This window comes from Physcomitrium patens, chromosome 14 (genome assembly GCF_059467195.1).
Source record: "Physcomitrium patens ecotype Gransden chromosome 14, ASM5946719v1, whole genome shotgun sequence".
NCBI lineage: Eukaryota > Viridiplantae > Streptophyta > Bryopsida > Funariales > Funariaceae > Physcomitrium > Physcomitrium patens.
This window is the reverse complement of record NC_143423.1, coordinates 2,895,090-2,961,476: the sequence shown is the minus strand read 5'-3', so window position 1 is coordinate 2,961,476 and position 66,387 is coordinate 2,895,090. Positions and strand designations below refer to the sequence as shown.

Here is a 66,387-nt window from a genome sequence, read left to right as displayed (position 1 = left end):
TATTATTTTAATTAAGATAAAATTTACTATATAGATATTTTAATATTTTTACATGGTGAAAATTAACAATTTGTAGTAGTTGTAGTAGTTGTTTATATATATATATATATATATATATATAGATATATATCTTCTATAATTTTACCATTTTCAAAAATATGATATGCATTGTATAAATTTATTGTGGTTAATTCATGTTAATAAATCATGTTAGCTTAGGAAAATTTAATTATATAGACTTTTATACATAGTTACAGATTTTTAATTATGAAACGTTAAACTATATCAAATACAAAAGAATCATGTTTAAGCTACTTTTATTAAAGATTTATATAGTGAAATTTAAGCTTAGTTTTGGCACTATCTTAGAATAGGTTTTTAGTGGGGAGGTGCATTTGGTTAAGTTTATCTTGGCATAAAACTTTGTTAACACAACGTTGAAAATTATTATAATTCTGTAATTGCAGTAATGCAATTACTTTCTAATAAAAATTAAAGGCTTAATGAATATTTTTGTGGTATAAAATCCTTAAAATATAAAAATTATTTTCTATTTTTATAACATATGTGTTTTTCTAAATCTTATATTTTTTTTATCAAAATATACCTGTGTTAAAATAGCTTAATTAAGTAACTTCTTATAGTTTTATAAGTTTATATTTATCTTGGTATTTAGATATAGATATTAAAATTTTAAGAAAATTATATAAGATTTATTTATATATATGTGTAAATACTATAAATTTATGCATTATTCATGTCCTTTTGTTAAAATATTTCAGCTAAAATCAGCTTCATATCTAAATATTATTTTGTTCAATAGATGATTAATTCCACAACAATATCAAAACTTAGTGTAAATATGTTTTCTAATAGGTTTTGGTTTAATTCAATATTTTTGAAATTTCTAAAAATATATCAAAATTTTAAAAATAGATAGATATTTTTCAATAATAAGACAACGAGTTATAAAACTATTAATGCTAAAGTTACCATCAATCATACTTACAAATAAGTCTTAAAATGCTCTAAAGGCTTAATTTTCTTATGTGTTGGTAGAGACAATGTATAGTACAAGAGACATAACAATTGTTACAAATGTGCTTTATTTGATGATAAATAAAATCTTACATTGGCTGGTTGAGTGGATCTTGATCTGTAATAATGATCAATCCATCAAGTAATGTGTATTTGAGTTGTTTTTAAAGATACAACATCAGGACATTTAAGTTTGATTAAAACTTGAAATTATATGTATATATATATATATATATATATATATATTTCACACATACATGCTAGTTTAAGCTACTCAAAAATTAAATATGTCAAATTCTTCAATGTATATATTATAAAATTATTCCTAATGATATTTTCATGCATTTATTGCACAATGGATCTACATAACTACAAGGCACCATGTTGGAATGGCATACGAGCTAATGAAAGCATCCAAATACACCCAATGCCAATCCACTCCATTCTCATGAAATGCCATACAAATAAAACAATAAACTATATGTTCTCATATCTATGAAAAGCTTTAATTTATTTTTTCCACTTTATTATTTATTATTAGTGGTTATTTGTTAACGATTTGCCAATTCAAGCAGCCAAATGTCATCAATTCAATGCAGTAACATGAAGTAGTATTTATTTTCATCTTTTTTTTGGGCATTCCGGGCAGTCAGGGCAGCACTCATAAAAGTAAATGAATAATTGAACAAATTGATTTATTTTATTTTATTTCATTTTATCCTTGAATGTAATTTTTCTTTCACGTGGTCGGTTCTGGGAACTACACGATGAGGCCAGGCAGACAATTTGGATGAACGGAATGATGTACTCGTGGATGACATGTGTTTTTCATTCATCTCTCACTGGCACTAAAAGAGTTGCTGCTCCCTCTACAGACCCCAAATAAATAATTTAAAAACATAAATAAATAAATAAATATGGATTAAAGAAGATGACAATGCCTCCAGCTGGCATGACTGCGTATCATCTCCCTTCCCAAGTTTTTATCTTCTTAAAATAATAAAATAATAAAAAAATGCAAAAAAAAACAACCAAATTCATTTCAATTATGTCCTCTTCAAAACGACTTAGAAACTCTTACTTTATTTTATTTTTAGTTATTGTTGTACATATATATAAATATATATATATACACACACAAAAATATATTATTTCTTGCTCTTCACCACCATTGTCTAAAAACCATTAGAGTCTTGCAAACATTGTTTTAATGTAACTTGTCCAAGTCCCATCAAGAAGGAAAACAACTCTATGAAAAAATAAAACATAAAATATAACAATGGTTTTTTTGATTGAGTGAATGTGTTGTTAATGTAGATTTAAAACACTTGAACAAAAAAAATATTGATTTGTAAAACAATATATGGATAAATAAATAAGTAAATAAATAAATGTAAGTGATAGATTGATCACCCACATGTGGATAACTGGCTGATTAAATGACAGGTTGAGGGTAAACCCATTTAATGACTTGGGCTGTTGACTTGCACCAACTATAGATAACACTAGTTTTTAAAGGTGTTGAATTCATTCATTTACTTATTCATTCATTTATTCATATCAATGTATGAACAGCACAAAACGTTTTTTTTTTTTTTTTTTTTTTTTTTAAATTATTGATAAGCTGCATTTTTAGGTCAATGAATCTGACATGTAGTGCCTATATATATAAATAAAAAAATCATAATTATAAGTTGTGTTGAAATCAACAAAAACAATACTTTATGACATGTTTGGAAGTCCATAAAGAATATATGAATTTATTTTCACCAGTGCATGAAATAATGATAGAAAAGAGAATCATGGACTTCACACATGCAAAACTAACACTGACTATTATCTATTTGATGTTGTGGATAATTTAAAATTTTCAACTAAGGTGTGTCTAATAAGATGAAATATTTTCTTTTGAAATCTTATATTTTATTATTAATTATTTTTTTATCAAAAATATCCAAAACAATTCTAAAGTCAGTATTCATGTTTAAAAGATAAATAAAAAACCATTAGCTATTTTAAGTTTTTATAGTATCATTTGAAGGTTGCCAAGCTTAAAACCAAGAAGTTTTTATTTACTAATAAAAATTATTCTAAGTGATTTTTGGGAAGAAATTTAGATACACTTTCTACATTATCTTATTGCCTTATAATTATACAAAGATTCTAAGCTATTGTAACTATATTAGCTATTAGAAGTCTAACTAAAATATATGCTTTAAACATTGATATGTTGTATATATATATATATATATATATATTGTTTCAATATAAGGAATAAATTTCTATTTTTTTACATTAAATTAATAGAATTAATAGACCTAATTAAACTTATATAATTTTTTTCTACTTCTCAATTTTTTTATTAATATAAGATTTAATATTGATAGATTATTTTTTATAATCTATAATAGAAATTTAATTTTAAAAATGTATAAATATAGAAAATTATATCATTAAGTTTAATACTCAATCTAAAAAGATTATCTTAAGAAATTGTATTAAATTTAATTAATATATACTAGACAATTTAATCAAAATAAATTATTAAATATCTATTATTTATATAATTTTATGATATCAAGGCTATATTTATATCATCCTTATCCTTTGGTTGACTAAAAGACTTTATTTTCGGATATGCTAGGCATAATCAAAATATGCAGGATTTTATATTGACATGAAAATGGATAATGCATATTGTGTTTAAGAATCTTGATTTTTTATTCATTTGCATATACCTATTTCAGCTTCATAGAAGAAAAATAACTTGCATGCTTTGAAATTTAAGTTATACATGTGTGTATGTATATTTATATATAGTTTTTTTTTGGCAAAATAAAAAACTTTATGAGTTTAAATTATAGAACACTCTAATAAATATATATATATATATATATATATATATACACTTGATATTATTAAATTACGTGCTTAAATATTATTATCAAAATTTCTATAATTTTACTTTCAAAAAAATATTAATTTATATCTTCTAGATCAAATTTTGGTATGAAAAACGATTTTAAAGATTGAATCACATTTTTATAAAATATGTTTTCTATTGAGAGATGAAAAGTAGATTTTAAAAGAATCAAATATAAGCAAAAATAATTTTTTAAATTCAATATTTTTAAAATACTGCTAATTTTTACTCTAAGAGGAAAAAAATCCATTTTGATAGTTCATCTATTTTTTGTTTTAAGTTGTAAAATAAACCTTGGTATAAAAAAATAAATTATTTATAATTAGAGTTAGAAGAGAATATATTATTTATCTTTTCTCTTTTCTTATTCAATTTAGAAGAATAGAAAATTACTAGATTAAGATTTGATACATATCTTTCTTGAAAAATAATTGAACTATATGTTCAATATTATTATGTTTTAGCCAATTGTTTTTGATATGCTTACAAGCTAGAAAATAATAAATAATTATTACTTAATTTTTTTATGAATATAAGAAATATTAATTATTTCACCGTTTTGAATGATTCTCTCAGAAATATTGAAAAGAATTTTGAATAAAAAACTTTATTTTACCTTCAAATTATATGGCAAGCAATATTCAATTTTGATCATGGTTTAGACTGTACTATTTTATTTTACCATTATGCTGCACTATGTCAAAAAAATCCAATAAAATAATAAGGACAATTTTTAGATTTTTTCATTTGTTGACATAATTCATTTATTTTATATTTTTTAACTATATTCTTTGCTTATTTGATTATATTTAATAGAATGGTATTGTATTATATGAGAATTAACTTTAGAATGCATTGAGCATGTAGTAGTGGAAAGATTTGAATTTACCTTGAAGTTGGATTCACAACCAAAAACAATGCATAAGGTGTTTATTATCATCTTTTCAGCAATCTTGAACAACTTAAGTAAGCTTCCAATTATTACAAGTATACTTTTTCAATCTTAAAAAAATCCTACATATATCTTAAGACATTCTAATCAACTCCAAATAAATCGTAGATAATCCTTAAAATTATAATTAAATCCTAAAGAAATTATAACAAACTAAAAAAAAACCCTAAATAAATCCTAGAAAACCTTAAAGAAATCATACAAAAATCTTCAAGAAATTCTAAAGAAATTCTAAAAAATCCTAGGACCTTTTAAGAAACCTTAATATATCATAATTAAATCCTAATTTATTCAAGAGTGGATTTAAAATCTCAATGATTATCAAATTAATCATTGATTTTTATTCAATTTTTTTAAAAAATATCAATATTCTAGTTAATAAAAAATACAAAAAATTTGAAAAAATTTAAAATTCTAAAATTCTAAAATTCTATAAAGAAAAAAATAATAATTTGGATAAAAGTAAGCTGTCATCTTTCTCTATAGTTGATATTAATCTTGGAATGTTAATAATTTCTATATGCACAATTCAATTGCTTTCAAAAAAATCAACTATTGAATTACAAAAATTATCTTAATCTAAGCAAAAAATTGAATAAAAGTTTAGAAATTCTTACTAACCTTCAAAATCTAAATTTTGAAACTCTAATCTACTTGAATATTAATAACTTTTGATCTATCCATTCAAATAAGCTTAAATTCAAAATACAAATTTTACACGACTATATTCATAAATCTAAAAAAATTTACTAGTTAACTTTGCTATAATATTGACAAAATATTCTAAAATATAAATCTTTTTTATTTTGGAAACAAATAGAGTCATTCAAAATAATTTTAACTTTGTAAAGCTCTCTCAAATTCATTATTTATTCAAATTTCTAAAAACCAATACTTTCAAAAAATCGTGTAATGTTTTTTCTACAAACTTGCTCTTTTATACACAATAGAAAAACTACACTTGCCATATATGCTTGGTTTTGTGCCATAGAATTTGATTTTATTCTTCGTTCATAATTGATGCTTTTAGCAAATAAACCTAAGATTTTCTTAAATAAATCTTACTAAAAGATACTATTTCTTTTTACCTAATAATACTTGTAATATTATTTTTATTAATCTACTTGGTTCTGTTTTGTATAATGCCTTTCAAAATAAGCAAAAGCCTTTTTTACAAAGAAAATAAATATTAACACTAAATATTTTATAATCTTTCTATCTTTTATCTATAAATATTAAATTAATTTTCTACTATATTTTTAGTTAAGTTCTTCTATAATAGAATTTTTTTATTATTTTATTTTTTATTAATAATTATATTAAAATAAAACAACATAGATTGATCTTAAGTTATAAAATTATAACTTTAAATTCTAAAAATTAATTTAAAAAAATAATAAAAATAATATTTTATAATTTTAAAAAATAATCAAGTTTAAAAAATTACAATTTAAGAGTTTCTTTCATTGGCAAGAAAAAGAAAGAAAGAGAGACAGAGAGACTAAGAGACAAAGAGAGAGATATTGTGTTGAATTTAACAAGCTTCAATTAATTTTGTACTTTAAGTTTGTAAGTATTGATTACTAATAAGCATCAAATGCCTTTGTATCAACTTTTTTATAAAGATTTTGCACCTTGCCATCTTCTCTATCGTTGCACAAATTAAAGTAAGTTATATACATACATAGTAAAATATAGATGTGCACCTAAAGGACTTTTGCAACTAAGAGGCTTAATGTTTGTATTAACTTCAAAACTAAGAGGCTTAATGTTTGTATTAACTTCAAGACTAAGAGGCTTAATGTTTGTAGATCAATTATTAATTATAAAGTTTGAATCAAAGACACAAACATATTATATTTCAAGTAGAAAGTAGATCAATGATTGGTATGAGAGTTAATAAATAGTAGCATTATAGATTTGTATTGTTGTGCATTAATAAGACTATTGGATGAAAGTGAAGAAAAAATATTAAATTATACAAGATTTTTTAAAAAAATATATACTAGCAAATTACTTAAAGAATATAGATAATACTTAAAGAGATCATAAAATGAACAAATGCTAATATTACGTAATTATGAAAAGAACTTCTACTTACTTTGTAGGACTATAAATAAGACAAAATAATTTAAATTGGTAAAAACAATATTATAGGAATTTTTAGAAAGATATAAAGACTAATAATTAAAAATATATATTTAGATAATTCTTATATTGATATCCATATAAAGACAATTATGAACTAAGATAGAAATCAAATCTTGAGATACAAAAGTGTGCGCCTGCAATAAATGGGCATTTTTTTGGTTGATTAGAGAATTTATTTTGAGAAAAAAAAAATTAAATTTAAATTTATTTTAAAGAATTTGAATTCATATTGATTTTGTGAGAGCTTTGCAAGATTTGGATTGTTTTAGGTGACTTTATTTTATATTAAATAAAAAAGGTTATATTTTGGAGAATTATATGAATTTTTTAGTAGATATAAAGGTGAAATTTTATAAATCTATAAATTTAATTGTATTAAATTTGAATTATTAATTTGAATTTAATTAGACCTTCTAATCAAAAATAAATTAAGCTTCAAATCAATATGGATTTTAAAGGTTGATAATAATTTCTTGGATTTTAAGCAATTTTTTTATTAGATTGAAAATTTTCTTTTTTGCTCTAATATCTGATTAAGTTTTTTAAATTTATGAAAATTTTAAAAATAAATTAAAAATTCAAGTATAAGATATTTAAGCTAGAAGTTTTGCATTGATGTTGGAAAAGAAGGAATGACTACATTTAAGAAAACTATGAGCCATTTCTTCCAATCTATAAGTTAGATTCTTTTGAAACTTTGTATGCTTATTATTAGCTAATAATTTGAAATAAGTAAAAAGAATTGAATTATGATCAATGGTTAGTATAATGCTTATTGAAGTTTAAAAATTATTAAGCTATACACTTAGAATTTACTAAGATTTCTTATAGAATTTTTTAGATTTTTTTTAAAGATTATTTGAGATATTTTTATCAAAATTGCATACGATTTATCTAAAGTTGAATATAATCTGATAATTTTATTAAGATTATTTAAGATTATTAAGGTGTTTCTAAACACCTCATGGAATATGTTTTTGGAATTATAATTTAATTTAAAGGTAGGTTCAAATTCTTTTATAATCAAATATTTAGTACATTTTTAAGTTGATTTTTACATAATAAAATAAAGTTATATTTTATTATTGGCATATAATATTTATATTATAATAATTTTGTATAATTTGAGAAATAAAGAAAATATTTGAATTTTCTAGTAGAAAAAACTTTGTAACAATTTAATAATGAAAAGATGATTGCACATATGATGATATTGCAAATAGCTTTTTATGACTTTAAAACCGTAAAATCTTGTAAATAGACTAATCTTAATATGTTAAAGCTTTTTTCTTTAAAGTCTATTTAATTTATAAAATTTTGGACATTTTGAAAAACTTCTTGCTATCAAGATTATAAATTAAGTAGATTATATATATAAAAGAATGTTGAATAGATCTACCAATTTATTAAATTAATCCATTCTAATATAACCATTATTAGAATTTTGGCCCTCATCTTGACTTCCTCATTTTTAATCCATCTTCCTTCTATTTCCAACTCTTATCCCAACTCCTTTCATTCTTAATTCCAACTTTTAGTCCCTATTATGGTTATAAGCTCTCATATTGATCCAATTACAATTTTGAAGATTTTATCGTGAATTTGAAGAAAAATAGGTTGGAGAAGAAGGAAAAGTGTGCTAGAGCAAAGAAAGAACATGACTAAGTAGGTATGTCAATTGGTCTAAATTCATTGTCAAACAGCTTTACAATGCTCAATACCTTGTTCATATCCATTGATTGGAAATTTGACAAGCTCATCAAGTTAGAAGCTAGTGTCTTGGAGTCCCCATATATTTTATTGTGCCTAAAAATAATAAAAAATTTTAAATTTAGTAGGTATGTTAATATAAGAATATTAGATGGATTATGCACAATGCAACAATTGGAGGTAGAATTAATATTAGATTATAAATAAGTAGCTATAATCACATTATTTGAATACTAAAAGATTAGAATTTAAGACATAAATTATTGCAGTAACAAATGGCTAGGTTTTGTTTACATTTGAATAAAGAGTTTTGTATGTAGGATGTGAAGGTTGAAGTTGGTGACACAATGATAGGATATTATACATTGTTGCTTAAAGAATTAGGCTATTATTTTTATAAAAGATTAAAGAGTAATCAAAGTATGTACAATGGATGAAAAAAATAAATTCAATTCCTTGCCAGCAAAGATTGCTTAGTATTGATCATTTTTAAGAGAAGATTATAAGTTGATTGATTTGTGCTTATCATGGCTTATAAAAATTTTACATGCCTAAGATGTTGGAGTGCTGGCACAAGCATAGAATGTTTTATAAGCATTTGCTGTAAAGTTATTACATTCTAAAGTTTTAGGGCTTGTGCAATATGATTGCCTTTTCTGGACTTCTTCACTCATCTTACTTGAATTCATATGTGAACCTTGTTATTTTTGCATCCAACATTAATTGCAATATTTTACATGGCCTCATTGGTAACAAGACCAAAGAGCTAGCATACATTTTTTGTGTCATCCCTTGTCAAGAACTTATATTTGATTGTATCCTTTATGTTGTCACTAATGACAATTTCATTGCCAATTTAAAGCAATATCAAAGTACTAAAGTCGATGAATTTTAAAAAAATACAAAAGAGGCATATAACAAGAGGAGGTTGTTTGTTCCAAAGTAAGAAATGGTAGTGAAATACATTTGCATTGAAGAATCTAAGAGTCATTCATAATTTGGGCCAATTGACATATTTGCTTGATCATCTTTATTCTCTACTCTAGTACAACTTTTTCTTATCTTTGATCTTTTTTTCTTCAAATTCATGATAAACTTTCATAACCATAGTAGAATTAGTATGAAGGCTAATAAGAGAGACTAGGACTAAAAATTGGGATTGAAAATAGAAAGAATTGTAATCAAGGCTGTGAATAAAGAGAGTGGAAATTAAAAACAAGAAAGGTCATGATGAAGGCTATGATTTTAATGATGGTTGTAATAGGATAGATTGTTAAAATAAATGACTGGATCTATTTAATCTATATATATATATATATATATATATATTTAAAGAATGTTAAAGCAACTCAAATTTTTATTAAATTAATTCATATCATTGTACTTTTTTAGCCTCTATCTATGTTCTTTCTATTCTCAGCTATTGCTCTCGTTTCTTTTCTTTCTTTGCACCTAACTTTTGCTATTGTTTCCTCTGTTTCTAATTTCTAGCCTCCATCTTTGTTTTTTCTATTTTCAAGTATTACTTCAATTTCTCTCATTCTCTTGTTTTCAAACTTTGCCATATTTTTTTTTATTTTTAATCTTCTAGCTCTCATCTACAACTCCTTCTATAAATCTTTGATCTTTATTTTAACAATGTCATTGTGAAAAATTCATAGATTAGTTTTGTATATACTCAACTTGAAGTTCAAAGTGGTTCAACAAAGCTTCATAATTTTGGTCTTACAATTGAATCAAAGCATACTAATTATAAAAAATATTCATAAATAAAAATATGAGATTGATAGATAAACTAAAATTATAAAAAAAATTATAGAAGATGAATGCAAATATGTGCTTGCAAATTATAGTATTCTTCCCTTCACCTTAAAATGAAATGAATGTTCTTCACTATATGCCTTTCTTATCTCTTTTATCACTTGTTTCCTATACTAAAGAATTTATCTTGATTCTTATCACTTTTCCTATAGTAAATTCTTTTCCATGATTTATGTATAGTACATGACTTTTTTTAATCTTGAAAAGCATGTTCTTATCCTTTCAAAGTTTCTCCATCTTATCTGAAATATTGATGGTTATATCATAGATACACATATTAATTTCAATAATTATCTATATGATTAAGTAGAAGTAGATAAAAATATATTAATTTCATAATATCTTCTAGGTTAGCTTCTTAGAAGCTTCATAGATCCTACTTTGATTTTATACATGTTTATAATTAATTGATAAGGTAGAAACTTGATCAACAAGTTAATCACATATCACACGTCTTAGTAGTATGTGAAACAAGCTAACTATGTGGCCTATATATAGATAACTTATCTTATAAGTTAAGACATGTGTTTAGCAAAGTCAATACATATTAGAGTTCTTATAGCATATTATCACATAGCTTTTAGTTAGAAAGTATATATAGGTAAGAATGAAGCCTTCTTCATTCTTATCAATGCTATTCTAGTTCCTAGTCTTATTTCAAAACTTTTTAGCCTTATTGTCTTTAGCAATAGCCATTTTAGTTTAATATTATATCACCTTTGAATCATTTTCTAGTCTTTTTGAATAATACAAGAGTATATAGACTTTTTAATTTTTTGATGTTCAAGTCTTTGACAGTTTAACAAGCATATTAACTTATTGTTATTATCTTATTTTATAAGTGAATAGGATTATTCTACTTCTATTATTATATTTTAAAAGTTGTAGACTATCCACTTTTAAATATATAGTTTAATTTTCTAACACTAATTTTTTTCTTAAAAAGAATAGATCATCCATTTTTGTGGAAATTTTCATTTCATATTAGAGGTTTTAAATTATCCTCTTTTAATTTAATTTTTTGAATTTATTTTAATTTCCTATAGAAGAAAAGATTATAGATACTACTTTCAACAAAAGTGACAATAGATTTGCAATTATTGCAGATCTTTATGAACTTGTCAATACTCTTAGAGTAAAAATCTTATATATTTCTAATATGAATCATGGAGGTATTATTCCTATACATATGAAAGAAGTCTATAATCTATAGCAAGAAGTTGTGCAGTTGCAAGAAGCAAGTAGATCAGCCTTACAACCAAATCCAAGAAGTCTTCCTTCTACAATCATAAGAGAGACAAGGATTAATATGTCCAAGAAATTTGATGGAACAAAATTAAAATTTTGAATATTTCTATAATGATTTAATTTCTATTTGAGATTATTTCTTTTTCAATATCTCAATGGATTTACTCAAGTTAGGTACACTTTTATTGAAAAGTCTTTATTTTTTATTTGCATCTTTGATAAAAAAAAAAAAAAAAAGGATTCATAACTACTCTATGATTTGAATTCATTCTTGGAAGTATTTATAGCTATATTTAGAAAAAATAATCAAAAAAAGATAACAAAGATTAAATTTATGTTATTATAATAATGATTACATTTAACTACCACATATGTTGATAAATTCCTAAATCACACTTACAATGTGAATTGGAATAATAAAGCCTTTATCAATTAGTTTTGATATAGATTAAAAGATAATGTTAAAGATTTATTGTTGACAATACCAAGAGTAGATTCATTAGAACAATTTATTACTTAAGCCATTGCATGCAACAATCAATTCTTTGAATGACGCTAAGAATAAAGATTTAGTTGAAAAAGTACAAATTAAGCCATAAAAATACCTTCTAAGTTTTTAGAATCTTATTTGTTGAAGCCAAAGCCTATACAAATTCACACAATACGTTTTAAATTTCTTACTAAGTAAGAAAAAATTCATCATCATTAAAAAGATTTATACCTATATTATAGAAGATCCAATAATCTAGTTATTTTAAGATTATTGTGTTTAAAAAAATATAACCATTAAATAGATTGAATTTCTTGTAACTTTAATTTTCTTATTATTTGATCCAAAATTTTGTTAATCAAGTAGAAATATATAAATTTAGTACACCTAAATCTTTATTGATAGGTGCAAAAGCTTTCATGCATATTGCAAAAGAAAAGTCATGTTCTAATATATATGCCATACTATCATAGACATATAAATATTATAATTATATATTTATTATAATTATTATTTAAATAATATAAATAAATAGATATAAATAAAAATAGATTAATTTTATAATATCTTTTAGAAAAGTTTCTTAAAGACTTTAAAGATATTTTTTTTGAATTTATATGTATTTGTAGTTGATTGATATGTTAGAAACTTAGTCAATAAGTTAACCATGTGCTACACATTTTGATAGCTTGCAAAATAAGCTAACTATGTAGTCCCCATATAAAAAACTTGCCTTATAAGTTAAGATATATATCATCCAAAGTCAACATATTTTGAAGGTCCTATAGAATGTTGCTATATAGCTTCTAAGTAGATAGTATATATAGAGGCAAGAGTAAAGCTTTTTTTACTTTTGTCAATTCCTTTCTTACTTCTAATCTAGTTTCAAAAAATTTCTAATTTTCTTGACTTTTGGCAATAGCCATTTCAATTTTTTTTTAATATATGTACTTTTTTATTTTTATTTTTTTATATTTCTTTGAAAACTTCTCACTTGTTTATTTGCTTTCATTAAGTTCTTGTCCTTGATAGATTGAGAAGTATATACTTATAATATCAAAGCTTTGTCTTTTTTTGATTAAGATTAGATTATCTATTTTTCTTAATAATACATAAGAATATTAAAAGTTGTGGATTATATTCTTTTAAATGGTTATTATTTTTAGCATTTTTTTTTTCAATTTTTTTTTTTTTTTTTTTTTTTTTTTTGTCTTGAGTAATATTAGACATTTTTTTCTTCTCCAATGTATTATTATGCTAAAGCTTATTAAAATGAAGAGTGCAATGGCACAAATATAAGAAAAATTGAAGGAGTTAATGTTTTTAATGCATCAACTCAATTTACTACGACAAAGAAAAATAAAAATGACAAAAAATGAAGATATAGAAATGATTGGAGCTCCTTGAATATCTACACCAAATTGTATCTATTTTCCTATAATAGAATACCATTTAAGTGCTAGAGAACTAAGAATTATCTTACTTGAGAAGTTTAATTATACAAGATCAAAGTTTTAAGGACTCATCAATCAAGTACAACTAGCAATTCAACTTCAAATCCAAAGCTATCTAATTCCAATATTACAAGTTAGATTCATTAGAATACTACTTTTTAATTTTGTATTAACATAGTTTTTGTCTTTTTTTTAATGACTTGATCAAATATTAAACAATTTGAAAGCTTTTTTGGTAGAATTTCAATCTATGTATAATAAACATGATATAAATTATATTATAATAAAAAAAAATTAAAATATTATATGTTTTAAAATTCAATCAACTTGGAATTGATAATAAATAAAATAATGCATTGATTATTTAATTTTTTTTATGGATTATAATATGAGATAAAAAATTTGATGTTCAATTTATTTCATTGTCAAACATTGAATCAAGCAATTGATTTTGTTATAAAGTGTGACAATCCACTTTTAAAATTTTAGTTTGAGAAATATATAAGTAGGCCTCAATGTTATTACAATTCAATGGCAACACCAACGTCTTTTCAACATATATCTTTAGAAGCAAAAGATATGTAAATTTTTGCAATATGTTTCAAATTTTTTACTAAACAATAAAAGACTTATCGTTTTTAAGAAGGATTGTATTCATATTGTAAGAAACCAAAGCACACTACTCAATATTGTCTAAAAAAGTGACATAATCATAAAATAAAAAATATAACTATCCAAAAAGATAGTATGTCAAAAAACAAATTTATTTAGCTACAATGGAGACCATGTAGCTAGAACCTTGTACAATCTCTATTAAAGGTCTTATTCAAAATCATTTCTTTGTTTTAAAATAGATGTAAATTTAAGACCTAAATATCAAAAAGTCTTTGCCTTGCTAGATTCAAGAGCCCTAGCTTGTTTTCTAGATGAAGAGTTTGTTAAAAGACATAACATCTTTTACTAAAAAAAAACAAAATTTATTCATGTAAAAGTCATAGATGGTTGTTTGTTGTCTTTTAGAGACATTATTTATTAAATATTTATTTCAGATATAGTAACTAATGGTCATAGTAGCTTTGTAGTATTTAATATCATTAAATTTTCTTGTAATCTAATTATTTTAGATTTATCATGGTTAAAAAAGTGCAACCTTCAAATAAATTAGATTTCTCAAAGTCTTAAATTTTCTTAAAGTATAAATAAGAGTATAATAAATCAAATAGAAAGTCATATGTATAGTACAAGCAAACTTATATTTGTAGATACAAGAGCTTTCTTGTATGTTGCAAAAGAAAGATTGCCTTGTGTAATTTATGCCACACTTGATTTTAATAGTGGAAAGACTTCAAATAACATTCCTAACTAATATTAAGATTTTTAAGATGTATTTGAGAAGAAAGATGCAAATATTCTTTTGATATATCATTCCTATTAATGCTCAATTGGCCTTTAAGAAAGAGTTCAATTTTTATTTAGCAAATTTGTAGTTTTTTATAAAATGAGATGGCTAAATTTAAATAATATATTTAAAAAAATCTTGCTAAGAACTTCATATGCCATTCAAAATATCTAGCAAGAGCTCTAATTTTACTTGTAGAGAAAAAAACAGATCATTATAAATGTGTGTTAATTATTGAGGACTCAACAAGATTACTATCAAGAACAAATATCCACTATCTTTGATATCTGGTCTTCTTGAACAATTGAATCAAGCTTAAATCTATACAAAAATAGATCTACAAAGAGCATACAATTTGATATGCATCAAAAAAATGGATGAATAAAAGACTACATTTTGAATCACAAATGAACATTCTGAATATAATGTCATACCTTTTGGACTTATAAATGGACCAATAATTTTTCAACATCTAATGAATGATATCTTTTTAGAGTTTTTGGATGATTTTATTGTCTATTATTTAGATGATGTCTTAATTTATTCTAAAAATAAAAAAAATAAAAAAAATTATATTTTTAAAATTAATATAAAAATTAAATATCTCTTAACCATATCATTAGATTAATACAAAATTTTATACACAATTAGCATATTCAATCAACTAAGTATTGTCAAATTTTAAACTCTAGATGTGATAGTAATTGCATTAATTAGCCAAGAATGTTAGCCTTAATTGTATTGCATAAATCTAAAGTCACCAGTATAAATCTTGACTTTAAACAATAATTACAAATTCATCTCATATTCTATAAAAACAAGCCTTATGCCTCTATATGCAGCTTAAAGTTAGCTCTCCAATTCCAATCGTTGGTCTTCAAATACTCCTATATTTTATCCTAGGCAGCCATTTAAATAGTTGGAGTTTGATTTTGATCCTATCCTATAAACAATTGACCCTTGAGTATCAATCCAACTTATCCTAGGGATTTTTAGCTCGTTCTATCCTCAACTTAATCTTCATATCAACCATACTAATTATTTATCTCTTCTATCATATTTTTACTAATTTATAGCCTTCTAAAATACTTAAAAAATTTCTACAGCCTAAGAGGTAAAATTACTAACCAACCTTTAATCTACTAGCTATCAAGACAAGAAAATAAACTAAGAGGCTTTTATAAAAGCCATGTTTAAATATCTTTAATTATTATTGAAGCAAGGTGATTAGATATTAAATAGAAAATTATTTTTTATTATACTTTCATTACATAGTCATATTATAATATGATACCATATTCCACATGTTTCTTCTTGAGTCATATAAGACAATGAATATCTTGGAAAGAATACAAATGCCACTACCTCCTATAAAAGTAAATAATGATTAAGAGTTTAAGGTAGAAGAAGTCTTAAATTCAAGGTGACACCAAAATAGATTGGAATATCTTGTTCATTGGCATAGATATGGTATTAGTGAACGCACATGGGAGCTAGTAAAGAATCTTACAAATGCAACAAAGAGAGGTAAAGCTTTTTATTGACAACATCCATTAAAATTAAGATGAAGAATAATAAGATCTATGAAAGTTAATGACTACTGCTTATAAAATTCATTCTTAGAGGGGGGTTATATCATATATATATATATATATATATATATATATATATTTACTCCAATAATTATTTATATGATTAAATAGAAGTAGATAAAAGTAGATCAATTTTATAATATCTTTTAGAATAGCTTCTATGAAGCTTCATAGATACTGCTTTGATTTTATACATGTTTATAATTAATTGCTAAGCTAAAAATTTAGTCAATAAGTTAACCACATATCATAAGTATTAATAGCTTATGAAACAAGCTAATTATATGGCTCACATATAGATAACTTGCCTTGCAAGTTAACACATATATGTAGCAAAATCAACATATGTTGGAGTTCTTATTGCATATCGCCATATAGCTTTTAATTAGAGAGTATATATGGAGGCAAGAATGAAGCCTTTTTCACTCTTATCAATGCCTTTCTAATTCCTAGTCTTATTTTAAGACTTTTTAATCTTCTTATTTTTGACAATAATCATTCTAATTTAATATTTTATCATTTGTAAGTGATTTTATAGTCTTTTTGAATGTTACAAAAGTGTATTGACCTTTTAGGTCTTTGAGGTTCATGTCCTTGATAAGTTGTGACATTTTGTTGAATAAGTTTAATGATTTGCAAGTATGATGGTATTACACAAGTAATTGACAACCACACTTGATTCTTAATTATAGAAGAAGGAGACAATGAGTGGCTTTGTTGTACTAACCTTGTAACCAAAACAAGCTACAAGGCCTTCTTCATCTAAATTTTATATAAAAGATGCCTCTTTTTTTGCCTAAAAAAATTGCTTGCAAACTCCCAATATACAAGGATAATTTTTCTAAAATCCTAGCAACATAAAGACATACAAATGATTATTGTAAAGTTCATGCAACCATTGACTATTAGAAGTTTGGATTTCTAATTTCCTTGAGCCTAGACATAGTAAAGAATATAACATAATTGAGCTACTTGTAGCAATTAGAACAACTCCATGATCTCAAAATACTACTCTCTAACTTTCTTTTTCATTGCATTGATTTGGATGTTGTAAGATAGGATACTTCCATCAATCTCAAAAATTTATTTGTCATCATCACTCATTATGACATTTGAATGACCTCAATGAATTCATGACAAGCTTCTTGATAATTTTCTTTAAGACTTGCTGCAAAAGTTCCTATTGTATTGTGGGTATGCACTATTCCAACATCATTATTGTGGATCTCATAAAGAATCAAATTTTTGTATCAATTCAATATTATAAAAAAGATTCATTTGAGTATAATTTAGATGTGTTTCATATTGAATTCATGACTAAGCTGATTCCTTTGGACGACCATTGATAAAAAGAGAGAGAGAAAGAGCAACACCAATTTTTAAAGTTGTATTGCTGATTTACTTCCTTGTTGTAGTCAGACTCTTGCATTGTTGATCAAGAGCTTAAAATCCGACTTGCTTGTTTTTCATCATAGAAGAATCACTTGAAAATTTAGAAGCAAATGTTTGTGATTCTTTATTGGATATTTTACCAAAATATTCACTTTTCTTTGCCTTATGTCATCCTAAATAAAAACAAACAAAAAAAAAAACAAAAACAAAAACAAAAACAAAATGCATTTTCTTGAGTTGATAAGCACAATGACTTGAGTTTCTCAAAATTTAAAATAATGCACAATGGAAGATCACCACCTCAGCCAATAGCATAATTATCATTTGTCACATTCACCTTTGGACAATCATTTTAAGAATAGATGAAATGAACGTTCTTTATGATCGGCATGCTTTGATTCAATTGCAAGACCTTAAATTTTGAGCTAAGTGTATACAAGACCAGTCTATAAATTCCATACAATAATGTCACCAAAACAAGGATGGGAAGTACAAGATGGGATTGCCGATGAGGGCTGTGGAGGTAGGTTGAGAATAAGGGAATTGGCGGCAATAGCTGAGAATGGAGATGAAGGCTCAAGAAGTGCAATGTTATGGATTGATTTAATAAAAATTAGGGTTGCTATAATATTTTATATATATATATATATATATATATAATAAAATTTATCTTTAGTAATATTTTATTTTATTTTCATATTCTAAAATTACACTTTTTTAAACAAACACATTCATTATTGTTACAATCTAAATTCTAAGATTTAATTATAATATTTTTACTTTTATTATATATAGCCTATTATAAAATATAAATAATTAAAATAATCTACCTTAAATTTTTATTTCTTATTTCTTATTTTCAAAAGAATATCATTAATAAATTTATAAAAATATTATTATATATTTTATACATGTTATTTTAATAAACATTTTAAAGAATTACCACTACATTTATTTGTAGTATGTATAAAAAAGTAAAATTAAAAGAAAACAACCCCCAAAATTCTTTTATCTTCTCATAGACTTCTTTTTTAAGACTAAACAATTGGTAACCTTAAACCTACTATTGATTTTAAAAGTTTAATGTATTTTTCTACAAAATACATTAATCTACAAAATAATAATTTAGAAAAGAAGTGTAAATAAAAATAAAAATACTAAAAATATAATATTTTTAAATATTTTTATTAATTTTTATAGTTTTATTTATTTTTATTTCTTCAAAATGAACTTTGGATATATGCAATGTAGGAATCAATACAAGTTAATTTAGATATTGTTACATTAAATATTGCTGCCAGTGTTGTTGATTTTTTTAATTGATTCTTTTAGATTTTGCTATTTAGTAATTGTGTCTGATTATTTTTCATATAAATCTTTTTAAATACTGAAGAAAATCATTAATCCAAGTATTAATAATATAGAACAGAATCTAGGAATAAATGTTGATTTCTTGGAGATGATTCTTTACCAATCAACTTTACCCATATATTTAAAATATATATTATAACCTGACCAAATGATTTCACCTCCAATTACTTTTCAATAATTTTGCTATTAGCTTTTACGTTATGCTAATTTATGAAATGAATTCTTGGCACCAGCCAAAATTTAAATCTCTGAATTTTTTAGCCATATTATCAATTCAATACTTTTGCTAATAAATGCGTCATTTTTTTCTAGTAAAGTTGCACTTCGTGTCAATCCGTACTATTGGCAGCCTTTTTTCATGATGCTACTACTATTATCATCATTTGAAGAGAGAATCCAGCACTCTTTAGGACAGTTTGCAAGCTAAATTTTAACATGAAAATTTCATCCAGGCTACTTTGAATTCACAACAACCACTAAATCATGCAATAATGAACAAAGACCTGACATAAATTCACAATATATATATATATATATATATATATCAAAGGTTGCAGTTAACAAGGGCACGCCAGAAAACAAATAAACAATTTTTTATCTCGTCTGTGACATCGGTCAGAATCAATACATCAGCGTTAATTTAATAGAAATTACGCCACTTGACAATCAATTCATGAGGTTGAAACTCACGTTCACCATGTTAAACAAATTCATGGATATGCTGAGAAATGATCAACAAATTTAAAAAAAAAAATCGGACAGCTGGGCATTTCTGATCATCACTTCAGCTACGTTGCACAGCACAAATGAAATAGACAAATAACAAACTATGCCCCCCCCCCCCCAGACCTCCACGAACTAACAATTTCTTCGAACTGGGGGACAGAAATTCAATTTCCTGTCAATAATTCCGCACAACTACAGTTTACGGTTGGTCGGAAGTTGGGTTGGGAGGCGTACCCTGTCGCTTGAACGAAGGAGCTCCAAATCGTCGTGTAGAAGAGAGGAATGCTACCGATTGTGGGTTTAATGAAAATGTGTCGAATCGGCCACGTTGAACACTTGCAGACATGCGCGCAAAGAGTGGCCATGAACGGCGAGACAGAGTGTGTAGCACGATGGGTACTGGGCGAAGAAAATCAATCTAGGTCCGTCAGTGGCAGTGCTTGGATGATGCGACGTTGATAAGAATCGGGAGAAGAAAAGGTGGGATTCGAGATGGCGTGAGCAAGCCCTAATCCTGGTCTTAAAAGGAAACCCTAAATCGGTGATGACCTCTTGGCCACTAACCACTCGTCACCATTCTTAACTGAGATCCAAACACTCCTTTTTAAGTACAACTACTCTACTTAGTTACAAATACATAAAGATTACCAATTCTGCTTATATCATATTGTGATTTTTATTGAAATAGTATATGAAAGCACATGATATCTTTTCTTTACTACTAATATATTTTAAGTCCTTCTTTCTCTCTTGTCCAAAATTATTATAAATAGTTAAAAACTTACTTTGTTTATTTTAGAAGGCCATATAAAGTTACATTAGAGTTTCTTTGAAAAACTCTAGAGTTAAGTGTATATATATATATATATATATATATAAAGTAATTGCTCCAATCAACATTTATACCAAACTTGCACACTGATGAAGTATTTACTTGTTGCCATTTGATGAGTGCAAAAAACCATGTTTTCTTCAAAGATTTGATGCTCTTTTCAAGAACACGTCACATTGTTGTTCTTGATTATTTCTACCTCTGGTGAATCATAATTTCTTACAATGTCAATAAATTTATTTAGGCAAGAATTACACAAATATATATATATATATATATATATATATATATATATAATGCATAAAATTGAACAAAAGGATTATTTTGAGGTACAAATACAATTGATAATATATTTTTAAAAACCAATTGAGATGGATATAGTATGCAACCATACACTCCAAAAGAAAACCATACTAAAAAAAAAAAAAAAAAAAAAAAAAAAAACAGTTGAGATTCTAGTGCAAAAAATGGTGAGTAAAATGTTACAATCTATGTAAAGAGACAATAAGATTTGTGCATTTACCAACTTTTCTTTTCATGCTTTTAAGATGCTCAGGTTTTGTTTTTCTATTTTGTTCAAACAGAAAGACAACGACACTGCAGAGGGTAATCGCTCACGATGCATAAATAGGTCACTAAATACACAGGGATTCTTCATGGCAGGCATTGAACTTCCACCTTTGATTCTTTCCAGATCAAACCAGATAAGAGTCTCGACTTTGATTTGTAAGCTTAGCAATCAGCATGGTTGAGTGGTTTTAATTACAGAAGATCTACACTGCTATGGAGGAGAAGCTGTGCTTTGTACCTGATCACCTGCACCCACAACCACCGACGTCGATTCTGGACAAACATCTCTTTTGAGATGTAACTCAAACAGCAGAATGATATAAGAAAATACTGTTTACATTATTTTCTACCGTAAGCAAGCAAAGCATTAATGGGAGGCGTGCATTATAGGGGTGATTGATCATCGACACCTCTCACTGGATACTGAACCACGCATAATGTGGTATTCAATGGGCTCCATAACTCTCTTCCCATTGCTGTAGGTGATGGGTCGATTCTAGGAGCAACTGTGTGTTTTTGGACAAGAGCTTCTGGCCGGAGTTCAGTTCTCGAGAAGAAACGAAGAGAGATCATCACAAAAAGTGCGCACCAACCATTTCGTCCCCAGGAGCATTCTACAGAAATGATTATCATCAGTTCGTCAGACAGTTGGAGCAATAAATTCTTCGAAAAACGAAAGCTGATGAGCTTGGATGGCATCAACATCATTTCAAAACCACAGGTGCGACAGTATCATATAATCACACAACCTTGAGTACCATGTTATACGCATGCATCCACGTCTTTTAGATTCCAGATAAAATCAAAACTAAAGCACATCCACACACACGAACATCACAAGCTACAAGGTGAACGTTAATAGGTCCGTCATGAACAGTTATATTCCACTAGAATGTGCAAAATGATTACACAACAATAGGATGTGCGTGCACTCCATGACAGAGACGGTATATGAAATTCTGACGATCATCCAAGTAGATGCTCACGAGAAATTCACGCACGCTAAATGTGAGGTACTTAACTCCAATAAGCAATAACACTATACAGCTTGAAGGATATTGGAAACTTCTTATGGTATAAAGGTGGCAATTAACGCCCACCAATCTGCTAAAGTATGTACAACAATAATCTACAGTTACAGGTCACTCCATAATTACATTACTAAGAGAGATGACCCTCGTTAAGTCGCTCTAATTGAATTCACACTAACATGGTCAATACTAAAATCGCACGAGCTCATAAAAAGGAATAAGCAGAACAGGCGCACTTCTATGATGTTTCCATCATTATCTTGCTATGGGCTGGCGAATCCGACCAAGAACTTAGTTGTTACAAATCAAGGACTTGACAAGCAACAAGCTCGACAGGGCCAAAGCTGGCACTCGAAATTGTCTTCCACCCACACACGGACTCCTTTGCATTCTGTGACTGAGAGTTATCTCCCAACTCTGCCCTTAAAACTGTGACGTTATCATTGATATCCTTTGTAATGACATGTAGCTTTCCATCAAATCCAGCCAACAGATAAGGCGACTCCGAGTCACTGAGATCAAGTAGGATAGGTACCTTCTTCAACACAACCTTCCACACATCCTGCTCAGAGTCATATACCTTGATCTTGCTCCCATCCATAGAACTTGTAGGGTCAAGAGCATACAGCTTCCCGCCCACTACAACCGATAGCTTTGTCCCTGCCTGTCGGGCAGGCCAGTCTTCCCCCATTCCATTTGGCATCTCAGCCCAAGTATCCGTTGCAGGGTCGAATATCTCCCCACCAACATCAACGAAAAAGGGCCACGAGTACAAACTTTGGGGAACACAAAGCTTTCCATTGTAAGAAGCCATCCCTGTTGCAATTGGCTTCAACATGTCTGCGAGAAAAGCTGTGGGAATCACTTGTGCCCTACGAAATGGCATCGGGGCAACTTGGGACCATGAATCGGTCTCAGGGTCATAAACCTCAGCGGACTGCAGAGGAGTTAGGCCCCCTCGGCCCCGGTCAACTCCACCAATAGCATAAAGCTTGTTGTCCACAACCCCTGTCTTGCAATATGCGCGCGCAACTTCCATCCCCGCTGATGACGCCCACGTGTTCGTCCGCGAGTCATACCTCCAGACCGCACGCATAGCACTTGCCCACGAGAAGCCCCCCAGGACGTAGAGGCTGCCATTAATAGCTCCCGCCGAGCAGCCACAAAAAGGTGTCTTGTCCAGGAAGCCCTTCCGCTGGAACCAACCCCCAAAAAGGCCAGTAAGCCGCATCATTCGCAAAGGACCCAAAGGAATCCTCCATCCCCATGATGTCTCAGGTGCATCAGTCTTCTTGGCAATGTTTGCTATCTCAGGCATGGGAGGTAGTTTCCGCCATTTCCCTTCCACAGGGTCCAGTACATGCCATCCAAGGTGATCCTCTTCATCCTTCATCAACACGTACAACCACTCCTCCATCACACCCAGCTCCTTCCTGAGATTGAAGATTTCAGATGTGGAGAGAATACGGTACCAGGACTTGCATACACAACGTAAAAGAGGATGGTTGCCCCGTGTGACACGGGCCAAAATTTGAAGTGCGATCTCTTCAGGTAAACCTGGGATAATTGCTGGTTGTTGTTCATTTTCAACACTCATGCGCTGCCTCTTTGTTGAATCACTATTGGCAATGGAGGTTTCATGCTCTGGGCTCCGTGCTGAACTTAAAAAAATACCCATCGCAATGCCGGCGAGTGCAGAAAACGACACTTGTCTATTTGCTTCAACGCTATTAAAACCAAGGACATTGCGACACCATAACTGCGAGAGGCTACGTAGCAGTCACCATATCACATTCAGGTCCATGGCTATCCCTGCAGTTGCAACACCTCAAAGGTTCAGATCTACGATCCTCGAATTGTGTCTCTCAAAGGCCGAAGAGCCAACTTCATTGCACTACTCTCCACACACAGGTAATACTTGAAGCACTCATAGCACTGTTATGTGAGCAGCCAGCAAGGCACGGATCATTGGGACCAACAATCGTTACAGCAACCAGACATTATTGTAAATTGAAACATAATAATTCTACAGGATCGAACATCCACAGTCCAGTGTTAGGACAGCCCTACAAAGCCTGAAACCCTTAATGTAGTAATTTCGAGCTAGATTGCTATTTTACTTTACAACTTTCCCACTCTAGCTATTTAGAGAACTAAAGCTAACAGCGTCAATTAAAAGTTCGTCTAGAAAAACTTTTAGTACTAAAGAGAATTAGAAAGTTCAGATCCAACATTGACAATCCCCACGTCATTTGAATGCAGGTTTCGTTCAAACCACCTCACAACAGCAGAAGTATCAATTACACCAAGAACTCTAAGTAAACACGAACCTAGTTCATAAAGATTCGCATGATTAAGCCTAAGACCGTAGAACCATAAAAGTGTAACAGAAATTCCAAGCATTTCTGCTTATCATCTCTCATACATACTCGTTCAGGATATTCTCATGTGTAATTCAAAGAGCTTAGACAGCACATCGTAACGAGATCAAAAAAACAACGCCAAAATAAACGGGCGCCGCAGTGTTCCATACACAGCGAACAACAATTACTGTTGCGAAAGCATTCCTTGGTAACGAGCATATGAGCTGCTCCCAAGTCAAAAATAAACTCAATAAAAACAGCAAGATCGCTCTGACAACATAGTCTCGAAAAACCGACCTATTCTCAAACCCACTAGCGAGATAACCAAAGAAACCAGAAAGCGAAACGTAAGGCAGCAACAATGTCACCCGTTTTTGACAAATTGCGTCTCTTCGGCCCTAATTCGCTGGAGCTCAAGAAACTCTACTTCGAGACAACTCCACCAAACTCATGAGAAAGTGAAACCTGCCTAAAAGACACACAAGAAGCATGAAAGACTTATGGGACGACGACATGTCAAAAATGATGACGGAGGGACAACACAATCACCACGACACACTTAGAATTCTTCCCCGAATCGTCCAAGAATGTCCACTTTACGAAACCTTCACATTCTTACCATTCACAAGGTGCCTACAACAAAGGCCTGCAGTGAATTCTGCCACAACGGGGATGCGTAGACCTAGGGGAATTGGATTCGTTCGGGGAAGGGAACGACGAGACGGGTGGTAAGCAAGCACACAAGAGGTTTCGAAGAGATCCAACTGACCGTGCATCCTTCCTTGCTCAACTCACCGTTCAAAACTCCACGACTTCTTCGTAAGCAAGCGGGGCGAGTGTGTGTACCTGGAAAACCCCTGGCGGAGAACGTGGCAGCATCGACAAGATGCGTGCATCAGTCAGGGGATGCAAAGGCGCTCGTGCTTCTCAGGCACGGATCTCGCAGCGAGCGAGAATGGAGGCAGACGAGGCACCGAAGCGGAAACCCTACTTGGGGGACAGGATGGCAGGTTCCACTGCGGAACCGTCGTGTGCACGACGCCGCACATTCCTTAAATTCTTCCCCTATCACACGCACGTCACCCTTCACTTAAATAATTCCTTGTGAAGCTACAATGCCGAATCCATCCCCTTCTATCATGGGTGGGTATTTCTTTCTAGGGTTTAGGATACCTTTTGTTTGCATGTCTTATTTGGGGGGGGGGGAGGTTGTGTGTGTGTACGAAGAGTAAGTGTAAATAACCTTGGATGAGTAATAGCAACATCATCAATATCTAAGCATTCATATATATATATATATATATATATATATATTAATTAGGTAAATTACATTAAATCAATGTGTGTGTATATACACGACAAATTAAATAGTGAGATGTGTATTTATAATGCTAAAAACTAACATTAACAAATAATGTATATGTATTAAGCATGTTAAAAAGAAAAGGAAGTTAACATTCTAAATTATTTGTTCTCTATATTGACAAAAATGCGATAAATATATTTGTGATGCCTTTACACAGTATAACTATTTATATTAACAATTAAATAAAAATGCATAGAATTCAGTTGTCAAGTATATTTTTTTGATTTATTTTTCAGGGGAAATAATTAAGATCATTAAAGTAAATATTTTGTATTAATTATTACTTGACATTGCTTAAATAGAAACCCAACTTACTCATAATAGTCAAATTTTAATTGATGATAAATGAGTGTGAAATTTGATCATAATAATAACACAACAATGCTTGATTGTTGTATCAACTTTAGCATAATACAAAAATATTATATTTTAACATACAAATATTTACATGTTTCATGAGACAAAATCAACTTCATTCATACACAGTAGAAGTATTAAATGAGTATGTATTCTTCTTGTGTTGTTATTATTTGCATGTCTTAGTCTTTTAAATCACAATACTATATCATGAAACATAATTTTTATTATCTTACCAACTAATGTGCTTGAGACCAAAAAAAACACTAAACTTCCAATTGCATGCAAATAGGAATGTCTCTACTTAAAACAACTCAATTGCACTTAGTATGATTATTGCCATATATGTGTGTGTGTATGTGAGACATGCAAATATTATTTTTCTGATTACTTTCCATGTGCTAGTATTTGAATGTATGCAAGTATAGTTTTTATCAGTACTATGGGTGTATGCAGTTAATCAAACGAATGGGCATTATAAGTACATAATAAATAAATTGAAGAAGAAGAAGAAGAAGAAGAAGGAAAAAAAAAAAAAAAAAAGAAAAAAAGTTTCACACTTGTTAATAAACTACCAGATATATTTAATCATTAACAAATATATATCAATAACATGTTTTTTCTAAATTACATAATTGTAACCTACAACTCCAATTTGTAATTGCTACCAACTACTATGCAAAGTAAATTCGTGTAATTAGTATTTTATTTATTTATTTATTTTTAATGAATAATCCATGCATTTAGATTTAATTTTTTTCACAAAAATGATTTGATGTAAGTAATACAATGCAACGTTTATCTTTTTTATTCTACAAAAAATACCTGTTGTTTGCAAATTAAAACGTGATTAATTTAAATTTAAATTTAAAAAATGTTAAAAATAACAATAAATTTATTTATTTAATGTAAGATGTTTGGAAGTATCATAAATTGACTTTGTAAAAATGTTTTTTTTTTCAAAAGAAAATTTAATCTCTTGAATATTCATGATTAAAACCCTATTTTATTATATTTAATTTCCTGCATACGCAATACATGGAATGATTGCAATGCTTTTTTATAATAAAATAATATTACATACATACTTATTAAAATAAAAAAACAAACAGTGTGATAGTCACTATACTGTTTTTACACATACATTCATTCTAGTATATCTTTTGAAGTTTCGTATTGAATGATTAACAACTGAATAAATCTTTGACATCCAACTTCTCTCAAGTGTATAATCTTGCCTAAAACAAAATAGAAGTTGTTTTATTGAAAACCAACAAACTCCAATCCACAATTCCCACCAAAAGTGTTGGATCCTTTATAGCTGCCACAAATGTGATCCATTCAGTGGACACTAATCCCCATTTCGTGACGTTATCCTATTAGGAATGAATGGATCACATCGAACATTTCATCCAACACATATACCGATTCATCCACATGGCCATCCATGTCCACACAGTGACCCTCAAGTGAGCAGAGACCTAAGCAGACTTCGCTTACGAGTGAAGAGCACGAGTCAAGCTCCGATCAATGCTGAAACGAGAGCCTTCCTCCACACACACGGCAGGTGAAGGAAGGCCTCCTAACACCACTCGAAGGTGGAGACCTCGGTGCCAAAGCTGTTGCAGGCAAGAACTGGAGGTCATCAGCGGCACTTCAAAACACCTAACGACCGACGCAACACCTCGCAAAGCCACGTTCACGCAGCGGAGGCGTGGCGCAAATCGCATTGGCAGTTAGGCAGCCGCCGAGAGCGCCTCCACTCCGCCTCTTCGACCCGAACCAGGTTGAGTCTGCTGCGGATGAATGATGAACCTGTCGCACGATCATATATACGGTAACGGGTTTATATCCGCGAATGAACGGGAAGGTACACGACTGATATGTGATGGATTGGGGTGATGCTTAGTAGGTACAAGGAGGGTATCGAGGCTAAGATGGTGGGAGGGTGACAATGGGAGGGGGGCGGTCAGTGGTAGGTAGGAGGGAAGCCCTAGCGAGCGAGAAGAGCTTTCGGGTATTGTTTCTTGTTCCTGGCCCGCCTCCGCTCTCTTTTCGTCGCGTGTCCCCCCCCAGCCTCTCGACGTCGAGTGAGTGTGTTGAAGCAGGCGCTGGCCGAGGCCTTGCCTGTTCGGCACTAATGTGTTCGCACGGGAGATGATGAGGCTCGGCCACATTTCAGGCTAAGTTCTCCTCAATCTCTACCACGCACATCACTCTCCACTGTCGCAGCACTGCAGTGACAAGCGAGTGGCCAAAACCAAAAAATATTTCGACGCGATTATAGTTCCAAGGCGCACTGCTGCCGCTTTATTGTATCAGGTGAGGCTCCTAGTGTGTTTATTTGACCTCTGTATTGATTAGGCGCTATTTTGGCGATCCTTAGGGTTTCGGTGGATTTTGTATCAATTGTTTGGATTAGTAGGGTTTTGTTGTTCTTTCGGTTAGTTGGTACCGTTATGGTTGAGTACGTTGCTTGCGGTGTCTCGGTTCACTCTGGCGCTCTAGCACAGGATTACTGCGCTTTTGCCTTGTGTGGCTAGGGCTGGCGCGGTTCAGTCCCTGATGTCTGTGGCCTGTCGGCGTCAGCGAGCTGTAGGCTGACATTATATTGGCGTGTGTGGTATATGGTGCCTGTGCAGTCGCTGTTTCTATTTGTGGTGGTGTGTGTGGAGCAGCAGAGATTCCTACCGGGGGAGGGAGATAAGACGCGGTGCGTTTATTTCGTCGCCGTTCTTGTTCCCTGGAATCCTGTCCAGCAGGGTCTAAAACTATTCAAAACAAAATCAAAATAAAAAAAAAAAAAACATTCAGAAATCCTTGATACTTAGAACTCACAACCTTTACCACCCAGGCAAAATACCTGTCTCGTCTGTCGGCTGTCGAAAACCTGTGCAAATCCTTTCGGCAGATTCGCTTCCACTTTCGCAGTTTTGATTTAGACCTTTTGTCAGTAGCTACCATGGCTCAGGCACCAGTTCAGCAGCAGGCACCAGCAGCCAGTGGACCTGCACCGCCTAATTTTGTGTCCACTTCTCTCTATGTTGGAGACCTAGAATCCACTGTATCCGAAGCTCAGTTATACGAAATTTTCAGCCAGGTCGGGCAAGTTGTATCCATCCGGGTCTGCCGTGATCTTATCACCCGACGTTCTTTAGGGTATGCATATGTCAACTACAACAACGCTCAAGATGGTATGCATGCTCAACACCTTTACATATTTGTGTTTTCATTGCAGGATCTGCTTTACTTTCATTAAGATTTTTGGTTTTCTCTCATATGATTAACAGGGTTTTAGTATCTTGTAACGACGTCTATATGTTCTCAGTATTTCTGTTATGGTGATGAATTTTTCTACTCATTTTACATGGATTTCACCGTGACCTCATAGTTGTGCTGCTATTCTATGTGTTTTGTTGTTTGTCTTACATTGTAGTCGTGTACAGCGTGGCTTGAATGATAATGTCTGCTGCAAAGGGACATCTGTTTTCGATGTCTAAGCATTGTCTACAGTGTTGTTCTGTTGCAAATGAGATTGAGGAGCTGTATATCCTTCTGTGGACCTGACTGTGTGGCAGCTACTCGTGCTTTGGAGTTGCTCAACTTCAACGCTGTGAACGGAAAACCAATTCGTATTATGTTCTCGCACAGAGACCCAAGCATTCGTAAGAGTGGAACGGCAAACATCTTTATCAAGGTATGGGCGAAATTCTTTCTGTAATAATGATCGTGTTTCCACCCTTTGCAGGTCTTATGTTCTAACTCGTGCGAATTTTTTTGCAGAATTTGGACAAATCTATTGACAACAAGGCTCTGCACGACACATTCGCTGCATTCGGTACTATTCTTTCGTGCAAGGTTGCAACTGACCCTTCTGGCCAGTCAAAGGGATATGGATTTGTCCAGTTTGAGCAAGAAGAGTCAGCCCAGACTGCCATCGAGAAGGTGAACGGAATGCTTCTGAACGACAAGCAGGTTTTTGTTGGGCCTTTTGTGCGTCGTCAGGAAAGGGATCAGTCAGGAGTAGTTTCGAAGTTCAACAATGTATATGTGAAAAACCTTGCTGACAGCACTACTGACGACGAGCTGAAGAAAGTGTTTGAAGCTTACGGACCAATAAGCAGTGCTGTGGTGATGAGGGATAACGAAGGCAAATCCAAATGCTTTGGATTCGTTAATTTCGAGCATGCCGATGATGCCGCCAAAGCTGTCGAGGCCTTGAACGGCAAGAAGTTTGACGAGAAGGAGTGGTATGTTGGAAGAGCGCAGAAGAAGTCTGAGAGGGAAGCTGAGCTTAGGGCAAAATTCGAGCAAGAACGCAAAGAGAGGATCGAGAAGTACCAAGGAGTAAATTTGTACCTGAAGAATTTGGACGATACCATCGATGATGAGAAGTTGAGGGAGATTTTTTCTGAGTACGGAACCATTGTATCTTGCAAGGTAAATTTTAGACCTGTACTACTGCTTAGTTTTTGCATCTGTTCAGTAATTTTTAGGTGAATCGGTCCTTGTTGTCTAGGTTTGAGATTACATTATGACACTATGTGATGTGTGTTTATGAACGTAATAGGTGATGAGAGACCCTCAGGGTCAGAGCCGGGGTTCTGGATTTGTTGCATTTTCGTCTCCGGATGAGGCCACACGAGCGGTATGATGGATAACATTTCTGACTACTGTCATGATGTCATCTCTTTCGATGGTTTAGTTCTGCTGGAATCAGTGCTCATGTTTGAATCATTTAATGCAGACAACAGGTCTGGGGAATTGGATGTGACTTCGTTCAGTGACGGTGCTAGATATGAGTTCAAAACTTGAAATAATCTGTGGAGTGTTACATTTCATAGGATTCTCCCTTTGGGTGAGATGATGATTGTATTTTACATTCGGCTTGAAGCTTATCATGTATGTCAACATCATGTTTCCTTCTTGTTCTGTTTCTTTTGTTTGAATGTTGCTACTCCACAACCGTTTTGCAGGTGACTGAAATGAACGGCAAGATGGTTGGAAGTAAGCCTTTGTACGTAGCCTTGGCACAGCGTAAGGAGGAGAGGAGGAATAGGTTGCAAGTAAGTGGAAATCGTGGTCGACAATTGTTCACTGCGTTTTTTTGTCTCATTAAAGGTGTCCCTTTCGTTGGTTCTGATGTCTAATTATTCGTGATGCGCAGGCTGCATTCGCTCAACGAACCCCTGTTGGTCCTGCAGTTCCGACTAGCCTTCCTATGTACCATCCTGCCGGTCCAGGGATGGGTCCAGGGATGTCTTACTATGGACAGCATCCTCCTGGCCCAATCCCACTTCAGGTACGCCAATGTTAATTCCTGCCTCTTGAAAGTTTGTGTAGCGCTTTTGCAGTCGCTCGTGGGTTTGCTTGCCCATGTGATCAAGCGCTTAGCATTTGGGTACTCAAATGTTTCGATCTCACCTACTTTTAATCACTGAATCAGAATCTTTTGGAAGAATGAAATCGTTCGCAGTTTGACAATTGTGGACAGTTCGGCGAATTTATTGTGTATTTTGTCAAGTGCAGCCTGCCGCGTTCGGATACCAGCCTCAGTTGATCAGACCTGGTGGGGCCCAGTTTCCAAACTACATGGGATTTCCTAATGTCCCCCCCCTCAGGCAGGGACAGCAAGGACAGCGTGCTGGAGGCAGGCGTGGCGGGGCACCTCAGCAGCAACAGCCTCAGCAGCAAGTATTGATCATCCTCTCTGTCGGTTGCTCAGATTTAGTTCGTCCTTGATGGTCCGAACTTGTAAATGATAACTACTGGTGACGAGTTTTTAGAGTACTTTTTGCTCATGCAGAACTTGCTTGTCTCCTAAACTTGTACATGTGTGTTGTGATTGTTGATGGTGTAGATGATTCAACGGGGTGGTAACCGGAACTTCCGATATACTACTAATGCGAGGAACACTCCAGATGTCGCTGTTCCTCCTCAGGGTATCATGGGTGCTATGCTTCCTGTTCCCATTGAAATTGGAGGTGTGCCAGTGGCTAATGCTGATGCTGGCGTTCCTCAGCAGCCTCTGCCAATCAGTGCGCTTGCTTCTGCTTTGGCTTCTGCCCCACCTGAGCAACAGCGTGCTGTAATTTTCTCGACTTTTCTGTTTCTTTACTTAGTGTGCCAAGGAAGTTCGTGTTTTTTCTTCACATTTTCTTTTGTTGGAACTTTCACTTTTACTATAAATATTAAGCAAATGCACTCGCTCTCGTGTTTTCTCAGATGCTTGGTGAGCAGCTTTACCCTCTGGTGGACCAGCTGGAGCATGATTTTGCTGGCAAGGTGACGGGCATGCTCCTGGAGATGGATCAAACTGAAGTTTTGCATTTAATTGAGTCGCCCGAAGCCTTGAAGGCTAAGGTAGCTGAAGCCATGGATGTCTTGCGTATGGCTCAAGCTGTCCCATCTCCTCCAACTGACCAGCTTGGTAACCTTGCCATCGGCGATTCGGCTTGAGAAGACTTAAAACATGGAACCCTAGCCGAGTCGGTTACCTTAGACGGTGGGGTTTCATGTGTGTGGAGCTCTGGGACTAGTTATTGATGAGCAGATTGGAATGGTTGCCCGACTTTAGTGCAACAGCATAGCGTGGGTTAGACACCGGATGTGGCACCAACCTCTTTCTAAATTGGAGAACCAGTTCCTTCTTTAGGTCTGATTTTTCCTCTTGGGCAAATAAGTGAATTGGTTAAGTATTTCGGTGTGTTAGTCTGCTACTCAGGTTGTTATGCGTTTTCAGAAGTACTATATGTAATCGGGAGACGGAATTGCAATTTAAACGAGTTTGGCTTTGCTGTTGTATGTTTTGAGCAATATTATTTAAGAGTTTTGGAAAAGTTGCAACTGTCTACTCCAGCAGCATGATTATGTTAGCGTTAATGTTCACATTTTTATTCAATCTGCTATAGGGTAATTATGAGAGAAAAGTAGGCCAATTTTCCTGATGTGAATTGTATGTATATTAGACGCAGTAGGTTGTAGGTGAATTTTTAACAATTGGTTGTTGGCCAGGAACATTTGCTGTGAACTTTTGTCAAATTTATATTTTAAATATCTTTTACTGTTATTAAACAGAGAATGTAGTTATGTAGGTGATTACATGGAAAGTATTATTTTGCCGGTTGGCTAATTGCGTTGCGAGAATATGAGAGTTTTCATGTAAAATATCTACGGCTTTACATTAAAAATATCTCAAAAATCATCTATGTTCAAGGAGTAATATATAAATGTTACTGATCCATCTCCGATTTCACAGTATCTCCCAATATTGCTACAGTATGTCAGGATGCCCATTATAAAATCTGGATCGCCACTTTCAGAACAGGTTTACGCTGCTGAAGTGTGAAGCTAAATGTGCAAGAAAATTGTCACTGCACAGCGAATTCTGGAAACATTGCATTTATATTCTAACTACAGCCACTACCTTGACAGGAGAGACTTGAAGTAGCAGAAATTCATTTATAAATCCAGTTATCTAATGGTGCGGGTGTGGGACCGGAAAGTTCATAGCAACGCCTTGTCCAATAGGTTTCAGAACTTGCTGTTCAACCTGTTCAAGAACGTGATCAAGTTATTAAGAATTGGTAATTGATGCGTTCCGTGCATTGGTAGACGATGAAAGAACCCAAGACTGCAATTTGTCGAGATTACTGTATCTAAAGCCCTTAAAAAAAGATTAAAAATTACGAATTTGTAAACTGATCCAATTCTACCAACGGATTCAGATTAGATGCCACAGAAGTTAGTACTCACCTTAAACGTTGAACCGCACATTTGTCCCTGGCTATCAATTCTAGGAATAGGCTTCAGTTCGCCCTTAGGATGCGCGAAGCTGTGCAATCCTCCAGCACTAGAGAAGTAGCATCCTGCTCGTCAAATAACACACTAAGTTATTGACGCTACACATCAGAGGTGGTGGCATGGCCATAGACCTAAGCGCAATAAAGAACAATCAGTGTCAGGAAAATGTAGTATACCTTGAGGAAAAGGTGCAAACGACTTGCCACACGCTTGTTTAAGAAGCTTCGCATCGTCAGAAAAGGCCACAGTTCCATCCGCAGCAATTCCCCAATAAAACGGCACTTTACCATGCGGATCCTGCAGATGTGATAAAACCCAATTAGACGCAAAATATTGTCATAATTCCGAAGTGAGAATGGTAACATAAATTACACATTGAGTTACATAGCACTATTATGCAAAATGAATCAATGAGTCTGAGACGTAGAGAAAGCAAAATCAGTCAGTTGGAACACTAAGACACTTACGCAGGCAACCAGAAGTGTCTTCGTTTTGTTATCGTAGAGAACAAACGCAAATGCACCGGACAAGTCTTTGATTACTTGGTCAGCAGAGTAGGGGCCTCGATCACGCAGGACTCTGTACATTTCCGTAATAAGTGTGCACTCGGTGATCATCTTTGACAGTCCATAGGCCTGCCTTAATTGAGGAAGGTTTTCCAGCATTCCAACAAACATGCAGTAAATGTCATCCACGCCAGAAAAAGTTCTGCAAAATCAACAAAATAACCTCAGAAGCCAACTCCATATTTTACTATTTCAAATGTATTGTTGGTTCTAAGTAACAAGAACACCTAGACATGGATTCCCAAACAGCACGACAAAAGTCTAGGAATTAGACAAACTCCGACGCTTCGAAATTGTTATTAGCATCCCGACAGTGTATTATTTAGTGTTAACCGCGGTTATACAAGAATCAGAAGAAACACACCATTTGAATAAGACTTTCTTTGAAATTTTGGAAAATAAATTTTACTGTCGGGATGCTAATAACAATTACAGACATTGACATCAAAATTCAATACCTGAAGACTAAACATTACAATTATCTAGGCTTCTGAAGACATATTTGATCAAAGGCAGTCTTAAATAGTGACGATTGGTTGAATTAATTATCCGAAGCAGGTGAAACGCCCAATGAGTCGAACATACTGAGTATTCGAGCGAGAAGAAAGTAACAAAGATACAAAACAGAAGTGTAGTCACAGATGATGACGCAGGAGACACCAACAATATACCTTGGACGCAACAGAGCTTGTTTTGCGTGAGAAAAGGTCATAAAACTATTCCCGTCGAAATGCATCGCCACAGCATCAGGGTACGACTTCTTGTAGGCGGACAAGATGTCTCCGCCTGACAATCGGCAATCAGGGCTCCCGCTATCAGGAGCAACTAGCTCTTCCGGAGCTTTGGCCACAGACTTGTGCACCACAGCCAACATGTCGGCAGACAGACAAACTCTCGTCACAGAAAAACCTGCATACAAGAAAGCGATCGTTAATTTCAAGACACGCATGCAAGAACACGAAAAAACGACACACGAGGCAACAAAAATCCACCATAAGTTCCGTTAGGTGCTCAAGCACATACTCTAACTGGAGGTGAGCTACACACCACAATGCCAATGAAACCATCTACAGCACAATCAGCCGATCGGCAGCACGAACCAGCTGACAAATAAAAGCACAACTTAAAAGAGCTTCTAAAAAGACTTGTCCCAATCGCAATTACAAACACTAATGACGTCCCTAATTTCGTTAATTGTTCCTTACTTCCACCAAGCTACCTGTGCTCCACCAAAACTTCCACACAGTAACCTTATCAACAGAGCAAGTAATGCAGAAACTCCACCACCGCGTAGATCCAACTCAAAACTCTCTCTCGCTAAAAATACGACCTCACGAACTCCACTTCGACTCTCATTATAAAGATCATGAAAGCAGTGGAGGCCAAGAAAATTTACCAAAATCAGAGGACCGATCGATCGATCGAGAGCGAGGCAGAGCAAGAGAGCGAGAATCAGAGAGCCGAGAGACAAATGTCAGAGCCTGAATACGATAAAACACAGTGCGATGACGAGAAGGTTAATGAACCCCAGGTAGAGTGTTTATGTAGCCCGCTAGATGACGCGAGGCAGGACCGGGCGGGAAGGGGTCGAACCGGGCCGGGCTGGGCGAGTTGGATAAACTGGTGCTGAGCATCGATGACGGACCCGGCGGACCCGTTAGATAAGTCCCGACCCGGCACGATCCACAGAGTCGGGGTCGGCTTTGCCAACTCGGCCGCAGTGGTGGTGTCAGTTCGGATAAACGTTCCAGCTCACCCGGCCCTTTTCCCCCTCCCGGCTCGGACCGATTAATTCCGTCACGCGCAGTGCTTATCTCACGTTCCCGGCAAATCGCGGGTTGGCGTGTACTCTTTGACTCAGCGGGACCATCTTTTCTCCCCCCGTCTAGTCACAATTCAAAACTTCGTAATTAGTGTCTCCACTTAACTTTTTTGAAATAATCCATTCCTTAACTAAGAGAATATACTCTCGAATAAACTCGCCTCTAAATATCCATGTCTTGAAGTGTTTTATGAAATCCCATGTTTCTAAACCACATGGTCATGTAAATTCTAATAAAATACAAGCCATATGAGCATGTAAGAGTTCACATGTACATATACTTATGTGTGTGTGTGAGATTTTACTCTAACAATGTCCCATGTGTGTGTGTGTGAGATTTTAGTCTAACATTGTCCCATGTTGGGTTAAAAAGACAAGACTAATTAATCAATTCAATACTGTGGTTTGGTGTCTTGGTTTAGTTCATATGGCATCTTTTGACCAAAAGATGCCAAAATGTGAAACTCTTGTGGATGGTTCTCACATAATGCATGGCCTTTGATTGGTGCAAGTTTTTAAGGAGAACATTACATATGTTCATTTCAAGATCTTTTGAATTTGACAGTTAAATACAAAAATGTATAGTGTGCATGCTTTAGGTTTCAACTATTCGACATCTATGGAAAATGGGGATGAGTGGCAATAGCAAAAGTAACTTTCAAGTGCCTTCAACAAAGATCACAATATACCCATTTCTTTCCATCAATCATTGACCTGGAACTCTACCTCAACTGGCACTCAACATGAATGCAAATTGAGCAATCCATAAGTAAATAAAAAATAAATATAATTATGGAGCTTAAATTATTCTATAAGATTGTGGGCATTTACAACACGAAATTCTACAATAACTTTTACAGCATTTTCAGGAAAGATCTAACCACAGGTATGCAATTCACACTACGTTCATCCAATCCCAAAATCTCGATTTCCAGGACGGTGATCTCCAACATGGGGGGCAGATTCGGTGGTGCGATACTCCCATATGGTGTAGCCTTCGATGGCTAACACGTGGACAACATCCGTGCGTTCCGAGTGGTGGTAGGGTTTGGCCGTGGAAGAGAGAGAGCGAAGGCAACTAATGCCCAGATTCGAGTTCCTGGCGTGGCACGGGGATAGGCACAGAAAGTGTAAAGAAAAAGGAGGTAATGAAAAAGAAAGAAGGGCTGTGACGCCACTTCGGAGGGTGTCCTTTGTTGCCAGCGAGTGATCCAACTCATTCCACCTGGTTGGGCTGCATTGCTCTCTCACAAATAGAAAGAAAGTAAAAGAAGAAACGACATGCTTTCCTATAAAGTAAAGTAGACAAAAAGGTGAAGAATTCTTGGTGTGAATGTTACACCAGCTGCATTTAATTGCAAATAAATAGTTTTTTTAGTATGATTTTGTGAGCAGCTGTTTTCATGGCATAATCATATTCATTGCTGAGGGATTAGATAAATATTATAACTCAAATCAAATAAGATGCTCTAAAAATGCAATTTCAAAAAATCAAACAAAATTCTTAAATGAATGATTATATGTAAAGTAAAATATTTGTGAAATTGTATATCATGTATCAAAGGATGAAGGATCTCTCTCTGTCATATTTAACAATCGCCAGGTTATTGTAACTTACAAAAGGGGTAGTAGGATAATTTCATTTTGTTTCATAAAAATTTAGTTTGTACCAAGACATTGTTTCTATTTAACAATCGCCAGGTTATTGTAACTTACAAAAGGGGTAGTAGGATAATTTCATTTTGTTTCATAAAAATTTGGTTTGTACCAAGACATTGTTTCTCAGACACTGCTAAAAATTTGAATTCCGAAATTTTTGTCATACAATTTCTGAGTTAAGTTAAAATGGTGCAAGAAATGGGCTTCATTGTAGCTTTAATGGCTTTGAGATAACTTCACACATGTATATTCTATTCAATATTACCAACAACAAGGATCATTAAACCAATCAAAATATAAAATGCTTCTGCACAAACCTTAGATAAAACTAATGAAATAAACATATTTAAAAACACTTTTACAATTTGGATAAAGATTGAGAACATTTTTTTTTTACACCATATAATAACAGTCTATGAGATCATCACAATAAGTAGGGGCCAAACTTTAAAATCTTAAAATCATATAAGCTCTTATATCTTTTTAGATTAGTGTTGATATCAATAGTGGTCCATATTTAATATAAACCCTTGTCAATTTGAGAGACGAGTTTATATCATCTCAAGAATGTTGTTGATATGCTTTGATATATCCCTCCTCATTTAAAAATTTTAATTATAAACAATAAAATTTTGTAGTTGCTTGCACATAAATAGGCCACAACTTCTAGGTGACTAATATAATTAGATAAAAATATTAGAGTATGGATCTTTGCCATTAATTGTTTGTCAAGTTGCTCTAGGGCCACTTTTTGCAATCCACTCACTAACGTCGCTATGTGTCACGGACATAATCATGTGTCACGGACATAATCATGTAAGTTAGTAATTACATATACAAATAGATAGAAGTAAGTAAAAGTAGGTAAAAGTAAATTAATTCTATAGTATTTAATATAGAAGCTTCCTAGAAGCTTTATAGATGCTGCTTTGACTTCATAGGTGTCTTTAATTGATTTTTTGGATTAGAAACGTGGTCAACAAGTTGGCCATGTGCTACACATGTTGTTAGCTTGAAGATTAAGCTAACTATGTGGCCCACACGTAGAAGAACTTACCTTGTAAGTCAAGGCATGTGTCCTACAAAGTCAACACATATTGGAGGACCTATAGAACATTGCCATGTAGTCCCTAGTTAGATAGTATATATAGAGACAAGAGTGAAGGCTCCTTCACTCTTGTCAACTCCTTTCTTGCTTCTAGTCTAGTTTCAAGGGTCTCTAATTTTCTTGTCTTTTGGCAATAGCCATTCCAGTTTTTCTTTCAATATATATACTTGTTTATATATATTTTGTTACCTCTCTTTGAGTGAAGGCTTACTTGTTTGAATTGTTTTTTCATCGAGTTCTTGTCCTTGACAGATTGACAAGAGTACACCTATAATATCAGAGCTTGGTCTAATCTTGATTAAGAGTGGATTATCCCTTTTTCTTGATAAGATATAAGCATATTAGAAGTTGCGGATTACCCTCTTCTAAACTGATATTGCCCTTAGTATTTTCTTTGTCCGCAAGTCCTCTCTTCTATTTGTCTTGAGTGATATTAGACATCTTCTCTCTTCTAAGTGTTATTATGGCAGAACTTCTTGAAATGAAGAGTGCAATAGCAGAAATGCAAGAGCAATCGAGGGAGTTAATGCTTGCGATGTATCAACTCAATTTACCACCACAAAGAGCAACAAGATTGGTAGGAAGTGAAGATATAGAAATGGTTGGAGCAGCTTCCACATCTGCACCAAACCATGTCCTTTCTCCTATGGTGGAATGCCCTTCAAATGTTAGAGAACCAAGAATTGCCCTACCCGAGAAGTTTGATGGCACCGGATCCAAATTTTGAGGATTTATCAATCAAGTGCAACTTGTGATTGAACTTCAATCCCAAAGCTATCCAACTCTAGGATCACAAGTTAGATTCATTCGTACGCTTCTTTCAGGTTCGATACTATCGTGGTTTTCATCTTTTCTTGAATGACGAGATCCAATATTGGATAATCTAGATGCTTTTTTGGCGGAGTTTTGATCCATGTATGGAGAACATGATGTAATTCGTGTTGCAACTAATAAGATCCGTATTTTATGACAAGGTAATCGATCAGTAATATTATATACTTCACAATTTTGACAACTTGCAACTGATATCAAGTGGGATGATACTGCACTTATTAGCTAATTTCTCTACGGATTACAATATGAGGTAAAAAAATTAATGCTCAACTTATCTGATCCTCAAAAATTGAGTCAAGCAATTGACTTTGTTGTGAAGTGCGACAATCACCTTTTTGAATTCCAATCTGAGAACCGTACAAGTGGACCTCAACGTTACTATAATTCAATGGCAATACCAACACCTCTTCAACACATACATTCGGAAGTAGAGGAAATGCAAATTGATGTAGTACATTTCAAACCTCTTACTGAGCAAGAAAAGACTCGTCGTCGTCAAGAAGGATTATGTTTATATTGTGGAGAACCAAAACACACTGCTCAACATTGTCCAAAGAAATGACGCAATCACAAAATGAGGAGTATGGTTGTGAAAGAAGACAATATGTCAGAAAACAAGTTTGTCCAGCTACAATAGGGACCGTGCGGCTAGAACCTTGCACAACATCTAATAAAGGTCCTATTCTCTCCTCAGAGCCCTCTCCTTGTTTTACATTAAATAATATTTTAGGACCTAAACATTACAAAGTCTCTGTCAGGTTAGATTCAGGAGCCTCAGCGTATTTTTTAGATGAAAAATTTACTAAAAGACATAACATATCTTTAGTAAAGAAAACTAAACTTGTTCATGTAGAAGTCATAGATGGTCGTCCATTGTCATTCGAAGATATTACTCACAAAACCCTTCCTATAGAAGTAATAATCAATGGTCATAATAGTTTTGTAGTATTTAATATCATAAGATCTCCCTCTAATCCAGTTATTTTAGGTTTATCGTGGTTAGAAAAATACAACCCTGAAATAGATTGGATTTTCCGAACTCTTACTTTCTCTAAAAGTATAACTAACAATGTAGTTAATCAAGTAGAGAGTCATAAGTTTAGTTCAATTAAACCTGTATTTATAGGTGCAAAAGCTTTCTTGTATGCTACTATGAAAGAATCACCATATATTATTTATGTCAGACCCTTTTCTACTGGTGAAAAGACTTCAAGTGGCATTCCAAGCCAATATCAAGAATTTCAAGATGTATTTGAAAAAAAGAATGCAGATACACTCTCGGAACATCGTCCCCATGATTGCTCAATTGACCTTCAAGAAGGAGCACAACCGCCATTCGGACCAATCTACAGTTTATCACAAAATGAGTTGACTGAACTCAAGGAGTATATTGAAGAAAATCTAGCCAAGAATTTCATACTCCATTCTAAATCTCCGGCAGGAGCTCCAATTCTATTTGTGAAGAAAAAAGATGGATCATTACGGATGTGTGTTGATTATCGAGGACTCAACAAGATTACCATCAAAAACAAGTATCCACTATCTTTAATATCTGGACTTCTTGATCAGCTGAATCAAGCTAAGATCTATACAAAAATAGATCTTCGGGGAGCATACAATCTAGTACGCATCAAAGAAGGAGATGAATGGAAGACTGCGTTTCGAACTAGATATGGACATTTTGAATACAACGTCATGCCTTTTGGACTTACAAATGCATCAGCAGCTTTTCAACATCTAATGAATGATATTTTTCGAGAGTTTTTGGACGATTTTGTAGTCTATTATCTAGACGACATCTTTATCTATTCTAAGAATCTAGAAGAATATGAACTTCATGTTTGTTGTGTGTTACAAAAATTAAGAGATGCAGGACTCTATGCCAAGATAGAAAAGTGTGTGTTTCACACTACTCAAGTCAATTTCTTAGGTTACATCATTTCAAATGATAGACTTAAGATGGATCCTAAGAAAGTCCAAACTATTATAGATTGGAAGATCCCAAAAACGGTAAGAGATGTCCAATTTTTTTTGGGATTTACCAACTAGTATTGGATCTTCATCAAAGACTTCTCTCGAGTTGCAGCTCCACTTACTCGTTTGACTTGTAAAGACAAACTCCAATGGAATCAAGAAGCAGAAGTTGCTTTTGAATCTTTGAAGATAGCATTTGTTTCTGCACCAATCTTGTATCGTGTTGATTTTTTCAAAGCATTCTTTATGGAAACATATGCATCGGACTTTGCTCTGGGTGTGGTTTTATCACAAATGAGAACAGATGACAAACTTCATTTAGTAGCCTTTCATTCAAAAAAATTCCCAGCAGCAGAAATCAATTATGAGATCCACGACAAAGAACTTCTTGCAATTGTGGATTCTTTTCAAGAATGGCGTCATTATCTAAAAGGCGCTTCCAGTCCAGTCACCGTGTATACGGATCACAAGAACCTCGAATATTTTATGTCAATACGCGTATTAAATCGTCGCCAAGCTCGTTGGAGCATGTCTTTATCCAGATTCGAGTTTATCATCACTTATCGGCCAGAAAAAGGTTTGTCTGATGTCTTGTCTAGACGTTCTTATCTTGCACCAAAAGAAGGAGATGCAGCTTTTGAGCAACAAAGAACGGTTTTCTTGAAGCCGGAGCAATTTCATCTTCGAGCAATAAAATCAACATTGACTGTTGATTTAACTTTTCTAAAGCAAGTCCACTTAAGTATGTCTTCAGACCCTCTTGTTCATGATATCAAGAATAATTCTTTTAAATCTCATGATCCCTCTAAATTTGAATTCAAGAACAACCTTTTCTATTTTGAAGGACGCCTATATGTTCCAGAAGGAGAAGCATGTTTACGTTTTCTTCAAGCTCGTCACGACTTCCCAACAGCAGGACATTTTGGATATAATAAGACTTTGGAGCTGATATCTAGGGTTTTTTGATGGCCTCAAATGTGGAAGACAGTTAAAGATTTTGTAGAATCATGTGATGTTTGCTCAAGATCGAAAACTCCTCGTCATCGACCTTTTGGACTTCTTCAGCCATTACCCATTCCAGAACAACCATGGTCTTCTGTTTCTATGGACTTCATCACGGATCTTCCAATCTCAAGTTCTTATGACTCTATATTTGTGATAGTAGATCATTTTACCAAGATGGTACATTTTGTACCATGTATAAAATCTATCACAAGTGAAGAAACAGCTAAGCTCTTTCTTGATAATATCTATCGCTATCATGGATTATCCAAGGATATTATATCAGATAGAGGAACTCAATTTGTATCAAGATTTTGGCGGACTTTTTTCAAGATTCTTAAAGTGGATATAAAACTATCTTCGGCATTCCATCCTCAAATTGATGGACAAACGGAGCGTGTTAATCAAGTTTTGGAGCAATATTTAAGATGTACCATTAATTACCAACAAGATGATTGGACAACTCTTTTGCCATTGGCAGAGTTTGCTTACAATAATACGGTACATTCTTCTACAATACAAATACATTTCTTTGTTAATTATGGTTATCATCCATGACTTGATACTTTTGACTTTTTAAAAGTTGATAATCCTATTGCGAAAGATTTGACAATTCATTTATCAGAGCTACATGCACCGATGAAGGTGCAGTTAAAAGAGGCTCAAGAACAACAAAAGGTCAATGCGGATGTCTATCGAAAGAAACAACCATCATTCATCTTGGGTGATAAGGTATGGCTACTTCGTCGTAATATCAAGACCACTCGTGCTTGTGACAAGTTGGACTATCGAAGGCTGGGACCATTTTCTATTTCTGCACAAATCAATTCAGTTGCATATCGTTTACATCTACCGGAATCAATGAAAATCCATCCAGTATTCCACGTGTCTCTTCTTGAACCATACAAGACAGTGGACATACCAAGAAGACGACAAGCTCCACCTCCTCCTATAGAAGTGGACAATAATGAAGAGTTTGAAGCAGAAGAAGTCTTAGATTCAAGGCGGCGCCGAAATAAATTAGAATATCTTGTCCATTGGCATGGATATGCTATTAGTAAACGCACATGGGAGCCAATAAAAAATCTTGCAAATGCAATAAAGGCAGTGGAGGCTTTTCATCGACGACATCCATCAAAATCAAGATGAAAACCTTCTTTATAATAGAAACAACATCTAAGCAAGATAACATTCTACTTTCAATTCTTGTTTGTAGCTTCTTTGTAGTAGTGACGCTCAGGAGATGGAGAACCAACAGCTAGCAGATTCGACTCAAGAGCCTTAATTTGCTGACTTATCGGACGAGACATTATGATTGTGACAACCTTCAAGACGACGCAATCGAGATGAAGATCTTCAAGAACGACATGTTCTTCTTCGAATAGATGGCGAGATACAACGCGTTTGGTATCACGATTTGGAAAGGGACTCTCGATGTTTGGTGATTGTGCTAGAGGTAGGAACAACTCTTGATGGTGTTCCAAATATTCTATTCGAAGGAAGTTACGAAGGCCTCAACAATGATCAAATAACTGGGTGGTCTTCCCGCCCTGGTATGGGACACTACCGATGGTAGAGAGGCCCTATCAATCATCTTTGAAGAGAACAAAGATCAGAGTATGTGGTGAATACAATTCTTCGCATCATAGATTTCTCCAACATATGATGACCGCTCCTCGTGGAACTCGTCTCTAGAAGGAGGAATAATGTCACGGACATAATCATGTGTCACGGACATAATCATGTAAGTTAGTAATTACATATACAAATAGATAGAAGTAAGTAAAAGTAGGTAAAAGTAAATTAATTCTATAGTATTTAATATAGAAGCTTCCTAGAAGCTTCATAGACAATGCTTTGACTTCATAGGTGTCTTTAATTGAATTTTTGGATTAGAAACGTGGTCAACAAGTTGGCCATGTGCTACACATGTTGTTAGCTTGAAGATTAAGCTAACTATGTGGCCCACACGTAGAAGAACTTACCTTGTAAGTCAAGGCATGTGTCCTACAAAGTCAACACATATTGGAGGACCTATAGAACGTCTCCACATAGCCCCTAGTTAGAGAGTATATATAGAGATAAGAGTGAAGGCTTCTTCACTCTTGTCAACTCCTTTCTTGCTTCTAGTCTAGTTTCAAGGGTCCCTAGTTTTCTTGTCTTTTGGCAATAGCCATTCCAGTTTCTCTTTCAATATATATACTTGTTTATATATATTTTGTTATATCTCTTTGAGTGAAGGCTCACTTGTTTGAATTGTTTTTTCATCGAGTTCTTGTCCTTGACACTATGCTACAACAAGATAACTTTTGATATAAGAAGTGGATGTTCTATAGAACCTCCTCTTAGAGATGGTTATAATAATTTTGATATAAGTGCTTACATTCTTCAAAATCAGTGCTAAAATCAGGAAGGCATATATCATGACATCCACCTTTTAAAAAAAATTTGACTCCCCTAATAAATGTGAATTGTACATATATATATACATATATGTTGTAGATGGTATGTACAAAACTGTCAGATTATAAAAACTATATATATTAAAATAATGATATGTAATGTATTTTAAATATAGCTAAATAAATAAAATATTAAAAAATTAACACTTAAAAAAATTTAATGGTTTAATATTGATATTTAAGAAAAAAAAATCTTAAATACTAAAAACGCATAGTATACATCCTTAAATATTTTTGAAAAATTAGTACAAAGAATTGAATAAAAAAGAAAAATATGGGTTTTTTTGAAAATTATAAATTAATTTCTAAAATGTTAAAAAAATGACACAAACAAAAAAATTAGGTGAAAATATATTTCAATGAGGATTAATTTATTTAAGCACATCGCATACCAATTGTGAGTACTTAGTAATGTCAAACAATGGTTTGAGAAAGCATTATTTTAAAACATCCTATCACATCAAACTTAGTTTTTTAATAATTTCTTCCTGTTCACTAAAATATTCCACGTTAATCAAAAATTTTAGAATGTGTTGTTCCTATTATGTAAACGAATTCAATCACTCTTATATAAAAAAGAAAAATGGTTAATAAGATTGATTTATAAAATGTAGGGATAGTGTAATATTTTTAGAATCATTTATTTTAAAATACTACATTTAATAACATTTTATTAAAATATTAAAGAAATGTGAGAAGAATTATACAAAGTTTTGTACAAGAAGTTTACACTTCATCATTAGTTGTTGCAAGATAAATAGTATCAAAAGCATATGCACTAAGAAATATTTTATTTTATTTTATTTTATTTTTTTAAGACCTAAGTGCATTATTAAAAAATGTAAATTAAACAGTAAAAAGTATAATAGAAGATGAATAATTGTCTTCATCAATAATCAGTATATATTATGACCAGTGACACAAATGTTTATGAGAAAGTAATATAATTTATATATTGAAATTTACTTAAATTTTATTAGTTTCAATTGAAAAAGTATTAAAAATACATATTGAAATAAATAAGTTTCTAGTAGTAATAAATATTTCAAATTCATTAAACAGCATGATCCCTAGTAGAACAATTAAAACTGCCAAAATCTTGTCCACAACATCAAGTGTGGATTTTAAAATAATTAAATATTTTTCAACAGTTTTACTTATACTAAACATTTCATTTTTAAAAAAATAAAAAACTTACATATGTTTATGATTAAATCTACTCATATGAAATTCATGGAATATTGGTGGCAAAATTTAAACCAAACTGTCCTACTAAATTAAGAAACTAAATAAATACTTAAATAAAATCTGTCAGAGACTACATTCTTATATTAAAATGCATTATATGTGTATGTACCTTTTATTCTCATGAATTTGATTAAGCCAAATATTCGTGTAACCAGCATAATGAGGTTTAGCACATTATCTTTATTAATTAATATATTAATTTTTTATTCCAATATAGGTTCTTGTGTATAGATATTCAATATCTGTGTTATTCCTTTATATTTCCATTTGTTTGATTAAATTATAGGTTGGAACAAAACAAAGATTTCTAATGAATTGATGCATCAACTTTATTTATAGCTTGATTTTTTTCTTTTAAATTAGTGTTAATCTCTTTTTATATAATTAGTTTTTCTAAAAGTTTGGAATAGTACTTCATGAAATTGAAAAAACGACAATATCAAACAAGTAAAATTTAGTTTTTCACGTGCATTGTTTGTTCACAAAACCAACATTTAATCTCAAGATTTATTACACTAGTAAAAGAAAAAAGATTTGGTCAAATTTGATTTTATTATGATTTTCAAAATGAAATATTGTAAGTAAATAAATAATCTGCAATATGGATTAAATTTGAGACTAATATCTAAATCACAATTTTTATAATAATAAATGCACCTAAAAGTTTACTATTTTATTTTTCAAAATTTTGGTTAATAAGTTTCAACATATAAACCTGAATGTATTTTGAAATTGATAATTTATATATTTTTTATTAAACCAAATTTATTGTTAATTTTTAAAAAAATGCTAATTTGAGTATAAATTATGAAATAAATAACATATATTGATATGATTTTTTATTTATTTTTAATCTTTCAATCTATAATATGTATAAGACAATACAATTTTGTATTATGACACTTTTAAAATTTTAACAACAATCATTATTGAGAAACATAAATATACAATTTGTAAAATAAATGTTTATTTCCAACTCATTTCTTATTACATTAGATTATATTTAATGATACACAACAAAAAAATATTTTTCTATTTTAAGTATAAAGGCCAATTTTACCACTTGTATGTTCAAGATCTTATCATGGCATAATTTAAAAACTAGTGGTTTCTTGTGGTAATGACACCATCCCACAACACTTGCTTTCAACCAACTTTGAATGCATGAATTTACTTGGTCATGCTTTTGCTTGCAAGTGGTGCCTTTAAACAAAAACATCTCTTTTCATGTGACCACATTTAAGATTCACACTAAATATATATGTATATATATATATATATATATATTGAACTTTGAAGTAACATTAAAAAAAAAAGTGTTGCAATTCCACTATGAAACAAATTTGTAGGATTCTCTTAATACAATCTTAGAAATTCTTTCTTTAATATGCTTATTTAAGTTTAGCTAGAGTCCCTCTCTTGTTTGTTAGTTTGTTTTTTTTGTTTATTTATTTATTTATTTATTTTACCTCTATTTAATTCTTTAAAAATATATATATATATATATATATTAAACCAATCTTAAAAAACCGTCTAAAACCTCATGATGCCACATCTTTTTTAATACATAATTCCTTTGAAGAAAATAAGAACCGTATAGTCATCCAAACTCTACCTAAATACCAACAAAACTACTCACTTCTACTGCATTTTCAAGAACTTCCTCATAGACCCAAAATCTAAAACAACATTTTGGTGCCCTAAAACTTCTAGTTTACAACTCCAACTGAGCAAAAACTTTGAAATAATACAACTCAAAAACAATACACAGTATTCTACTCCACTTAATGCTACGAAATCTCCACTACGATGATTCCGAGATCTTTTTCCCCGCATTTGATGTCATGCAAAAAGAAATTGCAATAAATTAATGTGTCAAAAATCATCGTGGTTTCTAAATGAAGCGCCAACGGAGGCGGGCAACGTCGCGGCCTCCATCGCCAATGGAGCGCCATGGCCATATTATCTACCCGGAACGTGCGCGCGAGGGCTCCATTGCATCGCCGAGCACCTAGAGCTGTCCTGCCGCGGGCCAAGCCAGCTGCCTCAAAGCCACAGCATGACGGAATCAACAAGAATCATCAAAACCAATGCCGAATTACACTTCCTTTGCTTATTATCTGTTTGCTTTCCGCACCGCTCTGACTCTCCCAAATTGTTGCATTTGTCAGCGTCTCCGTTGAAATTTGCGTAGCGGCAAGTCCGTACTGGAGTCGGGAACGTGTGGCAGGTGCCGCGTGTGGTGAGTTGAATTGAAGTTCGTGGAAGGGCTTTAGAAGAGAGCAACATCATCGCTTTGGTAGTGTGGGGTGTGATGAGCAGCAGGAGCGGATTGGTGTGGTTTGGTTTGTCACTAGGGAGGGATTTCCGTGGATTCGTGATGATCGTGACGAGCTATAGTTTTTGATCAGCGGAGAACGGTGAGTAAGCCGGGTTTTGCATGGTTGTTGAGCGGGTGGTGTCGGTTGCGTGTGTGAGTGGCTGTGATGGTTTAATCGTGTGGATGTTGCTATGGTGAGTGAATCTCAGAGGATGACAGAATGATTTGAGACGATAGACGATAAAAGTCTTGCTCGCAGTAAAAAAAAACTAGTCCACGGAGAGCGAGAGATAGTGGACAGACACTCTTGCGAATAGGGCTTCGGGAATTGTGGAAAGTTTGTTATTGTATTAATTTAGCTAGACTGAAACGCTATCGTGCTTTGAGATTATTTTGATGTATTACATTCTTGGGCACTGTGTAGCAATAAGTACAGTTTCTAAGAAAAGTGGAGCATTTATAGGGGAAGTGTGACGCAACGTAGCTGTTCATACTCGGAGTTCTTGGTTTCTGTTCACAGACTTCTTGTTAGTTCAAAATGGGAGAGGAGAAGTAATCTGGTCTGGCACTCATCCACCCTGGATTAAAGGAATGGTTAGAATTTCTATGGTTATTTTGCAGCAATCTGCCGTTCTACAGACGTCAAGAACAGGCTGAAGTCAATTTCTCTTACAGAATGCCTTTCAAGGGGGATTCGCCTTTTTCTAATGTAGATTTAGAGGGTGGAAATGAAGTTCGGAAGCCCCTTCTGGAGCCTCAAGTCGAGGCAGATGTTGAAAGTCCAGAATCAAACGATGGAAATGAAGTTCAGAAGCCCCTTCTGGAGCCTCAAGTCCTAGCAGATGTTGAAAGACCAGAATCAAACGATGTCAAAGTGGAGGATAGTGGAGAAGACCATGAGCAACATCATTTAGTGAAGCATGTTCACTTTTCCGAGTCTCTGCAGCGCGTTCTAGAAAAGAAGGAATTGGATGAGGAGCAAGGGCTGAACAAGGATAATGATGAAGAAGAAGATGAAGAAGACGAGGATTTTCTGGAAGTGGTTGAATTTTGGGAGTGGGTGAAGGCGGAGGTCAAGTGCTACGCCAGATACATTTGTCCAGTTGTTCTTGTAAATGCATGCATCCTTCTTCTCGTCATCTTATACTACTCAACTTGGAAAAGCTAGGTAAGAGCTCTATTCCAGTAATATCTGCTCGTTTTGTGCAGTGCATTTTGAGCTTGTCAGAGAGTCTGATCTTTTTGTCTTATCTCCAATTATGATTGTCGATTCAAACATCTAAATCTCTAAGCTCCAAATGTTAAGTTTGACGTTCTGGCATCATTGCCATATGTATTTTAGCATGCTGCATGGCTTTATCAGTGTCTAACGTGTATCTCTTCCCCCATGATTGATGAGCTTTCGATCGAAGAGACGCAATTCTTGATCTCACTGCGGAAATTTTACTCACTGTGCAGACCATAGGAAGTCAAGTGACAATTGGTATCTGCATTCGCATTAGGCATCTCGTTTCTTGAGACTTGGACGAATTTCACAATTATTGAGACTCATATGGTGGTCTTCTCACCATTACTTGCAAAGCCAATTTTGAAATATGGTTAACTTCACATGTAAAACTTGTATAACGAGGTAATGTAACAACTCAACTTTGGCCAGATGGTCAGGTACGTTCAAGGATTTAGTAGGAATTACTTGAACACTAATGTAGATTACTTCGTATTACGAATAAACTTCACCTTCTGCTCTTTGCCAAAGCAGACACCGAAGAATTTCAAACCTGAAACCTGATGCTGCGTCAGTTGAGCACTGAAATGTGATTGCGATCTAATTTGGAGTTCCCCATTTAGGTTGTGTACTAAAATATAGGACACGCTGGAGTGTGTTTTTTATGACTTCTCCAGTCGGACTGTTAGGAACCTGGGCCAGTAACTTGTAATCATGCTCTTTGAGCTCTTGCACATACAATAATTGGGTTTCCCAGGCTTTATCACCTCACCTCAATTTGCAGCTTTGAATGTATAAGTTCCAACCCTAGATTATGATGCATGGAGGGGCCTACTCAGCACATCGTTTTCTGCAGCTTTCAAGCGTTCAGGGTAGCTACAGAATATCATTTCTTACTGCGATGGTATCTTTATCTAACCTTTTTCTAGAATCCTGTTGTCTCTGGCTCTGAGATCCGTCAAGAATGTTGATGATGATGTTCAGTTGTGTAAATGTTTCACATGTAATGAAATTTCTGTCGGTCTCACTTATTTTGCAGCAGCTGGATGGCTTGGGATTCATCATTAATGAACGATACGAGCTGATTCTAAAAATTTGTTAATGAATAGTCTCTTTGTTTGCATACACTTCAAAATGGCTAGTACAAATTAGCCGCCGTTGAAATCTCCTATTTAAATATTTACGCAATAATGGGAAATAATCTGACTGCCAGAAACTTTGTCAACTTCAAATTTGTGTCTGATTGTGGTCGACCACCTTTGGACCACTCTGCATTAGAAAATAAGTTAATATTGAAATTTTTAATGTATCCTCGACAGCTTTTCGAACAAGCTTTTATAAACCTAAATCCGTCTGATTACATTATAATTCTGTAATTCCTATTCAGAGTGGTTACATTTTGAATGAAGAGATGCCGTTGAGTGTGTATTCGGTTGAGTTTGATTTTTTCAAAAAACTTCAATGTTACAAGTCTTTCTCATATTGAATTACAACATTTCACTAATTCAAGGGGGAAAATAGGATTCACATATAGCCCCAACTCTGAATCATCTCTTGTAGAAATAACTTAGTTAGTAATTGGCAACAGCAGAATGTAGTGGCAAATAAAAAATCGGTTTCTTTAAACAGAATACACATGTTCTTACACTCACATTCTGGGAACAGAATGTTGAAATTTCAGTTTGTGGAATAATTTGATATGTTCTGTAACATTCAGAGCTAACAGGTTATAAGTTCCTCTACCATTTGTAGTATGCATCTAAAATCTCTAGAAAACAGTCATTAGTAATACAGCTGGGGTGGTTTGCCAATCAGATGACAGTGGCACAAACACTTAAATTAATGCGCAACAACGAAAACAAACATCCACAAATGAGAATAAATAAAAATATCCTCAATATAATGCATAAATTCTGCACAAAACTTGCACTTCTGAGAGAACAAAACTTAAAATTACCTACCTCTTACTTAAAATCAGCAAAAGTAGAACCCACAACACAAAGTGCATAAGCATTTAAATGGGAATGTTTCCATTGTGAATGCCTGATAAGTCTACAATGACTCCCACTGCAGCCCCCTTTAGGAGGACCAGAAGTTTGTCAAATACCCAATGACCCAAAGCATTTTTAGGAGATAAGGTAGCCCCGTAGGTCAGGGGTACAGAACTCCTACAAAATCACCATCTACAAAATCACTCCCTATATCCTTCACCAAATCAACAGTAGGAGAAAAGAATACACTACACTTTAAGTGATCCCAATTTCCATAGAAGTGGACACACAAAGGCTGTGGCAAATCGCTCGTTGACTCTACGCGGCTGGATGTCAACTGGGACGTAATCAAAGGATGAACGAACCTAGAAGTCAATACTTATAATCAGCTCCAAAAACTGAGTCCGGTCGAGAAATGTCATGCCATGTTCAGAGTATGACACAGTTCTTTTGTTTTTTTTTCTTCTTCTTCTGCTTGGGTGGCTGAAGAACCACCTTGATTGCTGCATCAAAAACTGCTTTCACATTCTGCAATGAAAGACAGCAACGCATCAGAAGATGGCGGTGTTGTTTAAACGCCAATTACCGGAATCATCTACAATTGCTAGAGCTATGACACGTTGTGACCTCGACATACCTATTCGCAACTTCCCCAATCGTAACATCAAGCCATATAAACTGAGCTTGATCAAGGACCTGGGAAAAATTCCCATTCCAACCCTTGGGCACCTAAATTTACTGCTTTAGCCATGGGTGCATGGAGCTATTTGCCTAACCCAACAAAGCTTGAAAGTACATATTCAATAGCAGAAGAGAATTTTCATGTATCTTCATAATAATTTGGGAATAGTCTAACCTGTTGAGTCTTCGAGCTACACTCAATATACGAAGCCGCTCCAATTGACTTCCTGAGCTCCTCGCCCTGAACAACAGAACTCTTAGACGTCAGTATCCCCAAATATGAATAAGGTCTTAGCCAAAGTGACAACACGTGATCCAGACGAGACCTCCAGTCAGCACAGGCTAGGCCATAGCTGAAAATTGTGTACGAGGGCCATCAATTGGAGTACTCATGACTGGCTACCAAAGACAACATCTTAACTTTCCGATAACTCAAGGGCTTCTTTGAAAGACTACTTGCATTACGTAAAATTTTGGGAGCAATGCATGCATACTTCAACTTACTTGAGAGGTTGTAATTGGAGCCGCTCCAGGATGGTCAGCAAAGAACTGTTTATCATCTCGAAGATCTGCCAATTGACGCGCCAGCTGTAAGAGAGTGAAAAATACTTGAGAATAAAAATGACAAGCAAGAGCACAGCGCATCCGTGCTAGAATGTTTTGTTCGATTTTCAGCATTGTGGATTACATCCGATTGAATAAACTTGTCAGTAGCACATTCCCAAACCACAAGTGAAGCCGGAGTTTTATACCTAGCTTCGTCCCAACGAGAATGATGGGTACCGATGGCGCATAGTGTCTGAGCTCAGGGATCCACTGCAATGCAATGCAATATCAGAAAATATGACGTAAATAGCACCCTCTACGCGGTTCTCTACTTTGAAACATTTTCAAGCAAGTCGTCAACCCTAACACGAAGACAAGATCGTCAAGGAAATAACTACCTTCTTTGAGATATTTTCATAACTAGCCTTGCTGATAAGAGAAAATGCTAGAAGAAAAACATCAGCGCCTCTGTAACTCAGAGGTCGAAGTCTGTTGTAATCTTCTTGACCTGCATAGGGTAGTAAATGTTTTCAGTGACAAATGGAATAAGAAATAACTAAGGGGTCGACTTCCAATGGAAGGTTGTGTGTGAATCAGCAAGACCAAAAACATTACATACAACAATGCGTAGTGCAGCGCCCGTCCTAAATTAATGTGAATCAGCACCCGTGATCCCGACAGTAACCACAATAGGTACAAAGGAGAGATTCTAGTCGAATCCTGTCTCTTACCTGCTGTATCCCATAATCCGAGATTGACTGTGTTTCCATCGACCACGACATTTGCGCTGAAATTGTCAAACACGGTTGGTACGTAATCCTGCAAAACGACCAATTATCTGTGCTTTAAAAATCGTTGAAGGGACCAGAGACTTTAGTGAATGGGAGACATCGCACAACACATCTCCTTGCAGTACGCCAGGCACTCCCCTGCAATTGACAGAGAGTTACAGCACAATGACGATATAACCTGGTCGCCTTCAAGGTATGCGCAGAGAGGAGAATCCGCAAGATTTACGTGAAGGATTCAGAAACTGGACAAGATTTGTGAAGCTAAAAGACCTATCCGGAATGTGCACTATTCCACAAGCGGTTGTCGCTTACAGTAGGGAATGTATTGCTGGTATATGAGATGAGCATGCAGGTCTTCCCGACAGCTCCATCTCCGACAGTTACGCACTTGATGAACCGGGAGGTGCTCATGACTGCGTCCCAGCTCGCTTAACGCTTCACAGCCACAGTCCGACTTCAAGGACTCAGCCTCCCCTGCTATAACGCATTCCACAAATGGCGCAACATGACAGAGAATCTACACAGACCTATCGTCCAGTTACTTCCGAACTTCAACTTCACAATCTGTAGAGCTCACATATCCTTCAAAAACTGCGTGACCTTAATCTTCACTTCCACCGAGGATCTCCTCTCCTGTGTTTTTGCAGATCTATCCTAGGCCAAGCGACACAGATTCTCCAGCGTACCAGCTGCCTCGTCCATCTCTAACTCAAACACTGCACAACGCATCCAAAGTAAAACAGAACTTCTTCACAAACTGGCTGCACCGCACTGCACTGCACGAAAAAAACATATATCAATCTCTAGACATGCGCCTATCGCAACGAACGCCGTCCGCCCCTAACCACCACCAACCGCTGTAAGGACACTCAGACGACTACAACCTCAAGAAAGAAAAAGTGGAGGTACACTCCTAAACGTTGATACCGCAACGAGACCAGGTGATTTCACACAGCAGGGACAAGAGAAAGAAAGAAAGAGTGCAGTGTAAGGGAGGGGGAAGATGATGATGCAGTCAGTGAGTGCCCTGGCGAGAGCTCCAGATCTGCGGAAGGGAAGGGAGCTAGCTAGCTAGCCAACGCAGTTGTTGCTGCAAGGCAGGCAAAGCAAGGCAAGCAAGCAGGGTTAGAGGGAAGGAGGTGGAGCCCAGGCGCACCTTGCCTGCGAGAGACCACCACTACCGGCGCTCTGCGGGTCAGGTTCTCAAATTGACATCCCGCGTCCTATTCCTGCCTCTCCCTGATAGTTCGCTAAGCTCGGCATCCTCAGTTTTGCCCACATGCTCCGACTCTTAAACCCGTTTTGGCCTCCCTATTCCACCAACCCCTCAATAAACACCCCGACGCCCGCACTTCGGAAGATTGGTGCTAAACTGACTGACTCCCTTTTGGTCTCTCTCTCTCTCTCTCTCTCTCCTCCTCCTTCTTTTCTTCCTCCTCCTCCTCCTTCTCCTGCTCCTCCGCCGCTTCCCAGCTCCGTCCGAATCCCTGCAGCGACTGACTCGGAGGGCCTAACGGTGTGGTTTCACCACAGAACGGGGAAAGAACAGGCTTCAACTGCGCGAAGTTCACAGCCTTCCATGCATCAACCACCACTGGGACGGAGGACGATTCCACACCGGAATTACGAGATCTCGCGCCTATACCTGGCTACCACGTCGAGCGGCCCGGTTCTACGTGGAATTCCACTTTTCCACTTGAGGCAATACATGGTAAAAGTTGCATCAATCACGCGCTGCCGGTTTTTGTGTAAGGGAGTGTTAACAGTAACTACCATGCCAGAGTTTTTGCTTTTACTTTTTACTTTAAATATGAAATGTGTGAATCGTATTGTTGGGTAATAAATAATGTATGAAAATCTTAAACTTTTTATGAGAGAAAGTTTTGTGGTCGTCGTATTCTTCATTTGGCTGTACTTGGAGGCGGATTTTTTTTTATTGGTTTTTTAAAATGTTGCATTAAATTGAAACCAACTTTTTCTATATCAAAAGGAATGTTTTTTCTGTATTGGGAATGTGTTTTTAACCTCATGCTGGAATTCTATTAAACTGCATACTAACAAACCAGACTAAACCTTGCCTTGATTATGCTTTTTAAATACAAATGGTATAATGTGATGTCTAATAATAGAAGTAGTACAAATAATGCGTATCAAAAGTAATTTTCACTTTCTTCAAGAATAGTGAATAGATTTTATCTGTACATTACCGAAGTTTGTTTGCTTGAGATTTTAAAATAATCATAATGTATATTTATTCCTACTAAAAGACGTTTATAATTTACAATATATATATTTTTTAATTCACAAGTAAGAAATCTAAATATACATTGTTGAAATATTTTACACTTATAAAAATTAGTGCAATATCAGAAAAATGTATTTTAAAGTTTACATAACACAATCTAGATTTAAGATTTTTGCTGTTTCTGTATATAAATACCACACATGTGCGAACAAACTAGTCATACTCAAGTCTACTTTTACGCACTGATTTATTTTTTATTCTTTTTACTTCTATATATTTTTCAAACTAGAATACACCATTCGAATGTAATGAACATTGCTTTCAAACGATTAATTTCTTTGACATCAAACTATGGTATTGTTTAAATTTCAAGTTTGAAATATCAGGATAAATGTTTTTCTCAATGAAAGTCTAATCACTCCTTGCAAATGGAGAAATAACTTATTACTGTCTTGGAATGTCATGATAAGTTGCAACACAATGTTTTTGAAACTATTTAAAGATGCGTATTGGAAATATGATGACAAGAGGTGTTTTTGTGGATATTGTATATTTACAAAGAAGATGTATTACAGATCGAGTCTATTTATTAAGACCATGAATTGCATTATCAAAATCATTTCCTTTATTGTTGATTAAAAAGATAATGATTTCACTCATCATTTCTGGATAATCAATCATTATTGCAATTAGTGCACAGCCAATTCACACAAAATATACAAAAAATGGTACAGCATAAGATTTTGCAAACAAAAATTCCTCATATATATATTTAAATATATATATATATATATGTATAATACGGAGGCTTTGTGGGGTGCCCATACTTCACGAAACCCACTCTTCAGAGTTTCAATTAACACTATTTGACTTTAAATGACACACTGAAAACTCTGAATTTTGCACACTACAACGCAGGTTTACATCTACAAATCCACAAATTCGTCGGAAATTATACGAAAATATTCCAAACAAAGCATTGACCAGTTGTTCAGATTCTGGGGGGCACTTTATCTTATGTTGGGGTGATTTCAAAAAGCTAGGGGCAAATACATCTCCTGATACAAAAATATGGTAAATGTTGGAATATGTGCCATGAATTTAGGATTTTGAGTTTCAGGAATTAGGGTTTAGGGTTTGTGATGGGCGAGAGAGCAGAGGTAGGGAAACCGCGACACCATCGCCTTCGCAGGGTCAGGTTCTTATCCAGGCATGAGGGAACTGGAGTAATGTAAAAAAGAAACGGAAAGAAAAGAAAACAAGGGTCGGAGTGCTGATAGATTTGTGGGCCGCAACTGCGCCGGGTGTGACGTTTATCACCGGAATCTCGTAAAGCGATTTTTGTTATCCACAATTTTGAGTTTTGTTGAATTTTTTGAAAAATGTTATCCTATAACCGTCAGTGCTAGTTGATGGGTCAACACCGTCGAGTCCTTGCGGGCTTGGCGCGCCTCTCCCCCCCTCGCCTGTCCACGGATCTCGCTCTTGATCCCGTACTGAGGAATTTTGTAGGTTCGTCGAAATTGAGCTGAGAAGGAAGCCGCACCGTGATTCGATCAAAGCATTGGGAAAAAAACACGTAAGAAAGTTGTGGGTGCGCTTTCAAGTGTCGATGCTGGAACGTGGTGATCGTTTGTTGGGCGTTTTGAAGGCCTGGTCGCACAATATCACCAGGAAACTTACAAACAACGGGTCTTGCTGCTGTCTCCTTTGCAGTAAAACACCGGAGTATTTACCAGTTTGCATCGACAGTGAGTGTGCTCACCCGATCTGGTGAAAATAACAGAGTTTCTTCGTAACGATGACATGAGCAGTTGAAATCCGCTGTGAGTCACTATTCATTTTGTCAGTCAGATTTTGGATGTAGATTATGATCGATTGTCCCACAGAAACATGTTTAGCTTGCCAGTCCACAAGCTGGTCCTGTACCCACTTCAAGATACTCAGTATGCAATTCTCAGCTACTGTGCTTTTGATGGCACTATTTCAGTTCAAGAGCAAGATTTATGCCCCAAAATTTCACATTCACGATTGTGGTGACGCTCAGTGCCAGTTAGTTTCTTTCAGCTCTGGATAGTAAGAGCATGTCGAATGAGTCACTGAGAAAGGCTTGTCTAGAATTCTCATTGTTATCACTTCTCACCAAGATTATTATCACTTTAGTAATAGAGGCTATTTTGTATGCCTCGGCAGGCATGTTCAAAGGGCCGCATTCCACTAAAATACACACAAGTGTTCAGCAGCAGAAATGCGGTCCCCAGCACGGTGTAGTTCCTGTTTAGTATCCCAGTTTTCCATGCGTTAAACACGTGAGTGGACTGGATTCGTTTTGTGCAGCTTCCAATGTCTGTGACGAGAGCCGGCTTGTTCCAGTGGCCCAGCAATGCACGTTAGTCGAGTCGTTAATGGCAAGGAGAGACTCGAAAAGTGACACCCAGCGGGCCACTCAAAACACCTCTCCACCACTCTAGGATTACTATATTTCATCAAAGGTTGAAACAGCTCTCCGTCACTGTAACAACCGTGAACTACACAATAAACTTAAATAAGCAACTGGATCGTAGTTGAACACATTGACACTTTGTCTGAAACCCTAACAAATCCCTCACATTCTGAGACTGGGAACGACACACACCGAGATCGTTCGAAACAGAACAATGAAGACCTGCTGACCTTGATTACAGAATGAAATACGAATTATGAGAAACTAATGAATTTCGTGTATTTGTTACTATGAACTTATATATATATATATATATATATAAAAGCTGGTGTACAACTCATTGAATGTTGGAACTTTCTGTCACTGCCATGAACACTTTGGATTTTTGTTAAAAATACGCAGTTCTGTCTGTGGGAGCTCCAAACCCAAAGTAAATCCATCTATTTTGTAGTGGAAGCTGAGCTGAAGGCACAAGGGTAGGAAGTCACTGTGAGTCTTAAGCCATGTTTTATAATGGAAATGGTGCTTCTAGGATTGAGATACACCTTTGTGGAGAATAGTGGATGTCAAGATTATGTAATGCCTGGATATCCAAAAAGCTTGTATGCACTTCAGCTTCCACAGGGTATTGCTTTTTTCTGGTTTAGGATATCTTAATGCATGCAAGAGTGGAGTATATGTATATATATATATATATAAATATATGTATAAATGTGTGTATGTGATTTATGATATTCAGTATTTACATAATGTTTGTAAATATTGTACTACAAACAGAGCACATGGAATTATAGCAGTTATTATAGATGTATGTATACAAACATACACATAGGATTTTAATTAGAAAGTATGTGTCATTCAGGTCCAAATGCTTGTTTCTTTGTACTTGTTGTTGTTGTTGTTGTTGTTTGTTTATTAGTTAGTGTTTTTCTTTATTCTTTTTTCTTGAAATCCAATGTGAGTTACATAAAAATGGACCATTTGTCTTGTTTGATTGTATATCTCAATATGTAAACTACTTATAGATGAGTGGATTTCAATAATTGTAAGCCCATAAATCTATAAATACATATATATATATATATATATATGTGTGTGTGTGTGAAAATAAACACACGTGCTTAATACTTGAATTACATTTTTATTGTATGTGTGTGAAAATAAACACACACACTTAATACTTGAATTACATTTTTATTGTATGTGTGTGAATTTGAATTTGAATTTGGCTTTTTGATTTGAATATAAAAACTGTGTATTATTAATATAAACAGTAGTTGAAGATGAAAGAATGTAATGTTTTACACATTGTTTGCTGTCTAGTTGCATGTTTCCTCCAATAAAAAATATATAAAAATGTAACAGTATAGTTGTACTATTTTGCATCTATGGCAAAACTGATACTTTGAAATAATAATTATTGAATATATATTGTTTGAAGTTGGAAATGAGGATATGAAATCTTATTTTGTAATAGTTGAATATATCAAATTGGAAAGTGTAATTTTCAATTACATTTTAAAACCCACTCTTGTATCGAGTTGTATTTCTGCATTCATAATTGAAGGACCAAAACAGGTTAAGTATCAACTTAATGGTCACAAGTCATAGTGAGAAAATATTACTAAACCTGTTTAAACTAATTAAAATGCAAAGCACCTCTCAACGAAACTTAGAAAAAGGTAGAAGTATAATCTTATGGTGGTCAATACATTGGCCATAAAATTGGGACTCTGTTTGCCGTGTTTATGCTGTGTTGCAAGCAACGGATCAATGCATTGTGAATTTCAAAATTTGATAAGAATTGTTTGCACATACAAGAGAAAAAACACGTGATTTTATTTGGTAAAAAGTAATAAAGATTTTTGTTTTTATTTTTTTATATCATCATCTTCATCACAACATGTGTTTTAGCCAAAGTTTAAACTGTAAAAGAAAACAAGGTCACTTACATGCTTTAATATCATGTTATTGTAAATGTTACAACATAATATGTTTTTGCAATGAACACATGGAATCACAACGTTCTGGGTTTTTGTTTTGTTTTCATTTTGTTTCTGTTTTTTTGTTTTTCTCCCACCCAAAATAATGCTTTTGCATTCTTCTTAACATGTGAGGCTTATATTTCTTATAAAAAGAGAAACCAACAACCCAAAAAACTTGCTTCAGAGGCAAAAGAAATGGCGAAACGACATGAAATTGCTGCAAACGATGCGACACACTCACACTCTGTGCTGCTGCTGTTGCTGCAGACATGGAGCTTGTGCACAATCTCATCTCACACTGCAGTGATGGCGTCGTAGGGTTGCTGAGTTGGCCGATTTGCATTACAACGGCATTCGGGAGTGTTTGTTGAGGTTTGTTTCTCGAAGGGGGAAGAAGAGTTTGGTGGGTGTTTTTTGCGGTGAGGGTATTGTTTGTTATTAGCGTTGTGGAGGACGACGAGGGCGAGCGAGCGAGCGAGGTTCGAAGAGAAATGGGTTTGGTTGCCGGGTTTGGCTACTTTCTAATCGCCTTGGGCCCGGCTCTCACCATATTCGGTTCCTCAGTCGCTCCGAAGCCATTCCTCATCCTCACGGTGCTCGCCAGGTACTTTGAATTCTCCCTTTTTGTTTTGTTACTTGCCGTGCTTTGTTTGTTTGTGTGATAGTTCCAAGGGCTTCGGTTAGAGTGGCTTGCGCTGGTGCTGTAATTTGAGATGTTTTTTTTTATGGATGTAGAGCAAGCCAGGTCTTGGGAGTATTGTAAACTAGGTGGATTTGTAATCGTCTTCTGATGCGATCTTAGCTCCTGTGACTTGGGGTATTGGGAATTTGGGGCTGATTTGTTCATTAAGTCGAGGATTTGGATAATCAGATGGAGAAGAGTTTTACTTTCTGTTTTTTACTAGACCTGTAGGCGCAGGATGGCTGACAGTGTCGCTCCGGGTGAGTTTCAAGCGATTTCACGCAGAAGTGATGGGTCATTGTACTCGGCAGTGTTTGTGATAGTTTGTTGTCTGGTTGAGGTTGTGGATGTAACCAAAGTACATATCAGTCGTCGGACGAGCTGTCGCAGTCGGTGGCGTTACCTTCCTTAGGTTTAGGGTTTCCCCTTCCGGGATATTATGAAGATGTGTTCGTGACATAGCTTGTAAAGTTGACTGACGAAGTGGAAATAAATTATTATAGTGCTTTGGTGTGGCTGGCGAGTCTCAATATCGCCGCAATCGTTTGGAGGGCATTTCTTCCCGGTCCTTCATGGGTGTTCCTGCTGATCTTGACTACTTCCGTTGCTCTCCAAGAAGCTTTTAGGCTTCTATACTGGCACTTGTACTTGTAAGTTGTATATGGTGACAGTCACGTCTCATAAGCTAAAAATACTTTAGAGATAAGAAGTTGCTAGTCCAGTTCATATCGTGAGTTTACTTTTCATTTCTTTGAATCTCGTGTTGGTCGGAATCTAAGCACGCAACATTCAAGTGCCAAGATTCCTCGTGTTGATTGCTCACGTACAAGCTGTTAACATGCTAATTGTTTTCCGCTACTTGTTCTTGCAGGAAAATAGAAAAATATTTGAACGTATTAGCAACAAAGCTTTCAAAGCCTCAATGTAACTATTTGGACAGACTCGAAATTGCCCTTGGTACGCTATCACACACTCTGTACTTGTATTGAATTTGGGTAGGCTCGTCGTCTCAACCTAACAGTGTCTTTGGATTCTTGTCTCAATTTGTGTATACTGGATTACATACTGGTAATCGCATCTCTGCTTTACGGACATCTGAGGGATCAGCGGTTTAACTTTTTTTTTTTTTGCTTGTATGACAGCTAGTGGGGTTGGACATGGTCTTGCTCATGCCGTCTTCTTTGGCCTGAGCATCATTGCTCCTGCTTTTGGCCCAGCTACGTACTACACTTCTAGCTGCAAGCAGATGCCTCTTTTTCTTGTATCAGGTATGAGTCTCCGTATATATGACAGAGTTTCCTTCGCAATTTTCTTTTTTTAATGTTCGTCAGGGTTGGCACTTGAAAAGAAAAATGTAAGTTTCTCTTTTTTGTAACACTCTCAGGGCATTCTTACTCAATTTTTTATACGCCGTTCACCGTGGGTTATTCTGCGAATGTGCAGCCTTGTCTTCTTTAGCATTTTTTCTCCTTCATACTTTCTCGATGGTCATTGCCTTCAATGCCTACACATACGACAATATTTCTCAGAAACTATTTGTGCCCATCATGCATCTTGGTGCAGCACTTTTGGTATGTTATTCAATGCTCTCGGGGGATAGTGTCACGTGTCACATGACTTTTGGTGCACTCTAGATCTGATTTTGCAAATTCTGATTTCTGTGTGTCAAGGCTTTTTTCTCTTTCTTCCCAACCTGGGCACAAACTAGTTGGTTCTATTTTTGATTAGAGTCTTTGATGATATGCAGACCCTCGTGAACCTGCTTCCGAATGGTTGCACGGCCGGTGTTCCGCTGGTGTTTCTGTGCACAGCTTTGACCATGGCATACGGCGGGAAAATCGTGTGGCATAACTTAGGTCCTCACTCTTTGCATCACGGTTATTTACACAGTCCACAATCAGGATCATCCCTATGATCATATATATATATATATGATTGCATTAATTATCGATGTAATTACTTGAGCTTAGTCTTCTCTCAGCGGTTTGATTAGGGATAAGGAATGATCTACTTTCATGGTGATATCAATGTAAACTTTTGTCCATGTGTTGATGGATAGCGAAGCATAACGAAGCTGAATGTTTTCAATCAAGGGCACCCACTCAGGGAATAGATCAATCCTTGACCGCCACAGCACTACTGTGAATTATTAACGCAAATGTGTGCATTTGCAATTTCTTGTGCTGTCGCACTAGTGCAACTTCAGTTGACATGCACAGACTGAAGTTGCACTAGTTTCGACGTCTGGTTCGCCAACGTGTTAGCTCGGAACAACACCTCTTCACTTTGATGGATAAATGAACCTTGGTTCTGGAAACTTCCATAGAATTGGAAACCATGCCGGCAGGGGGACGACCCCTGGAACCCACTGGTGTGTGTCTGGCACCGAAACCTCTAACAAACCCCGTAAAAAAAATACAAAGAAAACTTCTGTGATGTCTCAGCCATGTCTTTCGCAAACTTCGCAAACTGACGGTGGAAGTTTCATTTTACGGGAATTGCAGTGCCAGTGCTCAACACTCCATGCTGAAACCAACAGGAGGATAAAGCTTCGACAAACATGAGTGTGCTGCAGCACCAGAGCAGCAGAATTAGTTCTACACTCCAAATTTTCCTCCTGGACTGTTGAGTAGTTGTAACAGATCAGGCTTTAACTGGTTCTGGATCATGCAAATTGCTGTTCTACCAAGACGATGCAACCACCCCAGTCAGTGACCCTGATTCGCTTGGGCTTTTTGGCGCTCACAATGAGCGTACATTGAGCAAACATGACCTAGTTTGTGAAGAATGGGAATTGGAGTTAAAGATGGAGTGAGCAGAATGCTAACTTGGTGGGTATTTCCTACATGTAATTAGTTTAGAATGATAATCATAATTGGGCTAAAATAGTGTTTGTTGTGTACAAGTATGGACGATACTGTTCATAATGAAATTGAATAGGGATGTATGGGGCTTTCAAATGTTTTTGTCATAGTCTATGACAAAGATAGAAAAATTTGCTACATGATTTGATTAAGTTATTCTACATTATTTTGGATTTGTGAGAAAGTGTGAAACAAAATCAAATATTTACTCTTAACAATAAAAACAGTAGCGTCTTAAAACTTGGAATAAAAATGTGGCTTTCAAAATCTAGCCATTGCAATTGAAATGTATGTTGTGCAAATTTTTTGGTTAGCCCTGTAAATTGTTGTTAAAATATGTTACTTTGAAAATAACATTTCAAAATCTTTGTATTCATACAGAAGCATGATTAATGTAATTACAGCATTTGGGGTAGGTATTGTAATTTATATATGAAATTATTATTTTTTGTAAATGTAATATTAAAGAAAATTTGGTGTTTTGTAATTTATATTAATACCATATATATATAGCTTTTGTTTTGCTTCAAGAATATCTCAAGCTAGGAGTCGTCAAAGAACACTCATACTTGAAAGAAGGTGCCCTTGTAAGCATCAATGTTACAAATGATAGTGAAAAATCAAATTAATATGTATTAAAATATTTGTAATGCTGTGTAAGAACTAATCTTAATGAAAAACCTAGAAAAAAAATCATAAGAATTTCTTCATAAAAAAATAAAAGCTTAAAAAGTATCAAAATTGGCAATTGTAAGGATCTTTGGATTACTATTTTATTTTATTTTATTATCTAATGATGATGTTGATATCACAATTAAAAAAAAAGATGCTTTGTGTTTTAAAAATAAAAAATAAAAAATTTGATAGATTAATAAAACATCAAAAATTATTTTTATTTTAAAAACTAATTTGAAATATGAAATAAATTTTTATTTTAAATATTTTGTTTTTAATTAAAGCCATTAGTTTATGTATCATTAATGGTATCTTCTCTCTATACCACATCTATACCATATGACAAAATTAATTGCAAATAACAACATATTGATATTGTTAACATATTGTATTAATATAGAAATTACATGTATAATTTTTAAATACTTATTTAACTAATAATACCATGATTGTAATTTTATTGTGTCTAATATAAAATCGTGTAGAAAACATCATGTTTGTTAAATCATATAATTTAACACAACAATGATAAAAACAATTAACACAATTTTTTTTGAATCTTTTAAGCAACTATTTTGATTTTTTGCAACATTCAATCAAACATTAAGTTTTCTACTTAGTAGTTGTAATAGATGCCTATATTACTTAAGTAAATAGAAGTAAGTAGAAATAAAT

General features: G+C 34.0%; 6 protein-coding genes and 1 long non-coding RNA gene across 15 annotated transcripts; 4 read left to right on the top strand and 3 right to left on the bottom strand.

Annotated features, from left to right (window-relative positions):
- Positions 1–19,806: 19,806 nt before the first annotated feature.
- Positions 19,807–25,663, top strand: LOC149987801 (uncharacterized). Its single transcript, XR_016506228.1, has 3 exons — positions 19,807–21,303; positions 21,684–24,611; positions 24,963–25,663. It is a non-coding gene; the product is annotated as an uncharacterized LOC149987801 (long non-coding RNA).
- LOC112291281 (F-box/kelch-repeat protein At1g22040) lies at positions 22,519–26,008 on the bottom strand. 3 transcript variants are annotated; one of them, XM_090255608.1, is made up of 2 exons: positions 25,833–26,008; positions 22,519–24,512 (listed from the first exon to the last, which is right to left on the bottom strand). In XM_090255608.1, the coding sequence occupies exon 2, from the start codon at positions 24,376–24,378 to the stop codon at positions 22,999–23,001; it is 1,380 nt and encodes a 459-aa protein (XP_090111734.1). In that variant the 5' UTR covers positions 24,379–24,512; positions 25,833–26,008; the 3' UTR covers positions 22,519–22,998. The 3 variants fall into 3 exon arrangements, with proteins under 3 accessions (XP_090111734.1, XP_024394226.1, XP_024394225.1); XM_024538458.3 differs by having other exon boundaries at positions 25,859–26,008; XM_024538457.3 differs by having other exon boundaries at positions 25,910–26,008.
- Positions 26,009–28,856: 2,848 nt separating this feature from the next.
- Positions 28,857–33,590, top strand: LOC112291280 (polyadenylate-binding protein 2). Its single transcript, XM_024538456.3, has 10 exons — positions 28,857–29,108; positions 29,429–29,980; positions 30,365–30,483; positions 30,570–31,226; positions 31,357–31,434; positions 31,763–31,852; positions 31,954–32,088; positions 32,316–32,480; positions 32,647–32,874; positions 33,012–33,590. The coding sequence occupies exons 2-10, from the start codon at positions 29,749–29,751 to the stop codon at positions 33,243–33,245; spliced, it is 1,938 nt and encodes a 645-aa protein (XP_024394224.1). The 5' UTR covers positions 28,857–29,108; positions 29,429–29,748; the 3' UTR covers positions 33,246–33,590.
- Positions 33,591–33,923: 333 nt separating this feature from the next.
- Positions 33,924–36,659, bottom strand: LOC112291283 (stem-specific protein TSJT1). 3 transcript variants are annotated; one of them, XM_024538461.3, is made up of 6 exons: positions 36,361–36,659; positions 35,827–36,064; positions 35,057–35,297; positions 34,766–34,886; positions 34,542–34,654; positions 33,924–34,338 (listed from the first exon to the last, which is right to left on the bottom strand). In XM_024538461.3, exons 2-6 carry the CDS (start codon positions 36,027–36,029, stop codon positions 34,264–34,266), a joined length of 753 nt encoding a protein of 250 aa, XP_024394229.1. In that variant the 5' UTR covers positions 36,030–36,064; positions 36,361–36,659; the 3' UTR covers positions 33,924–34,263. The 3 variants fall into 3 exon arrangements, with proteins under 3 accessions (XP_024394229.1, XP_024394230.1, XP_024394228.1); XM_024538462.3 differs by having other exon boundaries at positions 36,375–36,659; XM_024538460.3 differs by having other exon boundaries at positions 36,552–36,659.
- Positions 36,660–49,258: 12,599 nt separating this feature from the next.
- On the top strand, positions 49,259–51,580 carry LOC112291225 (uncharacterized). The gene is made up of 3 exons (XM_073538665.2): positions 49,259–49,684; positions 50,206–50,752; positions 51,043–51,580. The coding sequence occupies exon 2, from the start codon at positions 50,261–50,263 to the stop codon at positions 50,750–50,752; it is 492 nt and encodes a 163-aa protein (XP_073394766.1). The 5' UTR covers positions 49,259–49,684; positions 50,206–50,260; the 3' UTR covers positions 51,043–51,580.
- A 1,159-nt stretch (positions 51,581–52,739) lies between these two features.
- On the bottom strand, positions 52,740–56,434 carry LOC112291224 (rac-like GTP-binding protein 5). Of its 3 annotated transcripts, none has more exons than XM_090255606.1 (8): positions 55,975–56,434; positions 55,131–55,594; positions 54,759–54,846; positions 54,426–54,535; positions 54,234–54,297; positions 53,986–54,050; positions 53,657–53,722; positions 52,740–53,328 (listed from the first exon to the last, which is right to left on the bottom strand). In XM_090255606.1, exons 2-8 carry the CDS (start codon positions 55,227–55,229, stop codon positions 53,230–53,232), a joined length of 591 nt encoding a protein of 196 aa, XP_090111732.1. In that variant the 5' UTR covers positions 55,230–55,594; positions 55,975–56,434; the 3' UTR covers positions 52,740–53,229. The 3 variants fall into 3 exon arrangements, with proteins under 3 accessions (XP_090111732.1, XP_024394133.1, XP_090111733.1); XM_024538365.3 differs by having other exon boundaries at positions 55,131–55,534; positions 55,975–56,363; XM_090255607.1 differs by having other exon boundaries at positions 55,131–55,589; positions 55,975–56,357.
- A 5,308-nt stretch (positions 56,435–61,742) lies between these two features.
- LOC112291041 (gamma-secretase subunit APH1-like) lies at positions 61,743–64,261 on the top strand. 3 transcript variants are annotated; one of them, XM_024537980.3, is made up of 6 exons: positions 61,743–62,095; positions 62,677–62,823; positions 63,045–63,130; positions 63,316–63,441; positions 63,617–63,744; positions 63,921–64,261. In XM_024537980.3, exons 1-6 carry the CDS (start codon positions 61,983–61,985, stop codon positions 64,086–64,088), a joined length of 768 nt encoding a protein of 255 aa, XP_024393748.1. In that variant the 5' UTR covers positions 61,743–61,982; the 3' UTR covers positions 64,089–64,261. The 3 variants fall into 3 exon arrangements, with proteins under 3 accessions (XP_024393748.1, XP_024393749.1, XP_090111731.1); XM_024537981.3 differs by lacking the exon at positions 62,677–62,823; XM_090255605.1 differs by lacking the exon at positions 63,617–63,744.
- The last annotated feature ends 2,126 nt before the right edge of the window (positions 64,262–66,387 follow it).

Coding starts and splice junctions, on each gene's coding strand:
- LOC112291281 (XM_090255608.1), bottom strand. CDS start 24,378: ATGGGTATTTTTTTAAGTTCAGCACGGAGCCCAGAGCATGAAACCTCC.
- LOC112291041 (XM_024537980.3), top strand. CDS start 61,983: ATGGGTTTGGTTGCCGGGTTTGGCTACTTTCTAATCGCCTTGGGCCCG. Junction 63,131..63,315: donor CAGACTCGAAATTGCCCTTG/GTACGCTATCAC, acceptor CTTGTATGACAG/CTAGTGGGGTTGGACATGGT. Junction 63,442..63,616: donor GCCTCTTTTTCTTGTATCAG/GTATGAGTCTCC, acceptor GCGAATGTGCAG/CCTTGTCTTCTTTAGCATTT.
- LOC112291224 (XM_090255606.1), bottom strand. CDS start 55,229: ATGAGCACCTCCCGGTTCATCAAGTGCGTAACTGTCGGAGATGGAGCT. Junction 54,536..54,758: donor CGGATTATGGGATACAGCAG/GTAAGAGACAGG, acceptor TACCCTATGCAG/GTCAAGAAGATTACAACAGA. Junction 54,298..54,425: donor ATGAAAATATCTCAAAGAAG/GTAGTTATTTCC, acceptor ATTGCATTGCAG/TGGATCCCTGAGCTCAGACA.
- LOC112291225 (XM_073538665.2), top strand. CDS start 50,261: ATGCCTTTCAAGGGGGATTCGCCTTTTTCTAATGTAGATTTAGAGGGT.
- LOC112291280 (XM_024538456.3), top strand. CDS start 29,749: ATGGCTCAGGCACCAGTTCAGCAGCAGGCACCAGCAGCCAGTGGACCT. Junction 31,435..31,762: donor CGGATGAGGCCACACGAGCG/GTATGATGGATA, acceptor ACCGTTTTGCAG/GTGACTGAAATGAACGGCAA. Junction 32,089..32,315: donor CTGGCCCAATCCCACTTCAG/GTACGCCAATGT, acceptor TGTCAAGTGCAG/CCTGCCGCGTTCGGATACCA.
- LOC112291283 (XM_024538461.3), bottom strand. CDS start 36,029: ATGTTGGCTGTGGTGCACAAGTCTGTGGCCAAAGCTCCGGAAGAGCTA. Junction 34,887..35,056: donor AGACACTTCTGGTTGCCTGC/GTAAGTGTCTTA, acceptor TCACATCTGCAG/GATCCGCATGGTAAAGTGCC. Junction 34,655..34,765: donor GTTTGCACCTTTTCCTCAAG/GTATACTACATT, acceptor TTTGACGAGCAG/GATGCTACTTCTCTAGTGCT.